The sequence below is a fragment of the Eucyclogobius newberryi genome, unplaced genomic scaffold (genome assembly GCF_026437365.1).
Source record: "Eucyclogobius newberryi isolate DKJ021-1_F unplaced genomic scaffold, fEucNew1.0.hap1 SCAF_16, whole genome shotgun sequence".
Classification (NCBI taxonomy): domain Eukaryota; kingdom Metazoa; phylum Chordata; class Actinopteri; order Gobiiformes; family Gobiidae; genus Eucyclogobius; species Eucyclogobius newberryi.
Window position 1 is genome coordinate 35,157,965 of NW_027315790.1, and position 67,341 is coordinate 35,225,305.

The 67,341-nt window shown below is 51.6% G+C and overlaps 6 protein-coding genes across 9 annotated transcripts; 2 read left to right on the plus strand and 4 right to left on the minus strand.

Moving 5' to 3' along the window:
• Positions 1–4,072: 4,072 nt before the first annotated feature.
• LOC140361551 (LIM/homeobox protein Awh-like) lies at positions 4,073–11,979 on the minus strand. The gene is made up of 6 exons (XM_072447262.1): positions 11,887–11,979; positions 11,403–11,605; positions 9,860–9,968; positions 8,767–9,013; positions 7,848–8,080; positions 4,073–4,369 (listed from the first exon to the last, which is right to left on the minus strand). Exons 1-6 carry the CDS (start codon positions 11,977–11,979, stop codon positions 4,073–4,075), a joined length of 1,182 nt encoding a protein of 393 aa, XP_072303363.1.
• Positions 11,980–19,094: 7,115 nt separating this feature from the next.
• On the minus strand, positions 19,095–26,011 carry cenpa (histone H3-like centromeric protein A). Its single transcript, XM_072448340.1, has 6 exons — positions 25,916–26,011; positions 24,995–25,402; positions 24,527–24,657; positions 23,985–24,059; positions 19,490–19,650; positions 19,095–19,232 (listed from the first exon to the last, which is right to left on the minus strand). The coding sequence occupies exons 2-5, from the start codon at positions 25,104–25,106 to the stop codon at positions 19,522–19,524; spliced, it is 447 nt and encodes a 148-aa protein (XP_072304441.1). The 5' UTR covers positions 25,107–25,402; positions 25,916–26,011; the 3' UTR covers positions 19,095–19,232; positions 19,490–19,521.
• Positions 26,012–26,632: 621 nt separating this feature from the next.
• Positions 26,633–31,394, minus strand: psmb10 (proteasome 20S subunit beta 10). Of its 2 annotated transcripts, XM_072448338.1 has the most exons (9): positions 31,249–31,394; positions 30,415–30,508; positions 30,206–30,303; positions 29,979–30,119; positions 29,796–29,911; positions 28,785–28,843; positions 27,644–27,795; positions 27,442–27,550; positions 26,633–27,352 (listed from the first exon to the last, which is right to left on the minus strand). In XM_072448338.1, the coding sequence occupies exons 1-9, from the start codon at positions 31,305–31,307 to the stop codon at positions 27,350–27,352; spliced, it is 831 nt and encodes a 276-aa protein (XP_072304439.1). In that variant the 5' UTR covers positions 31,308–31,394; the 3' UTR covers positions 26,633–27,349. The 2 variants fall into 2 exon arrangements, with proteins under 2 accessions (XP_072304439.1, XP_072304438.1); XM_072448337.1 differs by having other exon boundaries at positions 26,633–27,550.
• A 2,272-nt stretch (positions 31,395–33,666) lies between these two features.
• LOC140362240 (angiopoietin-2-like) lies at positions 33,667–38,407 on the plus strand. 2 transcript variants are annotated; one of them, XM_072448335.1, is made up of 6 exons: positions 33,667–33,944; positions 34,373–34,592; positions 35,918–36,052; positions 36,955–37,171; positions 37,866–38,061; positions 38,235–38,407. In XM_072448335.1, exons 1-6 carry the CDS (start codon positions 33,888–33,890, stop codon positions 38,379–38,381), a joined length of 972 nt encoding a protein of 323 aa, XP_072304436.1. In that variant the 5' UTR covers positions 33,667–33,887; the 3' UTR covers positions 38,382–38,407. The 2 variants fall into 2 exon arrangements, with proteins under 2 accessions (XP_072304436.1, XP_072304437.1); XM_072448336.1 differs by lacking the exon at positions 33,667–33,944 and adding an exon at positions 33,979–34,159 and having other exon boundaries at positions 34,317–34,592.
• A 726-nt stretch (positions 38,408–39,133) lies between these two features.
• Positions 39,134–45,321, minus strand: ndufb9 (NADH:ubiquinone oxidoreductase subunit B9). Its single transcript, XM_072447218.1, has 4 exons — positions 45,181–45,321; positions 41,906–42,098; positions 39,659–39,772; positions 39,134–39,401 (listed from the first exon to the last, which is right to left on the minus strand). Exons 1-4 carry the CDS (start codon positions 45,312–45,314, stop codon positions 39,270–39,272), a joined length of 573 nt encoding a protein of 190 aa, XP_072303319.1. The 5' UTR covers positions 45,315–45,321; the 3' UTR covers positions 39,134–39,269.
• A 3,865-nt stretch (positions 45,322–49,186) lies between these two features.
• tatdn1 (TatD DNase domain containing 1) lies at positions 49,187–59,259 on the plus strand. 2 transcript variants are annotated; one of them, XM_072448341.1, is made up of 12 exons: positions 49,187–49,272; positions 52,645–52,710; positions 52,774–52,823; positions 53,551–53,614; positions 55,458–55,595; positions 55,947–55,989; positions 56,062–56,147; positions 56,228–56,268; positions 56,772–56,848; positions 57,355–57,425; positions 58,593–58,719; positions 58,901–59,259. In XM_072448341.1, the coding sequence occupies exons 1-12, from the start codon at positions 49,191–49,193 to the stop codon at positions 59,052–59,054; spliced, it is 999 nt and encodes a 332-aa protein (XP_072304442.1). In that variant the 5' UTR covers positions 49,187–49,190; the 3' UTR covers positions 59,055–59,259. The 2 variants fall into 2 exon arrangements, with proteins under 2 accessions (XP_072304442.1, XP_072304443.1); XM_072448342.1 differs by having other exon boundaries at positions 58,897–59,250.
• The last annotated feature ends 8,082 nt before the right edge of the window (positions 59,260–67,341 follow it).

Below are 67,341 nucleotides of genomic sequence, written 5' to 3' on the forward strand. Positions count from 1 at the left end.
TAACTAAAAGAAAATCTGGAAAATATAAATAAGAAAAAGACTGGAAATGAAACAAAACTCACTTGTTCGAACATAAAGCAAAGTCTTTGATCATATAAACTTAATTAAATTTAATAAACTTAAATCAAGCAAAATTCTACTTTTTTCAGTCACTTTTTAAAAGTGTTATTTATTATTTTAAGTTTCTCCAGTTGAACTCATCATATGTAACACATAAAGTCAGGTTTAGGAGGACGTTTTACTGCCGTACGTGTCATTTACCACATGTTTTACCACATTCACCACAAACACAGATCAATTTGTCAAGTTCTTACCTTGTGTCGGTGTCGCCGCGTTCGCTCTGAAACGCCGTCTGGACCCGAAATGCCGCTTTTAAAAAACGCGTCCGCCGCTCCGCGATTGGTCCAGACGTCGCCGTGACGCACGACTTCCGCTTCGCTCCTTTCTCGACTCTTTTTTCTGGGCGCGTCATTCCTGAGCCCGAGAAACCGGAGGCGGAGCGGGACGGCGTTTGGCTAATTAGCGGCTGATTGAGGAGGACGCGCCGAAGTGGCGTTAGCTCGTTAGCTCGTCAGGCTCAAGGTCGGATCTCCAGGAGGACGCGGAGCAGACGTGAAGAATGCCCGTGCACACGTCACGCCGCGTTTGGAACAATGAAAACGTTTGGAGGTGAATCGATGCGACGCAGACGGCGGAAAGCTCATTATCGCCACGGGAACGCTTTACTGCGCTGCAAAGAAAGGCACTTAAACTATTATTATTATATAAGTTTCATTTAAAACAACTCAAGTTCAAGCCAAAGTCGTCACCGTTTACCGTTTAGTCACCTGTAGGACTAAAGCCGCTCTAAAGCCACTTTAATGCCGCTCTAAAGCCGCTCTAAAGCCGCTCTCACCTGCAGGACTAAAGCCGCTCTAAAGCCGCTCTTACCTGCAGGACTAAAGCCGCTCTAAAGCCGCTCTCACCTGCAGGACTAAAGCCGCTCTAAAGCCGCTCTCACCTGCAGGACTAAAGCCGCTCTAAAGCCGCTCTCACCTGCAGGACTAAAGCCGCTCTAAAGCCGCTCTCACCTGCAGGACTAAAGCCGCTCTAAAGCCGCTCTCACCTGCAGGACTAAAGCCGCCCTAAAGCCGCTCTCACCTGCAGGACTAAAGCCGCTCTAAAGCCACTCTCACCTGCAGGACTAAAGCCGCTCTAAAGCCGCTCTCACCTGCAGGACTAAAGCCGCTCTAAAGCCGCTCTCACCTGCAGGACTAAAGCCGCTCTAAAGCCACTCTCACCTGCAGGACTAAAGCCGCTCTAAAGCCGCTCTCACCTGCAGGACTAAAGCCGCTCTAAAGCCGCTCTCACCTGCAGGACTAAAGCCGCTCTAAAGCCGCTCTCACCTGCAGGACTAAAGCCGCTCTAAAGCCGCTCTCACCTGCAGGACTAAAGCCGCTCTAAAGCCGCTCTCACCTGCAGGACTAAAGCCGCTCTAAAGCCGCTCTCACCTGCAGGACTAAAGCCGCTCTAAAGCCGCTCTCACCTGCAGGACTAAAGCCGCTCTAAAGCCGCTCTCACCTGCAGGACTAAAGCCGCCCTAAAGCCGCTCTCACCTGCAGGACTAAAGCCGCTCTAAAGCCACTCTCACCTGCAGGACTAAAGCCGCTCTAAAGCCACTCTCACCTGCAGGACTAAAGCCGCTCTAAAGCCGCTCTCACCTGCAGGACTAAAGCCGCTCTAAAGCCGCTCTCACCTGCAGGACTAAAGCCGCTCTAAAGCCGCTCTCACCTGCAGGACTAAAGCCGCTCTAAAGCCGCTCTCACCTGCAGGACTAAAGCCGCTCTAAAGCCGCTCTCACCTGCAGGACTAAAGCCGCTCTAAAGCCGCTCTCACCTGCAGGACTAAAGCCGCTCTAAAGCCACTCTCACCTGCAGGACTAAAGCCGCTCTAAAGCCGCTCTCACCTGCAGGACTAAAGCCACTCTAAAGCCGCTCTCACCTGCAGGACTAAAGCCGCTCTAAAGCCACTCTCACCTGCAGGACTAAAGCCGCTCTAAAGCCGCTCTCACCTGCAGGACTAAAGCCGCTCTAAAGCCGCTCTCACCTGCAGGACTAAAGCCGCTCTAAAGCCGCTCTCACCTGCAGGACTAAAGCCGCTCTAAAGCCGCTCTCACCTGCAGGACTAAAGCCGCTCTAAAGCCGCTCTCACCTGCAGGACTAAAGCCGCTCTAAAGCCGCTCTCACCTGCAGGACTAAAGCCGCTCTAAAGCCGCTCTCACCTGCAGGACTAAAGCCGCTCTAAAGCCGCTCTCACCTGCAGGACTAAAGCCGCTCTAAAGCCGCTCTCACCTGCAGGACTAAAGCCGCTCTAAAGCCGCTCTCACCTGCAGGACTAAAGCCGCTCTAAAGCCGCTCTCACCTGCAGGACTAAAGCCGCCCTAAAGCCGCTCTCACCTGCAGGACTAAAGCCGCTCTAAAGCCACTCTCACCTGCAGGACTAAAGCCGCTCTAAAGCCGCTCTCACCTGCAGGACTAAAGCCGCTCTAAAGCCGCTCTAAAGCCGCTCTAAAGCCGCTCTCACCTGCAGGACTAAAGCCGCTCTAAAGCCACTCTCACCTGCAGGACTAAAGCCGCTCTAAAGCCGCTCTCACCTGCAGGACTAAAGCCGCTCTAAAGCCGCTCTCACCTGCAGGACCAAAGCCGCTCTAAAGCCACTCTAAAGCCGCTCTCACCTGCAGGACTAAAGCCGCTCTAAAGCCACTCTCACCTGCAGGACTAAAGCCGCTCTAAAGCCGCTCTCACCTGCAGGACTAAAGCCGCTCTAAAGCCGCTCTCACCTGCAGGACTAAAGCCGCTCTAAAGCCACTCTCACCTGCAGGACTAAAGCCGCTCTAAAGCCGCTCTCACCTGCAGGACTAAAGCCGCTCTAAAGCCACTCTCACCTGCAGGACTAAAGCCGCTCTAAAGCCGCTCTCACCTGCAGGACTAAAGCCGCTCTAAAGCCGCTCTCACCTGCAGGACTAAAGCCGCTCTAAAGCCACTCTCACCTGCAGGACTAAAGCCGCTCTAAAGCCGCTCTCACCTGCAGGACTAAAGCCGCTCTAAAGCCGCTCTCACCTGCAGGACTAAAGCCGCTCTAAAGCCGCTCTCACCTGCAGGACTAAAGCCGCTCTAAAGCCACTCTCACCTGCAGGACTAAAGCCGCTCTAAAGCCACTCTCACCTGCAGGACTAAAGCCGCTCTAAAGCCGCTCTAAAGCCGCTCTAAAGCCGCTCTAAAGCCGCTCTAAAGCCGCTCTCACCTGCAGGACTAAAGCCGCTCTAAAGCCGCTCTCACCTGCAGGACTAAAGCCGCTCTAAAGCCACTCTCACCTGCAGGACTAAAGCCGCTCTAAAGCCGCTCTCACCTGCAGGACTAAAGCCGCTCTAAAGCCGCTCTCACCTGCAGGACTAAAGTCGCTCTAAAGCCGCTCTAAAGCCGCTCTAAAGCCGCTCTCACCTGCAGGACTAAAGCCGCTCTAAAGCCGCTCTCACCTGCAGGACTAAAGTCGCTCTAAAGCCGCTCTCACCTGCAGGACTAAAGCCGCTCTAAAGCCGCTCTCACCTGCAGGACCAAAGCCGCTCTAAAGCCGCTCTAAAGCCGCTCTAAAGCCGCTCTAAAGCCGCTCTCACCTGCAGGACTAAAGTCGCTCTAAAGCCGCTCTCACCTGCAGGACCAAAGCCGCTCTAAAGCCGCTCTAAAGCCGCTCTAAAGCCGCTCTAAAGCCGCTCTCACCTGCAGGATGAAGTAGTTCAAGTCAAAGTCGTCTCGTTTGACTGAAGTGTAAATAACTTTATGATTATGATTGAACTAAAGTCATAATTGATGTTTCACACGTGAAGAAGACTCGGCTCAAATGAGACTTTTTAATGAGACGGACGAGTTTTCACGCAGTAAAATACAAACCAATATTTCTACTGAAACTCGAGACGTTTTAAAGACATTTTTAACCAAATAAAGGAGTAAATCTTAAAACAGAAATAAATTGTAGCAAAATTTGTCATTTCAATTCCTTTAAACGTGATTGAACTTAGTCGCGGTGTAAATGCTGCTCAAAAGAGCGTGTTCGTGTAGAACTGTCCAATCAGCTGCAGGCCGGGCCCAGGTGCATCGTGGGAGTCGTAGTCCGAGCGGAGGGCGGGGCCAGGGAAGAGGGCGGGGCTCAGCGGGGCGGTGAGCAGGGACAGCTGTGCTTGGTCGATGGTGCTGCCGCTGAAGGGCGGGGGCGAGGGCGGGGCCAGGGGGCAGGTCGTCATGGGCCCCGAGTGTGCGCAGGGGGCGGGGCTAAGCCGGGGGTCGTCTGAGGTCACGGCGCGGCGGAGTCTGGCCCGAGCGTTCTGGAACCAGACCTGGAACACGGAAGTGTGCGGGATTTAAAGCCACAGTGTGTCACTTTGGAACATTCTCCATGACGATACACAAGTTTAATGCCAAAGCCGCTCTAAAGCCGCTCTAAAGCCACTCTAAAGCGGCTTTAAAGCCGCTCTAAAGCCGCTCTCACCTGCAGGACTAAAGCTGCTTTAAAGCTGCTCTAAAGCCGCTCTGAAGCTGCTCTGAAGCCGCTCTGAAGCCGCTCTGAAGCCGCTCTCACCTGCCGGACTAAAGCCGCTCTAAAGCCGCTCTGAAGCCGCTCTGAAGCCGCTCTGAAGCCGCTCTCACCTGCAGGACTAAAGCTGCTTTAAAGCTGGTCTAAAGCCGCTCTAAAGCCGCTCTAAAGCCGCTCTAAAGCCGCTCTAAAGCCGCTCTGAAGACGCTCTGAAGACGCTCTGAAGCCGCTCTAAAGCTGGTCTAAAGCCGCTATGAAGCCGCTCTGAAGCCGCTCTGAAGCCGCTCTGAAGCCGATCTGAAGCCGCTCTAAAACCGCTCTAAAGCCGCTCTAAAGCCGCTCTGAAGCCGCCCTGAAGCTGCCCTGAAGCCGCTCTCACCTGTTGGACTAAAGCCGCTCTAAAGCCGCTCTAAAACCGCTCTAAAGCCGCTCTGAAGCCGCCCTGAAGCCGCTCTGAAGCCGCTCTCACCTGCAGGACTAAAGCTGGTCTAAAACCGCTCTAAAGCCGCTCTGAAGCCGCTCTGAAGCCGCTCTCACCTGCAGGAGTAAAGCTGGTCTAAAGCCGCTCTAAAGTCGCTCTGAAGCAGCTCTGAAGCCGCTCTAAAGCCGCTCTAAAGCCGCTCTAAAGCCGCTCTAAAGCCACTCTCACCTGCAGGACTAAAGCCGCTCTAAAGCCACTCTCACCTGCAGGACTAAAGCCGCTCTAAAGCCGCTCTAAAGCCGCTCTAAAGCCGCTCTGAAGCCGCTCTGAAGCCGCTCTAAAGCCACTCTAAAGCGGCTTTAAAGCCGCTCTAAAGCCGCTCTCACCTGCAGGACTAAAGCTGCTTTAAAGCTGCTCTAAAGCCGCTCTGAAGCTGCTCTGAAGCCGCTCTGAAGCCGCTCTGAAGCCGCTCTCACCTGCCGGACTAAAGCCGCTCTAAAGCCGCTCTGAAGCCGCTCTGAAGCCGCTCTGAAGCCGCTCTCACCTGCAGGACTAAAGCTGCTTTAAAGCTGGTCTAAAGCTGGTCTAAAGCCGCTCTAAAGCCGCTCTAAAGCCGCTCTAAAGCCGCTCTGAAGACGCTCTGAAGACGCTCTGAAGCCGCTCTAAAGCTGGTCTAAAGCCGCTATGAAGCCGCTCTGAAGCCGCTCTGAAGCCGCTCTGAAGCCGCTCTAAAACCGCTCTAAAGCCGCTCTAAAGCCGCTCTGAAGCCGCCCTGAAGCTGCCCTGAAGCCGCTCTCACCTGTTGGACTAAAGCCGCTCTAAAGCCGCTCTAAAACCGCTCTAAAGCCGCTCTGAAGCCGCCCTGAAGCCGCTCTGAAGCCGCTCTCACCTGCAGGACTAAAGCTGGTCTAAAACCGCTCTAAAGCCGCTCTGAAGCCGCTCTGAAGCCGCTCTCACCTGCAGGAGTAAAGCTGGTCTAAAGCCGCTCTAAAGTCGCTCTGAAGCAGCTCTGAAGCCGCTCTAAAGCCGCTCTAAAGCCGCTCTAAAGCCGCTCTGAAGCCGCTCTCACCTGCAGGACTAAAGCTGGTTCAAAGCTGCTCTAAAGCCGCTCTAAAGCCACTCTAAAGCCGCTCTGAAGCCGCTCTGAAGCCGCTCTAAAGCCGCTCTAAAGCTGGTCTAAAGCCGCTCTAAAGCCACTCTGAAGCCGCCCTGAAGCCGCCCTGAAGCCGCTCTCACCTGTTGGACTAAAGCCGCTCTAAAGCCACTCTAAAACCGCTCCAAAGCCGCTCTAAAGCCGCCCTGAAGCCGCTCTCACCTGTTGGACTAAAGCCGCTCTAAAGCCACTCTAAAACCGCTCTAAAGCCGCTCTAAAGCCGCTCTGAAGCCGCTCTCACCTGCAGGACTAAAGCTGGTTCAAAGCTGCTCTAAAGCCGCTCTAAAGCCACTCTAAAGCCGCTCTGAAGCCGCTCTGAAGCCGCTCTAAAGCCGCTCTAAAGCTGGTCTAAAGCCGCTCTAAAGCCACTCTGAAGCCGCCCTGAAGCCGCCCTGAAGCCGCTCTCACCTGTTGGACTAAAGCCGCTCTAAAGCCACTCTAAAACCGCTCCAAAGCCGCTCTAAAGCCGCCCTGAAGCCGCTCTCACCTGTTGGACTAAAGCCGCTTTAAAGCCGCTCTAAAGCCGCTCTGAAGCCGCTCTCACCTGCAGGACTAAAGCTGGTTTAAAGCTGGTCTAAAGCCGCTCTAAAGCCGCTCTGAAGCCGCTCTGAAGCCGCTCTCACCTGCAGGACTAAAGCCGCTCTAAAGCCACTCTAAAGCCGCTCTGAAGCCGCTCTGAAGCCGCCCTGAAGCTGCTCTCACCTGTTGGACTAAAGCCGCTCTAAAGCCACTCTAAATCCGCTCCAAAGCCGCTCTGAAGCCGCCCTGAAGCCACTCTCACCTGTTGGACTAAAGCCGCTTTAAAGCCGCTCTAAAGCCGCTCTGAAGCCGCTCTGAAGCCGCTCTAAAGCCGCTCTAAAGCTGCTCTAAAGCCGCTCTAAAGCCGCTCTAAAGCCGCTCTAAAGCTGCTCTGAAGCCGCTCTAAAGCCGCTCTGAAGCCGCTCTAAAGCCGCTCTAAAGCCGCTCTAAAGCTGCTCTAAAGCCGCTCTAAAGCTGCTCTAAAGCCGCTCTAAAGCCGCTCTAAAGCCGCTCTAAAGCTGGTCTAAAGCCGCTCTGAAGCCGCTCTGAAGCCGCTCTAAAGCCGCTCTGAAGCCGCTCTGAAGCCGCTCTGAAGCCGCTCTGAAGCCGCTCTAAAGCTGCTCTAAAGCCGCTCTAAAGCCGCTCTAAAGCCGCTCTGAAGCCGCTCTGAAGCCGCTCTAAAGCCGCTCTGAAGCCGCTCTGAAGCCGCTCTGAAGCCGCTCTGAAGCCGCTCTAAAGCCGCTCTAAAGCCGCTCTAAAGCCGCTCTAAAGCCGCTCTGAAGCCGCTCTGAAGCCGCTCTGAAGCCGCTCTAAAGCCGCTCTAAAGCCGCTCTAAAGCCGGTCTAAAGCCGCTCTGAAGCCGCTCTGAAGCCGCTCTGAAGCCGCTCTAAAGCCGCTCTGAAGCCGCTCTAAAGCCGCTCTAAAGCCGCTCTGAAGCCGCTCTGAAGCCGCTCTAAAGCCGCTCTAAAGCCGCTCTAAAGCCGCTCTAAAGCCGCTCTGAAGCCGCTCTGAAGCCGCTCTGAAGCCGCTCTGAAGCTGCTCTAAAGCCGCTCCAAAGCCGCTCCAAAGCCGCTCTAAAGCCGCTCTAAAGCCGCTCTAAAGCTGGTCTAAAGCCGCTCTGAAGCCGCTCTGAAGCCGCTCTAAAGCTGCTCTAAAGCCGCTCTGAAGCCGCTCTGAAGCCGCTCTCACCTGCAGGACCCTCTTGCTCAGACCCGTTCGCTGGGACAGGACGTTCCAGTCTTTTCCGTCGGGGTTTTGCTTCTGGATGAAGTACGACTCGAGCGCTCGGATCTGCTCGCTGCGGAAACTTGTTCTGATTCGCTTAGCTCGTCTGTGGACCCGCCCCTCTGAGCAGCCGTCCGCCAATCGGCACTCAGAGCTGCTCTCTGACTCCTCCCCCTCCGTGAAGGCCTGGACCTCACCTGTTCAAGACAAACGTCATGTTCTGAGAGACGGTTTCATCTAAAACAGAGATGAATAATAATGAGACTAATGACGCTAACAATAACTTGAACGTCACGTATTCATAAACTCCACCCACATCTTCACTTCTGGAGTCATGGCACGGTTTGACTGCTGTGAGAGGAAGAGGAGGGGCCAAAGTCATGATGCTGAGCTCTGATTGGGCCTGCCCAAAGGGGAGGAGCCGTGAAACCAAATAACTTCCTTGAATCCTCTTTCTGTGTCGGATGTTTCCACGGCAACTTTACGTTTTTAACATTACAACACTTATTTTAGCTAAAATAATAATAATAGTTTTTATATGTGGGTGTAATCCCTCATTGGTCCAGCAGGGTTCCATAGTAGAAAAAGCTTCAGTTGTTTCATCTGGACTCAGTTAGAAAAAATAGACGTTTCGACTTCATCCAAGAGTCATTGTCAATAAAAGAATTTAGGTGGAGAACTCAGATATTTATACTATTCTGTGGTAAGTCCAGCCCATTGGGCGGAGCCTCCTGAAGAGGAAAGAGTTGTTTGTTTCAACAGAAACTTACCCTCTTTGTATCTACCTGTTTTTATAGTCACTTTTTTCCTTTGGTTTAGACCTGGTTTTGTTTTCTGTTAGAAATATCCTCTGTTCTGTCTGTAAATGAATGACATCTCGTGCCTGGGTGGAGGTTCTGGTGGAGGTTCTGGTGGAGGTTCTGGTGGAGGTTCTGGTGGAGGTCCTGGTGGAGGTTCTGGTGGAGGTTCTGGTGGAGGTTCTGGTGGAGGTCCTGGTGGAGGTCCTGGTGGAGGTTCTGGTGGAGGTTCTGGTCGGGTTCACTGTGGGCGGAGCCGCACTGGGGTCGACAGAACAGACTCTGGCCCTGGAGACAGTACAGAGACCCAGGCACCAGCTGCACCTCGCACTCCTGAAAAGTCCCAAACATGAGGAGAAACCAAACAGCGCCACCTGGAGGAGAAACTGTTCATTCTGCGTCTGGTTTGGTCAAATACAGTAGAACATCATCTGCAGCACTTATGGTCCATTGAGTGAAACCAATGGTTCCAAACACAACACGAACAAGAGGAGGGACCGGGCACAACCCTGTCTGACCCCTCTTCTCCGTTCTGTCGGTGGCCGTTGGTTTCTATTTTTGATATTGGACCTTAAAACCCCCGAGGAGCTTTGTGGACGACACTCGCTGACACACACCAGAGGGGGCGGAGTCTGACCTGGCAGCACCAGTGGGGGGCGGAGTCTGACCTGTGGGGGGCGGAGTCTGACCTGGCAGCACCTGTGGGGGGCGGAGTCTGACCTGTGGGGGGCGGAGTCTGACCTGGCAGCACCTGTGGGGGGCGGAGTCTGACCTGTGGGGGGCGGAGTCTGACCTGTGGGGGGCGGAGTCTGACCTGTGGGGGGCGGAGTCTGACCTGGCAGCACCAGTGGGGGGCGGAGTCTGACCTGTGGGGGGCGGAGTCTGACCTGGCAGCACCTGTGGGGGGCGGAGTCTGACCTGTGGGGGGCGGAGTCTGACCTGGCAGCACCTGTGGGGGGCGGAGTCTGACCTGTGGGGGGCGGAGTCTGACCTGTGGGGGGCGGAGTCTGACCTGGCAGCACCAGTGGGGGGCGGAGTCTGACCTGTGGGGGGCGGAGTCTGACCTGTGGGGGGCGGAGTCTGACCTGGCAGCACCAGTGGGGGGCGGAGTCTGACCTGTGGGGGGCGGAGTCTGACCTGTGGGGGGCGGAGTCTGACCTGTGGGGGGCGGAGTCTGACCTGGCAGCAGAAACAGTGTCGGTGGAACGTCAAGTCTCCGGATTTCATGACCAGATCTGAGGCCGGGATCGGCTGCAAACACCGAGCGCAGTGACCGCCCCCGAAGAGCCTGAGGACAACAGAGAGCACCATGAACCTTGTAGTCGGTCGTAGTCGGTCGTAGCCGGTCGTAGTCGGTTGTAGTCGGTTGTAGTCGGTTGCAGTCGGTCGTAGTCGGTTGTAGTCGGTTGTAGTCGGTCGTAGCTGGTCGTAGTCGGTCGTAGTCGGTCGTAGCTGGTCGTAGCCGGTCGTAGTCGGTTGCAGTCGGTCGTAGTCGGTTGTAGTCGATCGTAGCCGGTCGTAGTCGGTTGTAGTCGGTCGTAGCTGGTCGTACTCGGTTGTAGTCGGTCGTAGTCGGTCGTAGTCGGTTGTAGTCATCGTAGCTGGTCGTAGTCGGTTGTAGTCGGTCGTAGCTGGCCGTAGTCGGTCGTAGCTGGTCGTAGCCGGTTGTAGTCGGTTGTAGTCGGTCGTAGTCGGTCGTAGTCGGTTGTAGTCATCGTAGCTGGTCGTAGTCGGTTGTAGTCGGTCGTAGCTGGCCGTAGTCGGTCGTAGCTGGTCGTAGCCGGTCGTAGCTGGTCGTAGCCGGTTGTAGTCGGTTGTAGTCGGTTGTAGTCGGTCGTAGCTGGTCGTAGTCGGTCGTAGCTGGTCGTAGTCGGTTGTAGCTGGTCGTAGTCGGTCGTAGCTGGTCGTAGCCGGTTGTAGTCGGTCGTAGTCGGTTGTAGTCGGTTGTAGCCGGTCGTAGTCGGTTGTAGTCAGTCGTAGCTGGTCGTACTCGGTTGTAGTCGGTCGTAGTCGGTCGTAGTCGGTTGTAGTCATCGTAGCTGGTCGTAGTCGGTTGTAGTCGGTCGTAGCTGGCCGTAGTCGGTCGTAGCTGGTCGTAGCCGGTTGTAGTCGGTTGTAGTCGGTCGTAGTCGGTCGTAGTCGGTTGTAGTCATCGTAGCTGGTCGTAGTCGGTTGTAGTCGGTCGTAGCTGGCCGTAGTCGGTCGTAGCTGGTCGTAGCCGGTCGTAGTCGGTTGTAGTCGGTCGTAGTCGGTTGTAGTCGGTCGTAGCTGGTCGTAGTCGGTCGTAGCTGGTCGTAGTCGGTCGTAGCTGGTCGTAGTCGGTCGTAGCTGGTCGTACTCGGTTGTAGTCGGTCGTGTGGCTTCACGGTCTTAAACAAGTGTTTCAACTTTGATCAAATACTTTTGGGTAAATAAGAAGATTGGTTTGTGGTCAAAAGAAGCTCGTGCGGCGCTGCAGAACGATAAAAACAAGTTCAAAGTGAAGAAAGTTGAGGAATGTTTCACTTTGTTTATGGCCTAAAGTCGCGCGAATGTTCCAAAAACAGAGGAAGTGAAACGTTTAGCATTAGCATTAGCATTAGCATTAGCGTTATTATAATATGTGTCCTTTAAAGGCAGTGAAGTAAAAGTGGGTTAGGGTACAAAGTATCCACAGCAGACTCTGACCCGACTCTGACCCGACTCTGACCCGACTCTGACCCGACTCTGACCCGACTCTGACCTGAGGTAGTGCTGCTGGCAGTAGGGGGCGTCGTCTCTCCAGAACAGGGAGGCGTGGCTCTGGAGCTCGCACTGGCACACGCAGCAGCAGAGGCAGGAGCTGTGCCACGCTCGAGACGCGGCCAATAGGAAGAAGCGATCCTGGACCCGCCCACCGCAGCCGCCACACGTGATTGGCTCCTGCAGCTGCACCTCGCTCAGAGTCTGACAGAAGAGCACGAACGGTCAGAACTGCAGTAGAAAGGCTCAGATGGTCAGCAGTGGGCGGGGCTCAGAAGGTCAGCAGTGGGCGGGGCTCAGATGGTCAGCAGTGGGCGGGGACAGGGGGTAAGTGCAGAGACTTAGTTATGAAACGATTCAATATCTTTAGACTTTATTTTCAGTTCTTGTTAAACGAGTTTAAATCTCATTGTTCTTGTAAAGGAGAAAGTTTAGTGGTAAAAGCAGCTATTGTTTTAGCCTCATTTACACTTCTCTGGTCTCACCGTGAGCGCGCCGCCGCCTTCTGTCATGGCCACCTCTGCCTGGTCTCCATGGTGACGGTCGTTGAGCAGGTCGTCGAGGGCGTTTGGTGACATCATCCTTAATGAGCTCCACCTGAAATCACAAAAACCACTTCAGATGATTAAAGCCAGAAATAATCCTGTGAGCCAGGACTAAAGACCGGGTCTGGACCGGGTTTGGACCGGGTTTGGACCGGGTCTGGACCGGGTTTGGACCGGGTCTGGACCGGGTCTGGACCGGGTTTGGACCGGGTTTGGACCGGGTCTGGACCGGGTTTGAACTGGGTTTGAACCGGGTTTGGACCGGGTCTGGACCGGGTCTGGACCGGGTCTGGACCGGGTTTGGACCGGGTCTGGACCGGGTTTGGACCGGGTTTGGACCGGGTCTGGACCGGGTCTGAACCGGGTCTGGACCGGGTCTGGACCAGGTCTGGACCGGGTTTGAACTGGGTTTGGACCGGGTTCGGACCGGGTCTGGACCGGGTTTGAACTGGGTTTGAACCGGGTTTGGACCGGGTCTGGACCGGGTCTGGACCGGGTTTGGACCGGGTCTGGACCGGGTCTGGAGCGGGTTTAGACCGGGTTTGAACCGGGTTTAGACCGGGTCTGGACCGGGTTTAGACCGGGTTTGAACCGGGTTTGGACCGGGTTTGAACCGGGTTTGGACCGGGTCTGGACCGGGTCTGGAGCGGGTTTAGACCGGGTTTGAACCGGGTTTGGACCGGGTTTGAACCGGGTTTGGACCAGGTTTGGACCGGGTCTGGAGCGGGTTTAGACCGGGTTTGAACCGGGTTTGGACCAGGTTTGGACCGGGTCTGGAGCGGGTTTAGACCAGGTTTGGATTAGACTCTTCACGAAATCAATCAATAAAAGCCATTTTCAATTTGTTTTTGGAAAAACCAAAAGGAGCTGTTTGCGGAGCGTTCAGAACAAATTCAACTGTTTGAATATTTCTTAATATTTGTATCATTCTGTGTTAATATATTTTGTCCTGACTAAAAATTCAGATCGAACATAAATAATTGTGAACAAATCTCACCTTTTGCGTCGCTGGCTCCAGTGAAGCCGTTCTTCTGAGCACGCTCTGTTCTCGCCTCGCTCTCGTCCAATCAGAAGGCTCCACTCAGCGGCGGCCTGTGATTAGCTGTTGTTCCCAGGTGAGTAAACAGGTGAGGCCAGGAGCAACGTGATTGGACGATCACAAGACCAGAGGGAGGGGCGGAGCCAAGGGACCAATTAAGAGCAAGAGAAAAACAACAGCGACACCCGGGACTAAACCAGCTCTAAACCAGGTCTAAACCAGGACTAAACCAGGACTAAACCAGGATTAAACCAGCTCTAAACCAGGTCTAAACCAGGACTAAACCAGGATTAAACCAGGACTAAACCAGGACTAAACCAGCTCTAAACCAGGTCTAAACCAGGACTAAACCAGGATTAAACCAGGACTAAACCAGGACTAAACCAGGTCTAAACCAGGACTAAACCAGGACTAAACCAGGATTAAACCAGGATTAAACCAGGACTAAACCAGGACTAAACCAGGACTAAACCAGGTCTAAACCAGGTCTAAACCAGGACAAAAACAGGACTAAACCAGCACTAAACCAGGTCTAAACCAGGTCTAAACCAGGACTTAACCAGGACTAAACCAGGACTAAACCAGCTCTAAACCAGGACTAAACCAGGACTAAACCAGGTCTAAACCAGGTCTAAACCAGGACTAAACCAGGACTAAACCAGGACTAAACCAGGTCTAAACCAGGACTAAACCAGGTCCAAACCAGGTCTAAACCTGGTCTAAACCAGGTCTAAACCAGGTCTAAACCAGGTCTAAACCAGGTCTAAACCAGGACTAAACCAGGTCTAAACCAGGACTAAACCAGGTCTAAACCAGGACTAAACCAGGACTAAACCAGGTCTAAACCTGGTCTAAACCAGGTCTAAACCAGGTCTAAACCAGGTCTAAACCTGGTCTAAACCAGGACTAAACCAGGACTAAACCAGGACTAAACCAGGTCTAAACCTGGTCTAAACCAGGTCTAAACCAGGTCTAAACCAGGTCTAAACCAGGTCTAAACCAGGACTAAACCAGGTCTAAACCAGGACTAAACCAGGTCTAAACCAGGTCTAAACCAGGTCTAAACCAGGTCTAAACCTGGTCTAAACCAGGACTAAACCAGGACTAAACCAGGACTAAACCAGGTCTAAACCTGGTCTAAACCTGGTCTAAACCAGGTCTAAACCAGGTCTAAACCAGGTCTAAACCAGGTCTAAACCAGGTCTAAACCTGGTCTAAACCAGGACTAAACCAGGACTAAACCAGGACTAAACCAGGACTAAAGGCAAGTTTATTTGTGTCACACATTTCATACACAAGGCAATTCAAAGTGCTTCACAGCAGGAAAAATGCATTCAAATCACAAAGAAATGACACAAACAGAATTACAATAAAATTAACTAAATTAAAAATTATCAATCCAACTGATTTTCTAAACTAATAAAATCACAAACAAAAGAGAAGAGTGCAAAGAAAAAATCCTTTCAGTCAAACGCAGCTAAACAAAACTTAGATTTGAACATTGTCAGAGTAGAAGCCTGTCTCACATCTTCAGGAAGACTGTTCCAGATTTTAGCTGCATAAAACTGAAACGCAGATTCCCCATGTTTTGTCCTGACTCTGGCACCAGCAGGAGGCCGGTCCTTGTTTAGTCCTGACTCTGGCACCAGCAGGAGGCCGGTCCTTGTTTAGTCCTGACTCTGGCACCAGCAGGAGGCCGGTCCATGTTTAGTCCTGACTCTGGCACCAGCAGGAGGCCGGTCCATGTTTAGTCCTGACTCTGGCACCAGCAGGAGGCCGGTCCATGTTTAGTCCTGACTCTGGCACCAGCAGGAGGCCGGTCCATGTTTAGTCCTGACTCTGGCACCAGCAGGAGGCCGGTCCTTGTTTAGTCCTGACTCTGGCACCAGCAGGAGGCCGCTCCATGTTTAGTCCTGACTCTGGCACCAGCAGGAGGCCGGTCCATGTTTAGTCCTGACTCTGGCACCAGCAGGAGGCCGGTCCATGTTTAGTCCTGACTCTGGCACCAGCAGGAGGCCGGTCCATGTTTAGTCCTGACTCTGGCACCAGCAGGAGGCCGCTCCATGTTTAGTCCTGACTCTGGCACCAGCAGGAGGCCGGTCCATGTTTAGTCCTGACTCTGGCACCAGCAGGAGGCCGGTCCATGTTTAGTCATGACTCTGGCACCAGCAGGAGGCCGGTCCATGTTTAGTCCTGACTCTGGCACCAGCAAGAGGCCGGTCCATGTTTAGTCCTGACTCTGGCACCAGCAGGAGGCCGGTCCATGTTTAGTCCTGACTCTGGCACCAGCAGGAGGCCGCTCCATGTTTAGTCCTGACTCTGGCACCAGCAGGAGGCCGGTCCATGTTTAGTCCTGACTCTGGCACCAGCAGGAGGCCGGTCCATGTTTAGTCCTGACTCTGGCACCAGCAGGAGGCCGGTCCTTGTTTAGTCCTGACTCTGGCACCAGCAGGAGGCCGGTCCATGTTTAGTCCTGACTCTGGCACCAGCAGGAGGCCGGTCCTTGTTTAGTCCTGACTCTGGCACCAGCAGGAGGCCGCTCCATGACCTAACTGCAGCATGTAGAGGTTGAACAGAAGGGGACCCAGGACTGACCCTTGGGGCCCCCACAGGTCTGAGACACAAAGTACTTCCTGTCTTCCAGATAGGACCTTAACCAGTTTAGGGCGGGGCCAGTGGTGTCCTGTCACACCACTGGCCCCGCCCTGTCCATCATGTAACATGATGGACAGTGTCAAAAGCAGCATCAGATCCAACAGAATTAAGACTGAGGCTTTGCCCGTGTCAGTGTTCAGGAGGATGTCTCAGTCACCATGACAACAGCAGTCTCAGTGTGATGAGGGCTAAAACCTGAAAAACTCAAAATCAAATAAGTTGTTTATTAAGAGGAAATCTGTGAGCTGTTGGTAAACAACCTTTTCAAGGACTTTGCCCCAAAATGGTAGATTAGAGATGGGCCGGTAATGACTCAGTACTGCGGCATCAAGACTGCTCTTCTTTAGGAGAGGCTTTATGACCGCAGTTTTCAAAGACATTGGGAATGTTCCAGATTGAAGCGACATGTTAACTATGTGAGTGAATGGTGCTAACAAACTGTTCAGCACAGACTTTAGAAATTTGGTGGGTAACACATCAAGGCAGCATGTAGATGAACTCAGACTGGTGATGATCTCATGGACAGTTTTGTCAGTTACTGGTGCAAAGTGAGTTAGCTCTAAGTGTCCAGGTGGTTTTAGCGTAATTTTTTGCATTGTGGGATTTATAGCATTTTTAATGCCCTGAACTTTGTCATTAAAGAATAATGCAAACTCATTACACTTGGATGTGGAAATGAGTTCTAACGGCAGCTGAGCCGGAGGGTTTGTTAATCTGTTTACTGTGGCAAACAGGACACGCGAGTTGTTACTGCAGCTTCCAATTATTTCAGAAAAATATCTTTCCCTAGTTCTACATAAGATTAGGTTGTACATGTTCAGCTTTTCTTTGTAAATCTCTTTTTGAACCTGGAGCTTTGACTTGCGCCATTTCCGTTGGGCCCTGCGGCACTCCCTTTTCTGTGCCCTGACCGAATCATCATTTCTCCACGGCGCCTTCTGCTTATTTTTAACCATTTTAGCCTTTATAGGGGCGATGGTGTCCAGAACATTCAAAACACTAGATGTAACAGAGTTCAACAAATCATTTACATTAGAACATGAGACATTTTCAAAGTTTATCATTTCCATAAACAGTGCACCTGTGCCATCATTTATGTGTCTCCTCTGAACAACTGCAGGACCAGCCTCTGAACAGCTGCAGGACCAGCCTCTGAACAGCTGCAGGACCAGCCTCTGAACAGCTGCAGGACCAGCCTCTGAACAGCTGCAGGACCAGCCTCTGAACTGCTGCAGGACCAGCCTCTGAACAGCTGCAGGACCAGCCTCTGAACCAGCCTCTGAACAGCTGCAGGACCAGCCTCTGAACAGCTGCAGGACCAGCCTCTGAGCAGCTGCAGGACCAGCCTCTGAACAGCTGCAGGACCAGCCTCTGAACAGCTGCAGGACCAGCCTCTGAACAGCTGCAGGACCAGCCTCTGAACAGCTGCAGGACCAGCCTCTGAACAGCTGCAGGACCAGCCTCTGAACTGCTGCAGGACCAGCCTCTGAACAGCTGCAGGACCAGCCTCTGAACCAGCCTCTGAACAGCTGCAGGACCAGCCTCTGAACAGCTGCAGGACCAGCCTCTGAGCAGCTGCAGGACCAGCCTCTGAACAGCTGCAGGACCAGACTCTGAACAGCTGCAGGACCAGCCTCTGAACAGCTGCAGGACCAGACTCTGAACAGCTGCAGGACCAGCCTCTGAACAGCTGCAGGACCAGCCGGTGGTTTGGGAAAAAGTCGAAGACACAGAAATGATCAGAGCAACATCGACATTTGAAACATTTACCCCTTTTGTAATGATGATATCTAGAGTGTGTCCTCTGCTGTGGGTGTGGCCTCTATGCTGTGGGTGTGGCCTCTCTGCTGTGGGTGGGACCACTCTGCTGTGGGTGGGACCACTCTGCTGTGGGTGGGGCCTCTCTGCTGTGGGTGGGGCCACTCACATGCTGAGTAAGACTGAAGGTTTCAAGGACAACATCAGGCTCTTTCTGTCACAAATATGATCCACATGAACATTGAAAACACCTGTAATGACCAAACCATCAGAGTCTGTGCGACTGAAACGTCTCAGTCAAATCATCACTAAAACGTTGTCAGAGCTGGAGAGAATGAGACTGTTTTAGCTCCAGTTTAAAGGAGACAGACTCACATGATGAAAACACCCCAAAAGAACAACCTGCGGGTCATTATTTCATCTCTAGCACAGACTCCGCCCCCTTTTTGTTTTCTCGTGTTTCAGATTCAAACTTAAAGTTGGTGGAGCAGATTCTGGTGATTGGACGGTGGCTCCTCCCACCGTCCAATCACATGCATGTTTTAGGCAAAATTGGCAAATCTATATTGGCCCAAGTGAATGAATGAGTCTGTAATGTCCATGTCTCTGTATCGGCCCTGTCCAGGGAGTGCCCCGCCTAAGGCCCAAAGTCTGGGATAGGCTCCAGTCACCCGCAACCCAGAAAGGGAACAAGCGGGAGAAAAAAGACGGATGTTTCAGTTAAAAAAATTAAAATTATAAGAAATAAAATTATTAATTAAGAGCGATTTGTCCCCTCGAAGGACGAGGGGAGATACCGGGTGAAGGACGAGGGGGGATACCGGGTGAAGGGGAGATACCAGGTGAAGGACGAGGGGGGAGGGGAGATACCGGGGTAAGGAGGAGGGGGGAGGGGAGATACCGGGTGAAAGATGAGGGGGGAGGGGAGATACCGGGTGAAGGACGAGGGGGGAGGGGAGATACCAGGTGAAGGACGAGGGGGGATACCAGGTGAAGGACGAGGGGGGAGGGGAGATACCGGATGAAGGGGGAGGGGAGATACCTGGTGAAGGACGAGGGGGGATACCTGGTGAAGGACGAGGGGGGATACCAGGTGAAGGACGAGGAGAGATACCGGGTGAAGGACGAGGGGGGAGGGGAGATACCGGGTGAAGGACGAGGGGGGAGGGGAGATACCAGGTGAAGGACGAGGGGGGATACCAGGTGAAGGACGAGGGGGGAGGGGAGATACCTGGTGAAGGACGAGGGGGGATACCTGGTGAAGGACGAGGGGGGATACCGGGTGAAGGACGAGGGGGGATACCGGGTGAAGGACGAGGGGGGATACCGGGTGAAGGACGAGGGGGGATACCGGGTGAAGGACGAGGGGGGATACCGGGTGAAGGACGAGGGGGGATACCGGGTTAAGGACAAGGGGGGATACCGGGTGAAGGACGAGGGGGGATATCGGGTTAAGGACGAGGGGGGATACCGGGTGAAGGACGAGGGGAGATACCGGGTGAAGGACGAGGGGGGATACCGGGTGAAGGACGAGGGGGGATACCGGGTGAAGGACGAGGGGGGAGGGGAGATACCAGGTGAAGCAGTTGCTGGTGCAGCAGGAGCGAGGACAAAACATGGTTTTTAAAAACGTTTATTCTCAAAAACACTTTTTGTAAAACATTGAACATTTACAGTAACATTTTATTCAGTTAAAATTTGTTAATCGTCTCAGATCATTTTTAGTTAAAAGATTAAATGACTTGAACCTCGTTAAGAAATAAAACACAAACTGTACATTAATTACACAAAGAAAAGTCCAGATGATGAAACGTCTCTGGATTTTCCCCGTTTCCTGAAAGACACAAAATATGAAAATTATTAGAATTTTTGGGGGGAAATTATTAAAGTTAATTATGAATTTAATCTCATACAATTTATGATCCACATTATTATTTTTGAACTAAAGGAACATCGCAGTCGCCATGGAAACATTTAACTCGCTCGAGTCGTCGTAGTCGCCATGGAAACATATTCTAGTAATAATGGAATGTGTAGAAAAGAGTTATTGTGGAAAGAACAAAAGCTGTAATCGTCTTGATTGTGACCCACCTGGTCATGGCTCCGCCCCTTGGCTCCGCCCCTCACACAATCTCCACGCCACGGATGCGTCTGGCGAGCTGCACGTCTCGAGGGAACAGAGTCACTCGTTTGGCGTGAATGGCGCAGAGGTTTGCGTCTGAGAACAACATGACCAGGAACGCCTCGGCCGCCTGAAGGGTCAGAGCGTGTGTCGGGTCAGAGCGTGTGTCGGGTCAGAGCGTGTGTCGGGTCAGAGCGTGTGTCGGGTCAGAACGTGTGTCGGGTCAGAGCGTGTGTCGGGTCAGAGCGTGTGTCGGGTCAGAGCGTGTGTCGGGTCAGAGCGTGTGTCGGGTCAGAACGTGTGTCGGGTCAGAGCGTGTGACGGGTCAGAGCGTGTGACGGGTCAGAGCGTGTGTGTCGGGTCAGAACGTGTGACGGGTCAGAGCGCGTGTGTCGGGTCAGAGCGTGTGTCGGGTCAGAGCGCGTGTCGGGTCAGAGCGCGTGTCGGGTCAGAGCGCGTGTCGGGTCAGAGCGCGTGTCGGGTCAGAGCGCGTGTCGGGTCAGAGCGCGTGTGTCGGGTCAGAGCGCGTGTGTCGGGTCAGAGCGCGTGTCGGGTCAGAGCGCGTGTCGGGTCAGAACGCGTGTCGGGTCAGAACGCGTGTCGGGTCAGAGCGCGTGTCGGGTCAGAGCGCGTGTCGGGTCAGAGCGCGTGTCGGGTCAGAACGCGTGTCGGGTCAGAGCGCGTGTCGGGTCAGAGCGCGTGTCGGGTCAGAACGCGTGTCGGGTCAGAACGTGTGACGGGTCAGAGCGTGTGTCGGGTCAGAGCGTGTGACGGGTCAGAGCGCGTGTGTCGGGTCAGAACGTGTGACGGGTCAGAGCGCGTGTGTCGGGTCAGAGCGCGTGTCGGGTCAGAACGCGTGTCGGGTCAGAGCGCGTGTCGGGTCAGAGCGCGTGTCGGGTCAGAGCGCGTGTCGGGTCAGAGCGCGTGTCGGGTCAGAGCGCGTGTCGGGTCAGAGCGCGTGTCGGGTCAGAGCGCGTGTGTCGGGTCAGAGCGCGTGTCGGGTCAGAGCGCGTGTCGGGTCAGAGCGCGTGTCGGGTCAGAACGCGTGTCGGGTCAGAACGCGTGTCGGGTCAGAGCGCGTGTCGGGTCAGAACGCGTGACGGGTCAGAGCGCGTGTCGGGTCAGAGCGCGTGTCGGGTCAGAGCGCGTGTCGGGTCAGAGCGCGTGTCGGGTCAGAGCGCGTGTCGGGTCAGAGCGCGTGTCGGGTCAGAGCGCGTGTCGGGTCAGAGCGCGTGTCGGGTCAGAGCGCGTGTCGGGTCAGAGCGCGTGACGGGTCAGAGCGCGTGTCGGGTCAGAGCGCGTGTCGGGTCAGAGCGCGTGTCGGGTCAGAGCGCGTGTCGGGTCAGAGCGTGTGTCGGGTCAGAACGTGTGTCGGGTCAGAGCGTGTGTCGGGTCAGAACGTGTGACGGGTCAGAGCGTGTGTCGGGTCAGAGCGTGTGACGGGTCAGAGCGTGTGTCGGGTCAGAGCGTGTGTCGGGTCAGAGCGTGTGTCGGGTCAGAGCGTGTGTCGGGTCAGAGCGTGTGACGGGTCAGAGCGTGTGTCGGGTCAGAGCGTGTGTCGGGTCAGAACGTGTGACGGGTCAGAGCGTGTGTCGGGTCAGAGCGTGTGACGGGTCAGAGCGTGTGTCGGGTCAGAGCGTGTGTCGGGTCAGAGCGTGTGTCGGGTCAGAGCGTGTGTCGGGTCAGAACGTGTGACGGGTCAGAGCGTGTGTCGGGTCAGAGCGTGTGACGGGTCAGAGCGTGTGTCGGGTCAGAGCGTGTGACGGGTCAGAGCGTGTGTCGGGTCAGAGCGTGTGTCGGGTCAGAACGTGTGACGGGTCAGAACGTGTGTCGGGTCAGAACGTGTGTCGGGTCAGAGCGTGTGTCGGGTCAGAGCGTGTGTCGGGTCAGAGCGTGTGACGGGTCAGAGCGTGTGTCGGGTCAGAGCGTGTGTCGGGTCAGAGCGTGTGTCGGGTCAGAGCGTGTGTCGGGTCAGAGCGTGTGTCGGGTCAGAGCGTGTGTCGGGTCAGAGCGTGTGTCGGGTCAGAGCGTGTGACGGGTCAGAGCGTGTGTCGGGTCAGAGCGTGTGTCGGGTCAGAACGTGTGACGGGTCAGAGCGTGTGTCGGGTCAGAGCGTGTGTCGGGTCAGAACGTGTGACGGGTCAGAGCGTGTGTCGGGTCAGAACGTGTGACGGGTCAGAGCGTGTGTCGGGTCAGAGCGTGTGTCGGGTCAGAACGTGTGACGGGTCAGAACGTGTGACGGGTCAGAACGTGTGACGGGTCAGAGCGTGTGTCGGGTCAGAGCGTGTGACGGGTCAGAGCGTGTGTCGGGTCAGAGCGTGTGTCGGGTCAGAACGTGTGACGGGTCAGAACGTGTGACGGGTCAGAACGTGTGACGGGTCAGAGCGTGTGTCGGGTCAGAGCGTGTGTCGGGTCAGAACGTGTGACGGGTCAGAGCGTGTGTCGGGTCAGAACGTGTGACGGGTCAGAGCGTGTGTCGGGTCAGAGCGTGTGTCGGGTCAGAACGTGTGACGGGTCAGAACGTGTGTCGGGTCAGAACGTGTGACGGGTCAGAGCGTGTGTCGGGTCAGAGCGTGTGACGGGTCAGAGCGTGTGTCGGGTCAGAGCGTGTGTCGGGTCAGAGCGTGTGTCGGGTCAGAGCGTGTGTCGGGTCAGAGCGTGTGTCGGGTCAGAACGTGTGACGGGTCAGAACGTGTGTCGGGTCAGAGCGTGTGTCGGGTCAGAACGTGTGTCGGGTCAGAGCGTGTGTCGGGTCAGAACGTGTGACGGGTCAGAGCGTGTGACGGGTCAGAGCGTGTGTCGGGTCAGAGCGTGTGACGGGTCAGAGCGTGTGTCGGGTCAGAGCGTGTGACGGGTCAGAGCGTGTGTCGGGTCAGAGCGTGTGACGGGTCAGAGCGTGTGTCGGGTCAGAGCGTGTGACGGGTCAGAGCGTGTGTCGGGTCAGAGCGTGTGTCGGGTCAGAACGTGTGACGGGTCAGAACGTGTGTCGGGTCAGAGCGTGTGTCGGGTCAGAGCGTGTGTCGGGTCAGAGCGTGTGTCGGGTCAGAGCGTGTGACGGGTCAGAGCGTGTGTCGGGTCAGAGCGTGTGTCGGGTCAGAGCGTGTGTCGGGTCAGAGCGTGTGTCGGGTCAGAGCGTGTGTCGGGTCAGAGCGTGTGTCGGGTCAGAGCGTGTGTCGGGTCAGAGCGTGTGTCGGGTCAGAACGTGTGACGGGTCAGAGCGTGTGTCGGGTCAGAGCGTGTGTCGGGTCAGAACGTGTGACGGGTCAGAGCGTGTGTCGGGTCAGAACGTGTGACGGGTCAGAGCGTGTGTCGGGTCAGAGCGTGTGTCGGGTCAGAACGTGTGACGGGTCAGAACGTGTGACGGGTCAGAACGTGTGACGGGTCAGAGCGTGTGTCGGGTCAGAGCGTGTGACGGGTCAGAGCGTGTGTCGGGTCAGAGCGTGTGTCGGGTCAGAACGTGTGACGGGTCAGAACGTGTGACGGGTCAGAACGTGTGACGGGTCAGAGCGTGTGTCGGGTCAGAGCGTGTGTCGGGTCAGAACGTGTGACGGGTCAGAGCGTGTGTCGGGTCAGAACGTGTGACGGGTCAGAGCGTGTGTCGGGTCAGAGCGTGTGTCGGGTCAGAACGTGTGACGGGTCAGAACGTGTGTCGGGTCAGAACGTGTGACGGGTCAGAGCGTGTGTCGGGTCAGAGCGTGTGACGGGTCAGAGCGTGTGACGGGTCAGAGCGTGTGTCGGGTCAGAGCGTGTGTCGGGTCAGAGCGTGTGTCGGGTCAGAGCGTGTGTCGGGTCAGAGCGTGTGTCGGGTCAGAACGTGTGACGGGTCAGAACGTGTGTCGGGTCAGAGCGTGTGTCGGGTCAGAACGTGTGTCGGGTCAGAGCGTGTGTCGGGTCAGAACGTGTGACGGGTCAGAGCGTGTGTCGGGTCAGAGCGTGTGACGGGTCAGAGCGTGTGTCGGGTCAGAGCGTGTGTCGGGTCAGAGCGTGTGTCGGGTCAGAGCGTGTGTCGGGTCAGAGCGTGTGTCGGGTCAGAACGTGTGACGGGTCAGAGCGTGTGTCGGTCAGAACGTGTGTCGGGTCAGAACGTGTGTCGGGTCAGAGCGTGTGTCGGGTCAGAACGTGTGACGGGTCAGAGCGTGTGTCGGGTCAGAACGTGTGACGGGTCAGAGCGTGTGTCGGGTCAGAACGTGTGACGGGTCAGAACGTGTGTCGGGTCAGAGCGTGTGTCGGGTCAGAGCGTGTGTCGGGTCAGAGCGTGTGTCGGGTCAGAGCGTGTGTCGGTCAGAGCGTGTGTCGGTCAGAACGTGTGTCGGGTCAGAGCGTGTGTCGGGTCAGAGCGTGTGTCGGGTCAGAGCGTGTGACGGGTCAGAGCGTGTGTCGGGTCAGAGCGTGTGTCGGGTCAGAGCGTGTGTCGGGTCAGAGCGTGTGACGGGTCAGTGTCCTCTGCTCTGATTGGTCGCTCACCTCCTGCAGAGCGAGCAGAGCGTAAACCTGCCATCGATACGAGTCACGAGAGTGAGACTGACAGATCTCACGGACCTGAAACACAAGGGTTACATTCTGAACCAAGCACAAGAGTACAAGTACTAGAGTACAAGTACAACAAGAGTACAAGCACAACAAGAGTACAAGTACAAGCACAAGAGTACAAGTACAAGAGTACAAGTACTAGAGTACAAGTACAACAAGAGTACAAGCACAACAAGAGTACAAGTACAAGCACAAGAGTACAAGTACAAGCACAAGAGTACAAGCACAAGAGTACAAGTACAAGTACAAGCACAAGAGTACAAGCACAAGCGTACAAGCACAAGAGTACAAGTACAAGTGTACAAGTACAAGAGTACAAGTACAAGCACAAGAGTACAAGTACAAGAGTACAAGCACAAGAGTACAAGTGTACAAGTACAAGAACCTTCCTTAAAATTATGAAATGTTAATTTGTAGTAATATAAATAGAGCAAAAACAATAATAATATGAATAATGATGAGATGAAGTGACTGACGATGCGGGAGAACGGGCCCTTCCTCAGCAGAAGCTCAGTGCTCTTCTGGTATTTACGGATTTCCTGCAGCGCTTTGGTCCCAGGACGGAACCTTCTCCTGCGCGGCGTTCCAGCACCAGCAGAGGGCGCTCCTGCACACACACAGATATATATATATATATATATATATATATATATATATATATATATATATATATATATATATATATATATATATATATATATATATATATATATATATATATATATATATATATATATATATATATATATATATATATATATATATATATATATATATATATATATATATATATATATATATATACCGTTGACCAATCGCAGCGTGCAGAGTTTCACTTCCGCCTATTTCATGATTATAATAAGATTTATTAATAAAATGTCCCCGTCCAAAATACGGGAAGACGGCCCCTTATCTAAAACCTGACGAGATCCCACTCCCTTCACCTGAGGCTCCGCTGTGTCGTGGGGCCCGGGGCCCGGAGCCCGGGGCCGGAGCTGGAGGTCGGTGTTTGGGAGTCGACCCTTTACGGCGACTGGACGAGGCGTCGTGTCTCATGACTTCACGAGGAGCGGGGCCTCGGGGGTCTCTGGAGCGGGCCCTCGGGGGGGGTCTCTGGAGCGGGCCCTCGGGGGGGGTCTCTGGAGCGGGCCCTCGAGGGGTCTCTGGAGCGGGCCCTCGGGGGGGGTCTCTGGAGCGGGCCCTCGGGGGGGGTCTCTGGAGCGGGCCCTCGAGGGGTCTCTGGAGCGGGCCCTCGGGGGGGTCTCTGGAGCGGGCCCTCGGGGGGGTCGGGCCCTCGGGGGGGGTCTCTGGAGCGGGCCCTCGGGGGGTCTCTGGAGCGGGCCCTCGGGGGTCTAAACACATTTGAAGCACATAAAGTGTCACTGTGACTGAAGCGACTCGTCTGTCGAATCGTTTCAGACGAACTCGAGTCAAAGTTTATTTGTATCTTTATATTTATTAATGTTTTATCGTCTGAATGTTCAAAAACTCTAAAACCAGCCAATATTTACAACTCTAAACAGATCTAAACTCTAATATTATAGGTTTTTATGACATATAATAATCAACACTTTGGACTTTGCAGAGCGGAAATGTTTCTGTGACAAAAGGATTATAATACATAAAAGTAAAAGCTCAAACTCCAGAGAAACGTTCACTTCCGCTTTATTTTCACATTTTGGGGTCTTTTATAAGAACAATGACCAACACAAGCTCAATTTAAGAACAATTGTGACGTTAAATCCAAACACGACATAAATGAACTCACGGTGGACGTTTTATTTTGACACTTCCACGTCATTATTCCGATTTTAGAACATGTTGGAGGCTCGCGCGCGGTTACGGTGGAGATGAAAGGGTCGTACCTTGTTCTGGAGCTCAAAGTTCTGGAGCTCAAAGTTCTGGAGCTCAAAGTTCTGCTCGAATCCTTCAACTGAAAGTTTAAAAGTCTGAACGTGTCGGAGGCGCGCGCGCGGACGAGAGCAGCGCGTTCAAATGACGCCTGCGCCCGGCCTCGACCAATGAGCGGCGGCCCTGGCACAAACGTCACCGGGGAGGAGCGTTCGGTGACGCGGGAGCGGCGTGGGGCGGAGCTAAGGGTCCAACGTGACGGAAGCAAACGCCACCCCGCGGTGTAGAGATGAAACGCACCTTCACAGTCACGTAAAACCCAACCCGGAAGTTGACGTTTTACAACCCGGAAGTAGATGCTCAAAACCCATAAATGTAAATTATGATTATTAAAGTTTAGGTTTAAAACGCGAAACACGATCCAGACGCGACTTTTATGGTCAATATTATCACGTTTTAAAGATGAATAAAGCTGTAAATATGTGTTAGATTTTATTTCCTTAAATGACAATATTTATGTGATATTTACGTTTTTTGTCCGCATTTGAACTTTGACCTGGAAACAACAAAAGTGTGAATTTGAATTGACAGTACTTTAAAGTGTAAATGTGTTTGTCGACGTTTAAACTGTCCATTTTTAACACAAAACAATGTCTTATTTCTGTGTGAAATTGTGACAAGATGAAAAACGTGTGAGACATTTTTACTTTTTTGTGAATAAACGACAGAAGTTTATCTCTAAATGTTTTATTCTTTCCTCTTCAACAGCAGAACTTATTCTTTTTATAAAACACAAACCAAAGGGAAAGATTCACAAACATTCAAACCATTTTTAGTGCAATTTAGTTTTGTCGAAACAAGTGGAACATGTTAGAATCTGGTCCTGGTCCTGGTCCTGGTCCTGGTCCTGGTCCTGGTCCTGGTCCTGGTCCTGGCTCAGTCCTGGTCCTGGTCCTGGTCCTGGCTCAGTCCTGGTCCTGGTCCTGGTCCTGGTCTTGGTCCTGGTCTTGGTCTTGGTCCTGGTCCTGGTCCTGGTCCTGGCTCAGTCCTGGTCCTGGTCCTGGTCCTGGTCCTGGTCTTGGTCCTGGTCTTGGTCCTGGTCCTGGTCCTGGTCCTGGCTCAGTCCTGGTCCTGGTCCTGGTCCTGGCTCAGTCCTGGTCCTGGTCCTGGTCCTGGTCCTGGTCCTGGTCCTGGCTCAGTCCTGGTCCTGGTCCTGGTCTTGGTCCTGGTCCTGGTCCTGGTCCTGGTCCTGGCTCAGTCCTGGTCCTGGTCCTGGTCCTGGTCCTGGTCTTGGTCCTGGTCTTGGTCCTGGTCCTGGTCCTGGTCCTGGCTCAGTCCTGGTCCTGGTCCTGGTCCTGGCTCAGTCCTGGTCCTGGTCCTGGTCCTGGTCTTGGTCCTGGTCTTGGTCCTGGTCTTGGTCCTGGTCCTGGTCCTGGCTCAGTCCTGGCTCAGTCCTGGTCCTGGTCCTGGTCCTGGTCTTGGTCCTGGTCTTGGTCCTGGTCTTGGTCCTGGTCCTGGTCCTGGTCCTGGCTCAGTCCTGGTCCTGGTCCATGGTCTGGACCGACTCCTGGACCAGTTCCAGACTCAGGTTGGTGATGGTTTTGTTGATGACGGCGGTCGTTCCTCGTTTGTATCGATAATCTCCTCCTCTGTGAACACAAGAAGAGTCAGATGCCCTCCCTGTGGGTCAGATGCCCCTCCCTGTGTGTCAGATGCCCTCCCTGTGGGTCAGATGCCCTCACCTCTGCCCCCTGGTGGCCGCTTGCTCGTAGCCTCTCTTGAAGTCCACTCCTGATTGGCTGATGACGCACAGGTCCACGTTACTTCCTGATCCCAGGTCACAGAAGATCCCGGCGGCGACAGCGTCTCGCACCAGAGACAGCGCCTCCTGCAGCTGAGAACACACACTGCATTTACAGAGGACACGCTACAGGACACGCTACAGGACTAAACCAGGTCTAAACCAGGTCTAAACCAGGACTAAACCAGGTCTAAACCAGGTCTAAACCAGGTCTAAACCAGGACTAAACCAGGACTAAACCAGGTCTAAACCAGGTCTAAACCAGGACTAAACCAGGACTAAACCAGGACTAAACCAGGTCTAAACCAGGACTAAACCAGGACTAAACCAGGACTAAACCAGGTCTAAACCAGGACTAAACCAGGACTAAACCAGGACTAAACCAGGACTAAACCAGGTCTAAACCAGGACTAAACCAGGTCTAAACCAGGACTAAACCAGGACTAAACCAGGTCTAAACCAGGACTAAACCAGGACTAAACCAGGACTAAACCAGGACTAAACCAGGTCTAAACCAGGTCTAAACCAGGACTAAACCAGGACTAAACCAGGTCTAAACCAGGACTAAACCAGGACTAAACCAGGTCTAAACCAGGACTAAACCAGGACTAAACCAGGACTAAACCAGGTCTAAACCAGGACTAAACCAGGACTAAACCAGGACTAAACCAGGTCTAAACCAGGACTAAACCAGGACTAAACCAGGACTAAACCAGGTCTAAACCAGGTCTAAACCAGGACTAAACCAGGACTAAACCAGGACTAAACCAGGTCTAAACCAGGTCTAAACCAGGTCTAAACCAGGACTAAACCAGGACTAAACCAGGTCTAAACCAGGTCTAAACCAGGACTAAACCAGGACTAAACCAGGACTAAACCAGGTCTAAACCAGGTCTAAACCAGGTCTAAACCAGGACTAAACCAGGACTAAACCAGGACTAAACCAGGTCTAAACCAGGACTAAACCAGGACTAAACCAGGTCTAAACCAGGACTAAACCAGGACTAAACCAGGACTAAACCAGGTCTAAACCAGGACTAAACCAGGTCTAAACGTTCAGTGTGTAAATGTAGATGTTTTACCTCCATGTTTGGTTTGAATCTGTCCTCAAACACAGACACTGCAGCAGCAGCTCCAGACCCTGAGGGGGCGCCAGAGAGAGCAAACCATTACATCACCTCTGAGACCAGGACAGTCGGGACAGAGTCGGGACAGAGTCGGGACAGAGTAAGGACAGAGTCGGGACAGAGTCGGGACAGAGTAAGGACAGAGTAAGGACAGAGTCGGGACAGAGTAGGGACAGAGTAAGGACAGAGTCGGGACAGAGTCGGGACAGAGTAAGGACAGAGTCGGGACAGAGTCGGGACAGAGTAAGGATAGAGTAGGGACAGAGTCGGGACAGAGTCGGGACAGAGTCGGGACAGAGTCGGGACAGAGTAGGGACAGAGTCGGGACAGAGTCGGGACAGAGTCGGGACAGAGTAAGGACAGAGTAAGGACAGAGTCGGGACAGAGTCGGGACAGAGTCGGGACAGAGTAAGGACAGAGTAAGGACAGAGTCGGGACAGAGTAGGGACAGAGTAAGGACAGAGTCGGGACAGAGTCGGGACAGAGTAAGGACAGAGTAAGGACAGAGTCGGGACAGAGTAAGGACAGAGTCGGGACAGAGTCGGGACAGAGTAAGGATAGAGTAGGGACAGAGTCGGGACAGAGTCGGGACAGAGTCGGGACAGAGTAAGGACAGAGTAAGGACAGAGTCGGGACAGAGTCGGGACAGAGTCGGGACAGAGTCGGGACAGAGTAAGGATAGAGTAGGGACAGAGTCGGGACAGAGTCGGGACAGAGTAAGGACAGAGTAAGGACAGAGTAAGGACAGAGTCGGGACAGAGTCGGGACAGAGTCGGGACAGAGTCGGGACAGAGTAAGGATAGAGTAGGGACAGAGTCGGGACAGAGTCGGGACAGAGTAAGGACAGAGTAAGGACAGAGTAAGGACAGAGTCGGGACAGAGTCGGGACAGAGTCGGGACAGAGTCGGGACAGAGTAAGGATAGAGTAGGGACAGAGTCGGGACAGAGTCGGGACATTGTTCTGACCCATGGTGAGGAAGGGCAGCTTGTCGTAGGAGCCGTGGGGAAACACGCTGTAGAGCTGAGGTCCAGTCACGTCGACTCCGCCCACGATGAGCGACGCCCCGATCTGACCCTGGTACCTGAGGACGAGGACAGAGCGTGGGGCGTGGCGTTTTGGTCGTGTAAAACGGAGTCAGTCTGACCGACCTGAAGAGCATCTGTTTGAGCTGACGTGTCACCATGGCAACCAGAGGGCGCCTCCCAGTGTTCAGCGAGTGCAACTCCACGTTTGACGCCATGATCTGAGTCGTGATCTCAGCGTCTGCAGCCACGCCCGCCCCACAGCAACTGCACACAGAACCAGGGCTGAACCGGGTCTGGACCGGGACCCGGGTCAGGACCGGGACCCGGGTCAGGACCGGGTCAGGACTCACTAAATAGTGGGTGCGATGTAGTGGATTTTCATGCAGTTCTTGTCGGCGACCACCATGTCGTCTGTGGCTCGAGTGTCGGCGCCGAGGATCACACCGTCCTGAAAACACAGATCAAATGTGAGGCCGAAACCTGTAGGTGCTAAACTGCTGAGTCTGTGTTTGGATCCGGTTTAGTCTCGGTTTAGTCTCAGTTTAGTCCCGGTTCAGACCTTGTAAACGAGCCCTGCGATGGTGGTCCCGGTTTTCCTCGGGTTTGGACCTTTAAATCCATTTTCAGACAAACTGGACTCAAGCTCAGCATTTCTGAAAGAAAACATAAAATATCAATAAATCACTGTGTGTTTCAATTTACAATCACAGTCCTGGTTTAGTCCTGGTTTAGTCCTGGTTTAGACCTGGTTTAGACCTGGTTTAGACCTGGTTTAGACCTGGTTTAGTCCTGGTTTAGACCTGGTTTAGTCCTGGTTTAGACCTGGTTTAGACCTGGTTTAGACCTGGTTTAGACCTGGTTTAGTCCAGGTTTAGTCCCGGTTTAGACCCGGTTTAGTCCCGGTTTAGTCCCGGTTTAGACCCGGTTTAGACCCGGTTTAGACCCGGTTTAGTCCCGGTTTAGTCCCGGTTTAGTCCCGGTTTAGTCCCGGTTTAGACCCGGTTTAGTCCCGGTTTAGACCTGGTTTAGTCCTGGTTTAGACCTGGTTTAGACCTGGTTTAGACCTGGTTTAGTCCTGGTTTAGACCTGGTTTAGTCCTGGTTTAGACCTGGTTTAGACCTGGTTTAGACCTGGTTTAGTCCTGGTTTAGACCTGGTTTAGACCTGGTTTAGACCTGGTTTAGTCCTGGTTTAGTCCTGGTTTAGACCTGGTTTAGACCTGGTTTAGTCCTGGTTTAGACCTGGTTTAGACCTGGTTTAGACCTGGTTTAGTCCTGGTTTAGTCCTGGTTTAGTCCTGGTTTAGTCCTGGTTTAAACCTGGTTTAGACCTGGTTTAGACCTGGTTTAGTCCTGGTTTAAACCTGGTTTAGTCCTGGTTTAGTCCTGGTTTTACCTGCGGCTGTTCTCGAAGTTAAATCCTCCAGTTTCGCGTTGACTCAAACTTTGAAGCATCGTTTTGTTTTAAATTAGACTAAAATTAAAACCAGCGTAAAAAACTCAAGAGTAAAATTCAGTTTAAATTGTGACTTTGTCTCGAGCTCAAACCTGAAGCAGCGCGTGCGTCTGAGCTTTTACTTTCACTTCCGGTGACAGACGCATTCTCCCGCGTCACCAGCAGGAGGAGACAAACCCACGTGACACAAAACGCGTTAGAACAGACTTTGAGGTAAATTCATTATTTACCTATTTTTATGCATTTTTCTAGTGATTGTTTTATTGCACTAATAATAAATCTTTTGAATATATTATTTTATATAAAGTTTTTATAAAGTCATTGTTGCTCCTCCCACTGAGTCTGATCTAATCCAGTTTTAATCCAAATTATAATCATCTGCAGTCAGCGAAAGAACCAGATCCAAACCAGGTCTGAACCAGGTCTGAACCAGGACTAAACCAGGTCTAAACCAGGTCTGAACCAGGTCTAAACCAGGTCTAAACCAGGTCTGAACCAGGTCTGAACCAGGTCTGAACCAGGACTAAACCAGGTCTAAACCAGGTCTGAACCAGGTCTAAACCAGGTCTAAACCAGGTCTGAACCAGGTCTGAACCAGGTCTGAACCAGGACTAAACCAGGTCTAAACCAGGACTAAACCAGGACTAAACCAGGACTAAACCAGGTCTAAACCAGGACTAAACCAGGACTAAACCAGGACTAAACCAGCAGGATGGATCAGTTTGGTCTTGTCTGGATCTTGTTGGTCTCTGGACTCATTCTGGTCTGTAGTTTTGACGAGAGACCAGACTTGGACCACGACCAGGACCATCTTCACCTGAGCTCCAGCTCCGACACAGAGAACTGGGAGGTCTCCAACATGGACCAGGACCAGGACCAGGACCAGGACCAGGACCAGGACCAGGACCAGGACCAGGACCAGGACCGGGACCGGGACCAGGACCAGGGTCAACACGGTGAGTCTGAGACGTGGAGGAGCAGCAAATCTACTCAAAGCCCCGTAAGACCAAAGAAACAATTAACAAAGATCTGAACCAGGACTAAACCAGGTCTAAACCAGGTCTAAACCAGGTCTAAACCAGGACTAAACCAGGTCTAAACCAGGACTAAACCAGGACTAAACCAGGTCTAAACCAGGTCTAAACCAGGTCTAAACCAGGTCTAAACCAGGACTAAACCAGGTCTAAACCAGGTCTAAACCAGGTCTAAACCAGGTCTAAACCAGGTCTAAACCAGGACTAAACCAGGTCTAAACCAGGACTAAACCAGGACTAAACCAGGTCTAAACCAGGTCTAAACCAGGTCTAAACCAGGTCTAAACCAGGACTAAACCAGGTCTAAACCAGGTCTAAACCAGGTCTAAACCAGGTCTAAACCAGGACTTAAAATTTACACTAAATCAAATGTTATTTGCTAAATTCACATCTTCTCTTCTTTTCCCGTTCGTTTCAGTGTAAATTGTGTTGTTAATTTGCAGCTTTATGAAGGTCACAAACAGAGTCACATGTTGTTAAGTTAATTATCTTTTATGACATAATCTGGAAGTAAATCTCAGAGAATTAATTGTGTTAAAAGAGCAGAAATATCACTTTTTATTCATTTTAATTCTAAACATTTCACACAAATGCAATGCAAACTTTTTCACTCTCCTCTGGTGGTGAAACTCTGTCACTGCATCTGTGACGTCACACACCTGCGGGGGCGGAGTCCGGCACACACCTGCGGGGGCGGAGTCAGGCACACACCTGCGGGGGCGGAGTCCGGCACACACCTGCGGGGGCGGAGTCCGGCACACACCTGCGGGGGCGGAGTCAGGCACACACCTGCGGGGGCGGAGTCAGGCACACACCTGCGGGGGCGGAGTCCGGCACACACCTGCGGGGGCGGAGTCCGGCACACACCTGCGGGGGCGGAGTCCGGCACACACCTGCGGGGACGGAGTCAGGCACACACCTGCGGGGGCGGAGTCCGGCACACACCTGCGGGGGCGGAGTCAGGCACATACATGCGGGGGCGGAGTCTGGCACACACCTGCGGGGGCGGAGTCAGGCACACACCTGCGGGGGCGGAGTCCGGCACACACCTGCGGGGACGGAGTCAGGCACACACCTGCGGGGGCGGAGTCCGGCACACACCTGCGGGGGCGGAGTCAGGCACATACATGCGGGGGCGGAGTCTGGCACACACCTGCGGGGGCGGAGTCCGGCATACACCTGCGGGGGCGGAGTCCGGCATACACCTGCGGGGGCGGAGTCAGGCACATACCTGCGCAGGCGGAGTCTGGCATACACCTGCGGGGGCGGAGTCCGGCACACACCTGTAACCCTGCCCACTTTCCCGGCTCGTTTGTGTGGGCGGAGTCTGAGCATTCACTTTAACCTGTTTCTTCAGAGAACTCGTCGCTCTGCGTCGACTTCAGCGGCGAAACGACTCCCGACGGACGCTGCCGGATCCACGCCACCCTCGCCGCCGCATCCGGGGCGTCGCCACAGGAACGCTGCCCAGACCTGTTCCGCTGCCACGCCCAGGCGTCTGATTGGTCGAGCGACAGGAAGCACCTGGAGCAGGTTCAGGACGCGATGAGCGAAATGAAGCGAGACGTGAGAGAACATCAGAGACGAGTGAAAGAGCTGGAGGTGAGGAAGCGTCTGGGGAGAGGGGAGAGCTGGAGACACAGGGGAGGAGGCGTCTGAGGAGAGGGGAGAGCTGGAGACACAGGGGAGGAAGCGTCTGGGGAGAGGGGAGAGCTGGAGACACAGGGGAGGAGGTGTCTGGGGAGGGGGAAGTGCTGGAGACACAGGGGAGGAGGCGTCTGGGGAGAGGGGAGAGCTGGAGACACAGGGGAGGAGGTGTCTGGGGAGAGGGGAGAGCTGGAGACACAGGGGAGGAGGTGTCTGGGGAGGGGGAAGTGCTGGAGACAGGGGAGGAAGCGTCTGGGGAGAGGGGAGAGCTGGAGACACAGGGGAGGAGGCGTCTGGGGAGAGGGTAGAGCTGGAGACACAGGGGAGGAGGCGTCTGGGGAGGGGGAAGTGCTGGTTCTGACCTGGTTCTGTGCCTCTGACAGTCTGAACGTCAGGTGACTCTGAACTCGTCTGTGATTGGTCGCTTGCGGGCGCTGGAGTCTCGTCACTCTGAGGTGTCGATGCTGCTTCTCGTTCACGCGTCGCTCGTGCACGAGATCCAGAGCCAGGTCCAGAACCTGAGCAAGACCCTGAGGACGTCCTGTACCCGGTGTGACCCGAGAGCAGCGCCCCCTCTGGCCATGAGAGGCACTGCAAGACCAGGTAGAGGCCCCAACATGAGCTCACATCCAAACTTTAGAACCAAATATAGACTAAACCCGGTCCAAACCCGGTCTAAACCCGGTCTGAACCCGGTCTGAACCCGGTTTAAACCCGGTCCAAACCCGGTCTAAACCAGGTCTAAACCAGGTCCAAACCCGGTCCAAACCCGGTCTAAACCCGGTCTAAACCCGGTCCAAACCCGGTCCAAACCAGGTCCAAACCAGGTCTAAAACCAGTCTAAACCCAGTCTAAACCCGGTCCAAACCCGGTTCAAACCCGGTCCAAACCCGGTCTAAACCAGGTCTAAACCCGGCTTAGACCCGGTCCAAACCAGGTCCAAACCCGGTCTAAACCAGGTCTAAACCCGGTCCAAACCAGGTCCAAACCCGGTTCAAACCAGGTCTAAACCCGGTCCAAATCCGGTCTAAACCAGGTCTAAACCCGGCTTAAACCCGGTCCAAACCCGGTCCAAACCCGGTCAGAACCAGGTCTAAACCCGGTCCAAACCAGGTCCAAACCCGGTCCGAACCAGGTCTAAACCCGGTCCAAACCCGGTCAGAACCAGGTCTAAACCCGGTCCAAACCCGGTTCAAACCAGGTCTAAACCCGGTCCAAACCCGGTCTAAACCAGGTCTAAACCCGGCTTAAACCCGGTCCAAACCAGGTCCAAACCCGGTCCGAACCAGGTCTAAACCCGGTCCAAACCCGGTCCAAACCAGGTCCAAACCCGGTCCGAACCAGGTCTAAACCCGGTCCAAACCCGGTCCAAACCCGGTCTAAACCAGGTCTAAACCCGGTCCAAACCCGGTCCAAACCAGGTCCAAACCCGGTCCGAACCAGGTCTAAACCCGGTCCAAACCCGGTCAGAACCAGGTCTAAACCCGGTCCAAACCCGGTCTAAACCAGGTCTAAACCCGGCTTAAACCCGGTCCAAACCAGGTCCAAACCCGGTCTAAACCAGGTCTAAACCCGGTCCAAACCCGGTCCAAACCAGGTCCAAACCCGGTCCGAACCAGGTCTAAACCAGGTCTAAACCCGGTCCAAACCCGGTCCAAACCCGGTCTAAACCAGGTCTAAACCCGGTCTAAACCCAGTCCAAACCCGGTCTAAACCCGGTCCAAATCCGGTCTAAACCAGGTCTAAACCCGGTCTAAACCCGGTCCAAACCAGGTCCAAACCCGGTCCAAACCAGGTCTAAACCAGGTCCAAACCCGGTCCAAACCAGGTCTAAACCAGGTCCAAACCAGGTCTAAACCAGGTCCAAACCCGGTCCAAACCAGGTCTAAACCAGGTCCAAACCCGGTCTAACACGTGTCTCTTCTCAGCGCCCCCTGTGGGCTCTTCTTGTCCCTCTGATTGCGCCTCTCTGATCCAAAATGGCGTCCATCGCTCCGGAATCTACTCCATCATCCTGGCGCCCGGCGTGTCACTTCCTGTTTACTGCGACATGGAGACCGATGGTGAGAGCCAGGTTTGCATCATAATAGTCCCAGGGTTTGTTATCGTCAATGAGAGCGTTATAGTTAGCCTCGGAGATAGCATTTAGCCTCAGAGTTAGCGTTAGGCTCAGAGTTAGCATTTAGCCTCAGAGTTAGCGTTAGGCTCAGAGTTAGCATTTAGCCTCAGAGTTAGCATTTAGCCTCAGAGTTAGCGTTAGGCTCAGAGTTAGCATTTAGCCTCAGAGTTAGCGTTAGGCTCAGAGTTAGCATTTAGCCTCAGAGTTAGCGTTAGCCACAGAGTTAGCATTAGGCTCAGAGTTAGCGTTCAGCCTGAAAATAAGCGCTGGCCTCAGTGTTAGATAGTCTAAACCCCATCTAACCCTGGTCTGACCCCGGGTATGGTCTGACCTCGGGTACGGTCTAACCCCGGGTACGGTCTGACCCCGGTATGACCCCGGTCTGACCCCGGGTACAGTCTGACCCCGGGTACGGTCTGACCCTGGGTACGGTCTGACCCCGGTTTGACCCCGGGTATTGTCTGACCTCGGGTACGGTCTGACCCCGGGTACGGTCTGACCCCGGTATGACCCCGGTCTGACCCTGGGTACGGTATGACCCCGGTCTGACCCCGGGTACAGTCTGACCCCGGGTACGGTCTGACCCCGGGTACGGTCTGACCCCGGTTTGACCCCGGGTATTGTCTGACCCCGGGCTACGGTCTGACCCCAGTCTGACCCTGGGTACGGTCTGACCCCGGGTACGGTATGACCCCGGGTACGGTATGACCCCGGGTACGGTATGACCCCAGTCTGACCCCGGGTATGGTCTGACCTCGGGTATGGTCTGACCCCGGGTACGGTCTGACCCCGGTCTGACCCTGGGTATGGTCTGACCCCGGGTACGGTCTGACCCCGGTCTTGCAGGCGGAGGCTGGACCGTGTTCCAGCGGCGTCGTGACGGCTCGATCAGCTTTAATCGCGGTTGGGACGAGTATCGAGTCGGGTTTGGAGATCTCAGGTCAGAGTTCTGGCTCGGAAACTCACCGCTCCATCTGCTGGTCACAAAGAGACACTGCAGCCTCAGGGTCCACCTGAAGGACTGGAGCCACCAGCAGCACCAGGTCCTGTACCGGGACTTCAGGTCAGACCAGGACTAAAGCAGGACTAAAGCAGGACTAAACCAGGACTAAACCAGGACTAAAGCAGGACTAAAGCAGGACTAAACCAGGACTAAACCAGGACTAAAGCAGGACTAAAGCAGGACTAAAGCAGGACTAAAGCAGGACTAAACCAGGACTAAACCAGGACTAAACCAGGACTAAAGCAGGACTAAACCAGGACTAAAGCAGGACTAAACCAGGACTAAAGCAGGACTAAAGCAGGACTAAACCAGGACTACACCAGGACTAAAGCAGGACTAAAGCAGGACTAAAGCAGGACTAAACCAGGACTAAACCAGGACTAAACCAGGTCTAAACCAGGACTAAAGCAGGACTAAAGCAGGACTAAAGCAGGACTAAAGCAGGACTAAACCAGGACTAAAGCAGGACTAAACCAGGACTAAACCAGGACTAAACCAGGACTAAACCAGGACTAAACCAGGTCTAAACCAGGACTAAACCAGGACTAAACCAGGTCTAAACCAGGTCTAAACCAGTTCTAAACCAGGACTAAACCAGGACTAAAGCAGGACTAAACCAGGACTAAACCAGGTCTAAACCAGGACTAAACCAGGACTAAAGCAGGTCTAAACCAGGTCTAAACCAGGTCTAAACCAGGTCTAAACCAGGACTAAACCAGGACTAAAGCAGGACTAACCCTTGTCTGTGGCGCAGGATCGAGGACGAGCTGGCCCGGTTCCGTCTGCACGTGTCCGGCTTCTCTGGCTCCATCTCGGACTCGTTCGGTTGGTACCACGACGGTCAGGACTTTGGGACTCCGGACTCTGGAGATCTTTGTGCAGAAGTGTGTCACAGCGGCTGGTGGTTCAGGCAGTGCTTCCAGGCCAACCTCAACGGAGTCTACTACCAGGTCTGAACCAGGTCTGAACCAGGTCTGAACCCGGTCTGAACCCGGTCTGAACCCGGTCTGAACCAGGGCTGAACCCGGTCTGAACCCGGTCTGAACCCGGTCTGAACCCGGTCCATACCAGGTCTGAACCGGGTCTAACCCTGGTCTCTCTCTGGTCTGGTTCTGATCCTCAGGGCGGGCTGTACTCCCTCAGGGCCCAGAACCTCCTCGGTCCAGATGGTCTGGTCTGGTTTTCCTGGACCGACTCAGACTTTTACTCGCTCAAGTCCAGTTCTATGATGATCCGGCCTCTGGACTTCAGACCTCACAGGTCACCTTGAACCAGGACGGACCGGGACGGAACCAGGACGGACCAGGACGGAACCAGGACGGAACCAGGACGGACAGTCTGTTTGAATGTTTCTATTTCTATTCAATTTATTTTTAATTATATATTTATTATATTTAAATATATTTATGACTCGCTTCTCACTGTATTTACGGCTGTTCCAACAAATAAACATGGAAATATAAACACTGTAAAGAAATGTGTTTTTTTGTGTGCTGCGACACAAGAGACTCCCCAGGGGGAGAAAACAGAGACCCCAGGGGGAGAAAACAGAGACCCCAGGTGGAGAAAACAGAGACCCCAGGGGGAGAAAACAGAGACCCCAGGGGGAGAAAACAGAGACCCCAGGGGGAGAAAACAGAGACCCCAGGGGGAGAAAACAGAGACCCCAGGGGGGGACAGAGGACTGTGTTCAGAGGCTCAATGCAGCTGCAGTTTATTTAATAAATACTTCTGGTAATCAATGTGTGGTGCAATGCCCCGGGCAGCCTTCAGGGGGCCTCGGAGGACACTGGGGGAGTTCAGGCTCTGAGTGACAGCTGGATGAACCAATCACAGGACAGAATGACTTTATTTACCTCTAAAATACAAACGTGAACTCGACTCGTCTGGATCAATGATGATGAACTCTGAACTTTAAGAGTTTGAGACGCGTCATAGCAAGAGTACTTTTACTTCAGTACTTTTACTTCAGTACTCAGTACTTTTACTTCAGTACTTTCTTTAATAAATAAACTCCAGGTCTTTTTATCATATAGTCTTTATTGAAACATAAAGGTTTAATTACATGGATTCACAAACACCTGCAGGGGGCGCCGTGACCTGCAGGGGGCGCCGTGACCTGCAGGGGGCGCTGTGACCTGCAGGGGGCGCTGTGACCTCATGTGGGGCGCTCGCGGGGGCGGGTCACAAACTGCCACCACAGTGGGGGGAGGTCGCCCTCTTTACGGGCCGGAGGGAGCGCCTCAGTCCTGGGCCCTGTGGCCGGGGTCTCGGCCTCCAGCTGAACCACCTGCAGCACCACAAACAACCACAAGGGTCAGAGGAAGGGTCAGGGGAGGGTCAGAGGATCAGAGGAGGGTCAGGGGAGGGTCGAGGGTCATGGGAGGCGTCGGGTCAGGGGAGGCGTCGGGTCAGGGGAGGCGTCGGGTCAGGGGAGGCGTCGGGTCAGGGGAGGGTCGGGTCAGTTGAGGCGGCGGGTCAGGGGAGGGTCGGGTCAGGTCAGGGGAGGGTCGAGGGTCGGGTCAAGGGAGGGTCAGTGGTTCTCACCTCTCGGTCCCAGCTCTGCAGACGCAGCTGCTTCCACTGCTCTCGTTTGGAGAAGTAATCTGGATACATGGCCTTCTCTGACGGATGCCAGTGCTCCAGGACCCACTCAGGAACCTGAGACACATGAGACACATGAGACACACACACGACACACACACACATGCAGGCCTTTAGCCAGGGGCCCGTCTTCCCGTATTTTGTAATGTGGACGGGCATTTTCGAGTGCGAGGGCGGGATCCTTTTTATTAAAGGCTTTATGGACGATTTTTCGGTGATTTGAGAACTCAGGCCGAAGTGCACTCCCCCCGAGCACGTGCCACTCCCCCCGAGCACGTGCCACTCCCCCCGAGCACGTGCCACTCCCCCCGAGCACGTGCCACTCCCCCGAGCACGTGCCACTCCCCCCGAGCACGTGCCACTCCCCCCGAGCACGTGCCACTCCCCCCGAGCACGTGCCACTCCCCCCGAGCACGTGCCACTCCCCCCGAGCACGTGCCACTCCCCCCGAGCACGTGCCACTCCCCCCGAGCACGTGCCACTCCCCCCGAGCACGTGCCACTCCCCCCGAGCACGTGCCACTCCCCCGTGCACGTGCCACTCCCCCCGTGCACGTGCCACTCCCCCCGTGCACGTGCCACTCCCCCCGTGCACGTGCCACTCCCCCCGAGCACGTGCCACTCCCCCCGAGCACGTGCCACTCCCCCCGAGCACGTGCCACTCCCCCCGAGCACGTGCCACTCCCCCCGAGCACGTGCCACTCCCCCGTGCACGTGCCACTCCCCCCGTGCACGTGCCACTCCCCCCGTGCACGTGCCACTCCCCCCGTGCACGTGCCACTCCCCCCGTGCACGTGCCACTCCCCCCGTGCACGTGCCACTCCCCCGTGCACGTGCCACTCCCCCCGTGCACGTGCCACTCCCCCCGTGCACGTGCCACTCCCCCGTGCACGTGCCACTCCCCCCGTGCACGTGCCACTCCCCCGTGCACGTGCCACTCCCCCGTGCACGTGCCACTCCCCCGTGCACATGCCACTCCCCCGTGCACATGCCACTCCCCCCGTGCACATGCCACTCCCCCCGTGCACATGCCACTCCCCCGTGCACATGCCACTCCCCCGATCTGACCGCACTGGGACGACATGACCGCACTGGGACGACATGACCGCACTGGGACGACATGACCGCACTGGGACGACATGACCGCACTGGGACGACCTGACCGCACTGGGACGACCTGACCGCACTGGGACGACCTGACCGCACTGGGACGACCTGACCGCACTGGGACGACCTGACCGCACTGGGACGACCTGACCGCACTGGGACGACCTGACCGCACTGGGACGACATGACCGCACTGGGACGACCTGACCGCACTGGGACGACATGACCGCACTGGGACGACCTGAACGCACTGGGACGACCTGACCGCACTGGGACGACCTGACCGCACTGGGACGACCTGACCGCACTGGGACGACCTGACCGCACTGGGACGACATGACCGCACTGGGACGACCTGACCGCACTGGGACGACCTGACCGCACTGGGACGACCTGACCGCACTGGGACGACCTGACCGCACTGGGACGACCTGACCGCACTGGGACGACATGACCGCACTGGGACGACCTGACCGCACTGGGACGACCTGACCGCACTGGGACGACCTGACCGCACTGGGACGACCTGACCGCACTGGGACGACCTGACCGCACTGGGACGACCTGACCGCACTGGGACGACATGACCGCACTGGGACGACATGACCGCACTGGGACGACCTGACCGCACTGGGACGACCTGACCGCACTGGGACGACCTGACCGCACTGGGACGACATGACCGCACTGGGACGACATGACCGCACTGGGACGACCTGACCGCACTGGGACGACATGACCGCACTGGGACGACATGACCGCACTGGGACGACATGACCGCACTGGGACGACATGACCGCACTGGGACGACCTGACCGCACTGGGACGATCTGACCGCACTGGGACGACCTGACCGCACTGGGACGATCTGACCGCACTGGGACGATCTGACCGCACTGGGACGATCTGACCGCACTGGGACGACCTGACCGCACTGGGACGATCTGACCGCACTGGGACGATCTGACCGCACTGGGACGATCTGACCGCACTGGGACGATCTGACCGCACTGGGACGATCTGACCGCACTGGGACGATCTGACCGCACTGGGACGACCTGACCGCACTGACGGTTCTGCTCACCTTGTAGCACTCGTATCGCTCGTAGGACGTTCCTCCGGGCGAGTCGGGGAACAGGTACGGCTGCGGATGCTGATTGGCCCAGAACTCCTCCTCGCCGGCCTTCAGGAGCATCGTGGCCTTCACCAAATCCTTCTCGTCTTTGTTGTCGTCGAAGCGAGCGCGCATTAAGCAGGCGTAGAAGCGATACTTGTCCCTGAGGAAACACGAGTGCCTTTAACACAAGCTGTTTGAACTTTAGCCTCTGCAAACACATTCTAAACATCATATACCCTTTATATTCTTCATATAGCTCTTAATTACAACTTCAATTGTGTTTGATTCTGACCGGACTGGGACGATCTGACCGGATTGGGACGATCTGACCGGACTGGGACGATCTGACCGGACTGGGACGATCTGACCGGACTGGGACGATCTGACCGGACTGGGACGATCTGACCGGACTGGGACGATCTGACCGGACTGGGACGATCTGACCGGATTGGGACGATCTGACCGGACTGGGACGATCTGACCGGACTGGGACGATCTGACCGGACTGACGGTTCTGTAAGGTTTCGCTTTTATTCTGGTAACTTCCTGTGTAACCGGAAGCGGTCGTAAAACGGAAGTCTACTTGACACTGAGGAAAAGACGCAAAGTAAATTGAACAACGATAAACGGTGAAAACGCGGACAAAACACGGTGAAACTCAAGGATCGAGCTACAGTCGCCACGGGAACGAGGTTAAAACGACTGTATTCATTAACGATTTGAAATGTTTAAGTGACAAATGTGTGGTGAAATATTGTACTAATGTAATGAGCTAGAAATACGATGAATTTACGGACAAAATGTCATTGTTTTGATGTTGTTCTTGCCGAGCGCTGACGCAGGTGGAATGACACGGAAAAGGAAACATTAAACCACATTTAACCATGAGTTCTGGCCTTCTCGACGCTACAATAATCTGATTTAGGCAGAGCAAAATAATATGTCTGTTTGCCGTAACCCGACCGAGCCGTCAAAATTATAGCCGACTGAAAAAAAAAAAATCAGCATTTTGTCAAAATGATGCCAAATTCTTTTATTTTTCTTATATTTCGCCGACTCACCGACCGTTTTTTTCAAAAAAAAACCGCCATGTTGAATAATTTTGTATCACTGGAACTCGCTAAAAATATTACGTAGCCAAAAAAGAAATGAAAGTGAAACTTAACACGAGCGGAGAACGTTCAAGTCAAGTCTGTTGAAGCCTGACCCCTGGCGGTCACTGACCCCTGGCGGTCACTGACCCCTGGCGGTCACTGCGTGTCACTGGCAGAATTTTAAAAATAGCGACGGCAACATGTGTGTTCAGTGTGTCAGTCCGCACGAAGCGAGCGAAAAGAGAAAACGTTAACAATTCTACGACATGAAAATGGCCAAAAAATTTAATTATTTGTCCTGTACAAAAATAGTTTATTGGCTGGACTTATTCATTTTTTTGTTTTGTACATTTATGGTAGCATCTCTTTTATTAAATGATAATATTAACTTAATTTCATAGGCAAATTATCCTTAAATTCTATATACAAATTCGGAATTTTTTATGCTTTAAAGTAAAAAAAAAAAAAAACAATTACCTTCCTACCCACTTGAAAAATGGTGGGTCGGGTTACACCAAACAGACAATTTATTTGGGGCCGCCTTATGAAGGTTATTTTGTGTTTCTATTAAAAAAAAAATCTATTTTTTTTGACATCGTATTTAAAAATATGTAATCGTATTGATTTACAATTCATATTTTTACTAGATTCGATGTAAGTAAATAAATTCTATATAAAAATAAAAAAAGTAATAAAAACACAAAAAACCTTCGTACATTGGCAACAGTTTAAAAAAAAAGTTGATGAAGCTTTTTTACTGAATCAAAGTCATGATCTTTGGTATGAAGGTTATTTTGTCCTTTTATTACGATTTTTTTACACCAAATTAATTTGACATCGAATTTATTAATTTTTTACATCGAATTAAATTTGGTGTAATTTTTTTTTTTTTATTCGATGGAAAAAAAAAGGAAATTCTATGTCAAATAAATTCAATGTAAAAAGAAAAAAATTAGAATACAAACACAAAATAACCTTCATACTGATTTGATACTTTTAAATGTTTAAACAGTCTCTATTTTCACGACCTGACGACGCACAAAAGGACGACGAGTCAGTTTAAAAGTCTAAAACAACTTGTTCAACGCTGTAATATAATAGAATAAATACATACAATTTGGGGGGAAAAGGACTTCTTACGATTAAATAAAATAAATATGCCACAATTATACTCCACATATTATTTAAGATTAGGTTATTCAAATGGAAAATATATTTGTGACACCAAAGATGTGACTTTTCTGGTGGAGGTCGATTAATCGTCTGATTATTCATCTACTCGTTTTAATTATAGTTGTATTTCTCTAAAGTTAATGTTTGTCAGGATTAAACAGACTCTAAAATACAGACCGTCAGATTATTAAACCAAAACGTCAAAAAATAATACCCCGTTTCTTATTTTCATCAAGAAAACACACATTTATTTGGTTGAAATGCGTTGTTTGACCGTCGATTAGACAAAAGATTGTTATTTGCAGTGTAATTGGAAATGTGTATTTGCTGTGTTACGGGTCAGATCTACGGAGAGGCGAGTCACGGACATGTTTAGCAGAAGAAGCAATAACATCTCCATGGAAACAAGCATGTGCGCCTCTAAAAGAAACAAACAGATGCACATTTTACACAGAAAATCTAAAAATAGAAATGCTGACATTTATTTGCAGCGCCGCTGGAATCCAAGAACTTTTAAACTGATGTGAACAGAACCGAAAAACACGTTTAAACATCATTAAAACGACTCGAAGCATTTGTTTATACCTGGTTTAGTCCTGCTCTAGACCTGGTCTAGACCTGGTTTAGCCCTGGTTAAGTCCTGGTTAAGTCCTGGTGTAGTCCTGGTCAAGTCCTGGTCTAGTCCTGGTCTAGTCCTGGTCAAGTCCTGGTCTAGTCCTGGTCAAGTCCTGGTCTAGTCCTGGTCAAGTCCTGGTCTAGTCCTGGTCAAGTCCTGGTCAAGTCCTGGTCTAGTCCTGGTCTAGTCCTGGTTAAGCCCTGGTTTAGCCCTGGTTAAGCCCTGTTTGTTTGTGTGTTTGACCTGTGAGCTAGCTGTTAGCTTAGCCGCGGCGCGACACAAACGCGATTAAAACTCTTCCTTTGACTCTTCTCACAAACGCGTCCGCTCCGCGTCTGCTCCGCGTCCGTGCCGTGTACCTGAAGATGCACCAGGACTCCAGGTGACGCAGGGACTTCTTGTAAAGCCGCAGGACTTTCTGTTGGTGAGTGAGATACGCGGCCGCCATTTTGGAGTCCGCTGTCACCTTCTGCCGCGCGGCATGCCGGGACATTACCGGGGCTCGCGCGCAAACACCGCGAGAACACGTGTAAACGCGCAAGCGCATTTTCTATGAAGGTGATTTTATGTTTTCATTCCGATTTGTTTGTTTTTTTACATTGAATTCATTTGACATCGTATTTATTTATTATTTTTATATCAAATTTCATTTTTTAACATAGATTTTTTGGTTTAATCGTATATTTTTTTACATCAAATTTATTTATTTTTTTACATCAAATTGAATTTTTCTTGACATCGAATTTCTTTTTTTTTTCACATCGAATTAAAAGAAATGTTTTATCGTATTTATACAGTGAACCCTCGTTTATTGCGGGGGTCACGTTCCAAAACGAACCTGCCACTCCCCCGTGCACATGCCCCTCCCCCGTGCTCATGCCCCTCCCCCGTGCTCATGCCACTCCCCCGTGCACATGCCACTCCCCCGTGCACATGCCCCTCCCCCGTGCTCATGCCACTCCCCCGTGCACATGCCACTCCCCCGTGCATATGCCCCTCCCCCGTGCACATGCCACTCCCCCGTGCTCATGCCACTCCCCGTGCACATGCCCCTCCCCCGTGCTCATGCCACTCCCCCGTGCACATGCCACTCCCCCGTGCATATGCCCCTCCCCCGTGCTCATGCCACTCCCCGTGCACATGCCACTCCCCCGTGCTCATGCCACTCCCCCGTGCTCATGCCACTCCCCCGTGCACATGCCACTCCCCGTGCACATGCCACTCCCCCGTGCACATGCCACTCCCCCGTACACATGCCACTCCCCCGTGCTCATGCCACTCCCCCGTGCACATGCCACTCCCCCGTGCACATGCCCCTCCCCCGTGCTCATGCCACTCCCCCGTACACATGCCCCTCCCCCGTGCTCATGCCACTCCCCTGTGCACATGCCACTCCCCCGTGCTCATGCCACTCCCCCGTGCACATGCCACTCCCCCGTGCACATGCCACTCCCCCGTGCACATGCCACTCCCCCGTGCATATGCCCCTCCCCCGTGCTCATGCCACTCCCCCGTGCACATGCCACTCCCCCGTGCACATGCCACTCCCCCGTACACATGCCACTCCCCCGTGCTCATGCCACTCCCCCGTGCACATGCCACTCCCCCGTGCACATGCCACTCCCCCGTGCACATGCCACTCCCCCGTGCATATGCCCCTCCCCCGTGCTCATGCCACTCCCCGTGCACATGCCACTCCCCGTGCACATGCCCCTCCCCCGTGCTCATGCCACTCCCCCGTGCACATGCCACTCCCCCGTGCACATGCCCCTCCCCCGTGCTCATGCCACTCCCCGTGCACATGCCACTCCCCCGTGCTCATGCCACTCCCCCGTGCTCATGCCACTCCCCCGTACACATGCCACTCCCCCGTACACATGCCACTCCCCCGTGCTCATGCCACTCCCCCGTACACATGCCACTCCCCCGTGCACATGCCCCTCCCCCGTGCTCATGCCACTCCCCCGTACACATGCCACTCCCCCGTGCACATGCCACCCCCCCCGTGCACATGCCACCCCCCCTGTGCACATGCCACTCCCCCGTGCTCATGCCACTCCCCCGTGCACATGCCACTCCCCCGTGCACATGCCACTCCCCCGTGCACATGCCACTCCCCCGTGCACATGCCACTCCCCCGTGCACATGCCACTCCCCCGTGTGGACTGATACAACACACACGTGCGTTTGTTTATTAGCGCGACGGATCACATCGCTCGTCTCCCGTAGATTTCTGTCCACTTCTGCGTCAGCTCGAACTGTCTTTCTCGTCTTCATTTTGCCCCGTACACTGAGGGAACTATATTATGATAGATCCATGCGCTTAGGCACGCGGAAACGTGGGGACGAACCACACGCAGCTGCAGGTGAGCGACAGGTGCGTTTTATGATTGATACGTGGCAGGACTAATGATTTATCCACGCTACAAGGAAATATGATAAAAAATTTGCTGAAAAAAATCGTCCATTCCACCTTTAATAAAAACACAAAATAACCTTCATAGAAAAAAGCGCAAATAAATAAATTTATCAAAATGCTTCTGTTGATTTTATGTTTCATTTAGGTGTAATTTTAACCGTACATAATTGAATTCAAGATTAGTCCGTGTTGAAATGTCCCTTCTCGTCTTCTCCAGACATTACGGTAAAGTCCCATGCGTTTCCTCGGAGCCTCGTCTTCTCCAGACATTACGGTAGAGTCCCATGCGTTTCCTCGGAGTCTCGTCTTCTCCAGACATTACGGTAGAGTCCCATGCGTTTCCTCGGAGCCTCGTCTTCTCCAGACATTACGGTAAAGTCCCATGCGTTTCCTCGGAGCCTCGTCTTCTCCAGACATTACGGTAGAGTCCCATGCGTTTCCTCGGAGCCTCGTCTTCTCCAGACATTACGGTAAAGTCCCATGCGTTTCCTCGGAGCCTCGTCTTCTCCAGACATTACGGTAAAGTCCCATGCGTTTCCTCGGAGCCTCGTCTTCTCCAGACATTACGGTAGAGTCTCATGCGTTTCCTCGGAGTCTCGTCTTCTCCAGACATTACGGTAGAGTCTCATGCGTTTCCTCGGAGCCTCGTCTTCTCCAGACATTACGGTAGAGTCCCATGCGTTTCCTCGGAGCCTCGTCTTCTCCAGACATTACGGTAAAGTCCCATGCGTTTCCTCGGAGTCTCGTCTTCTCCAGACATTACGGTAGAGTCCCATGCGTTTCCTCGGAGCCTCGTCTTCTCCAGACATTACGGTAAAGTCCCATGCGTTTCCTCGGAGCCTCGTCTTCTCCAGACATTACGGTAAAGTCCCATGCGTTTCCTCGGAGCCTCGTCTTCTCCAGACATTACGGTAGAGTCCCATGCGTTTCCTCGGAGCCTCGTCTTCTCCAGACATTACGGTAAAGTCCCATGCGTTTCCTCGGAGCCTCGTCTTCTCCAGACATTACGGTAGAGTCTCATGCGTTTCCTCGGAGTCTCGTCTTCTCCAGACATTACGGTAGAGTCCCATGCGTTTCCTCGGAGCCTCGTCTTCTCCAGACATTACGGTAGAGTCTCATGCGTTTCCTCGGAGTCTCGTCTTCTCCAGACATTACGGTAGAGTCTCATGCGTTTCCTCGGAGCCTCGTCTTCTCCAGACATTACGGTAGAGTCCCATGCGTTTCCTCGGAGCCTCGTCTTCTCCAGACATTACGGTAAAGTCCCATGCGTTTCCTCGGAGTCTCGTCTTCTCCAGACATTACGGTAGAGTCCCATGCGTTTCCTCGGAGTCTCGTCTTCTCCAGACATTACGGTAGAGTCCCATGCGTTTCCTCGGAGCCTCGTCTTCTCCAGACATTACGGTAAAGTCCCATGCGTTTCCTCGGAGCCTCGTCTTCTCCAGACATTACGGTAGAGTCCCATGCGTTTCCTCGGAGCCTCGTCTTCTCCAGACATTACGGTAAAGTCCCATGCGTTTCCTCGGAGCCTCGTCTTCTCCAGACATTACGGTAAAGTCCCATGCGTTTCCTCGGAGCCTCGTCTTCTCCAGACATTACGGTAGAGTCTCATGCGTTTCCTCGGAGTCTCGTCTTCTCCAGACATTACGGTAGAGTCCCATGCGTTTCCTCGGAGCCTCGTCTTCTCCAGACATTACGGTAAAGTCCCATGCGTTTCCTCGGAGCCTCGTCTTCTCCAGACATTACGGTAGAGTCCCATGCGTTTCCTCGGAGCCTCGTCTTCTCCAGACATTACGGTAAAGTCCCATGCGTTTCCTCGGAGTCTCGTCTTCTCCAGACATTACGGTAGAGTCCCATGCGTTTCCTCGGAGTCTCGTCTTCTCCAGACATTACGGTAGAGTCCCATGCGTTTCCTCGGAGCCTCGTCTTCTCCAGACATTACGGTAGAGTCCCATGCGTTTCCTCGGAGCTTCGGCGCGCGCGACTCTTTTCAGGACCTTTTCTGTCTCTGTCATGGCTCAGTTCCGGTTTATTGGTAAGAAAAACGTTATTAAAGCGTAAACAAACCTCGAACGCAGCGTTTCGCTCTGTGGAAACGTCACTGAAGCGGAGGTTTGTTTCATAAAGGCCGGTTTTGCGCGGTTAGCTCAGATGCTACATGCTAACATGACAACACCGCTGTCCCCACGGTTCACTCTAGAACGGGGTTAAACGCATCTGGGTCGCGGGCCGAACATAACATAAAACATAAAACAATAAAAAAAAAAAAAAAAGAAATAAATGGCTTTATAAAGCCTACGCTGTTTTTGAAGCAATTACTGGATCAATTAAAAAAATATACAAAACGTTTGTTCTCATAAACTGAAATGTATTAAGAAACAAGTGTAATTTCACCAACACTGTGCTTCAGTTTATATGTATTATAACTTCAGATCTACAGAGAGAAACTTTTAGTCAGAGGTATTTGGAACTGAAAAATATTGTATTTGACTTTCTAACAAAATAAACTTCTCAAGATCTAAAAAAACTTTTAAATGTACTCACTAACATTTCCACTTCTGTGTAGTTCTCTGTAGGTCTCTGTAGTTCTCTGTAGGTCTCTGTAGTTCTCTGTAGGTCTCTGTAGTCCTCTGTAGGTCTCTGTAGTTCTTTGTAGTTCTCTGTAGGTCTCTGTAGTTCTCTGTAGGTCTCTGTAGTTCTCTGTAGGTCTCTGTAGTTCTTTGCAGTTCTCTGTAGGTCTCTTTAGTTCTCTGTAGTTCTCTGTAGGTCTCTGTAGTTCTCTGTAGGTCTCTGTAGTTCTCTGTAGTCATCTGTAGTTCTCTGTAGGTCTCTGTAGGTCTTTGTAGTCATCTGTAGTTCTCTGTAGTTCTCTTTACACCTGAACTGACTCACCACTAAATACAAACACACGTGGAGCGTTTAAGGAGGTTAAGTTTCGCCTCTGGCCTTGAAAATATAGAATAAGTGCATGAGCCACAGTTTCCATCAAACCAAACTCTTGTCAAATTGTGGGACAAATATTATGTACAAAAACTATAAAAATATAAGAAATGCATAGCTTTTTTACAGCCGTAATAGTTGTGAGACTGTTGCACAAATGTGCAGCAGGTGAAAGACTGAGTCCATGTTCAGCAGCAGCAGCAACAGGAACATGGACTTTTGATGTGATTTATGATGTGAAATGTTCATATCACAGACATGTTTCTGCTCAAACTCAATATGAGATATTTTCATAGTTTAAGTTGATCTTAGTGACAAATGATTCATGTAGTGACTCAAATGAGGTCATTGTGTTTGTGTCAGTCACATTAGTGTGTCACAGTCACATTAGTGTGTTCACAGTCACATTAGTGTGTCACAGTCACATTAGTGTGTTCACAGTCACATTAGTGTGTCACAGTCACATTAGTGTGTCACAGTCACATTAGTGTGTTCACAGTCACATTAGTGTGTCACAGTCACATTAGTGTGTCACAGTCACATTAGTGTGTCACAGTCACATTAGTGTGTTCACAGTCACATTAGTGTGTTCAGTCACATTAGTGTGTCACAGTCACATTAGTGTGTTCACAGTCACATTAGTGTGTCACAGTCACATTAGTGTGTCACAGTCACATTAGTGTGTTCACAGTCACATTAGTGTGTCACAGTCACATTAGTGTGTCACAGTCACATTAGTGTGTCACAGTCACATTAGTGTGTTCACAGTCACATTAGTGTGTCACAGTCACATTAGTGTGTCACAGTCACATTAGTGTGTCACAGTCACATTAGTGTGTTCACAGTCACATTAGTGTGTTCACAGTCACATTAGTGTGTCACAGTCACATTAGTGTGTCACAGTCACATTAGTGTGTCACAGTCACATTAGTGTGTTCACAGTCACATTAGTGTGTCACAGTCACATTAGTGTGTCACAGTCACATTAGTGTGTCACAGTCACATTAGTGTGTCACAGTCACATTAGTGTGTTCACAGTCACATTAGTGTGTCACAGTCACATTAGTGTGTCACAGTCACATTAGTGTGTTCACAGTCACATTAGTGTGTTCACAGTCACATTAGTGTGTCACAGTCATGTTCATACTTTGTTACACTCTGACCTGTGTTTTTACCTGTGGCTTCTGATCTGTTCAGGTTTGTAGAGGATGTTTTCATCACAGAAGTTCGTTTTCTTGTTGTTAGCTCCACATTAGCTCCACTTTTAGCACAGCGCTAACATCCACAAAACCGTCTTCTTTCTTTCTTCCACGTGTTTCCCAAACCTGACGTCTCTTTCCTCGCTCAGACCTCTGCTCTGAGGTGCGTAAGTGCTGTAAAGTGCGCAAAGGCGCGTCTTACTTCCCTCAGAACTTCTCCCACAGCAGCACACACGGCAGTGAAGAGCCGCGCGGGGAAGGACGGCCACCAGCGGCATTGTGGGACGTGTAGTTTTAGCGATAAAAACGGTTACGGAGGTAACTACAGTTCTATGAACGAATAAAAAAAATCTTTTTTTTTTTTTTAGAAAATATGAATTCGGAATGTTCGGCAGGCCGGATTAAAACGTTTGGCGGGCCGGATGCGGCCCGCGGGCCGTATGTTTGACACCCCTGCTCTAAAGCACTTATTTTTGTTTATTCTAAGGTACTTATTTTATGTCTGTAAGTAAGAGAAATGTTTTTGGACTGTTTACGGATAATGACACATATTTATGCAATCTTTTTTTCTTTTCTGTATATTTTAGTTTTCCAGGATTTGAACTCACGAATCAGACAAAATGTACTTTTTACTTAATCACGAATCAGACAAAATGTACTTTTTACTTTTCAGTCCTTTGGAAACATGTAGTGGAGTAGAACAGATAAATACTCTCAAATGTAGTGAAGTAAAAGTAAAAAGTGTTCAGTGTAAAGATATAAATGTTACTTTTATATGAAGGTTATTTTTTGTTTTTATTATGTTTTGTTTTTTTCTTTACATAGATTTTTTTTTACATCGTATTTAAAAATAATGTAATTGTATTTATATGCAATTAAATTTTTTACTAGATTCGATGTAAAAAATAAATTCAATGTAAAAAAATAAATCGATGTAAAAAAAAAAGAAAATCTTAATAAAAATACAAAATAAACTTCATACATCGGCAACAGTTTATGCAATAATGTATGAAGGTTATTTTATGTTTTTATTACGATTATTTTTTTTTACATTGAAAAAATTATCGTATTTAGACGATGAATATTTTTGACTAGATTCGATGTAAAACATTTTTAAATGATCAAAAAAAAAATCTGAATAAAAAACACAAAATAACCTTCATACTTTTATATATGGCAGCCAGAGAATAAAACCAAACACAAAAGTGCAGAAATGTCGCTCTCGTTTGAATGATGACACATTTTCACACTTGAGTCTCATTTTGCAGATATTGGCGTGAATCTGACCGACCCGGTGTTCAGAGGCGTGTACAGAGGGAAGCGCAAACACAACGGTGGGAAACTAAACTCGACAACAACGTGTTTCGACGCATTTTCACTTTGTTCTCAATCCACAGATGATTTTGACGCTGTAATCGACAGAGCGCTCAAAGTGGGCGTCGAAAAGGTGAGAACGGTGCGGAAACCATTTTCGAACAAAATCCATGTAAAAAACTACAATAAACGTACAGTATACATCGTATCTAGTAAAAAATATTCATTGTATATAAATATGATTTAAAAAAAAAAAAAAAAGAATCCAATGTAAAAAAAAATGAAATTCGATGTCAAGAAAAAATAAATTCGATGTAAAAAAATAAAATAAATTCGATGTAAAAAAAATACAATGAAAAAGAAATTTGATGTAAAAAAAAAACCACAATGTCCAAAAAATAAATAAAATCAATGTAGAAAAAAAATGAATTTCGTAATAAAAACACAAAAAGACCTTCATATCAGAACATTATTGCATGAACTGTTGCCGGTGTATGAAGGTTATTTTGTGTGTTTATTAGGATTTTATTTATTTTTTACATAGAATCTAGTAAAAATATGAATTGTATACGATTACATATTTTTAAATACAATGTCAAAAAAATTTGATATTTAAAAAATAAATAAATCTGAATAAAAACACAAAATAACCTTCATAATAAACGTAGAGTAAAAAGCAAGTTTACGGCAGCAATTATTGATCTTTTACCACCTCAGAGAATATGCTCTTGATTTTTGACTGAAATAAGTCTGAAAGAAACACTTTTTATAAACTAACTCAGAACTAAACCAGGACAAAATGATAGCACACAGGTCGACATAAAGAAAATAAATCGGATCAAACGTTTGTCCTGTTTCAGTTCTTGATCACTGGAGGAAGTTTGGACGACAGCAGAGAAGCGCTGCAGCTCGCTCAGACCAGAGGTGCGCTCTGCAATTTACTCATTTCACACTTTTACAACAAAGTATGAAACTACGAGTGCGTCTGTGGGCTCAGTTAGCATGCTAACTGTAGCTTGTACTAACATACTTGAATGACACGAGACATTTCAGATCCCTTGTGGACACCGTGTGGAGCTGTTGTTCCCCCAAAGCAGAGGAAGGCTAGCGCTACTCTGCTGCCAGCGCTACTCTGCTGCTAGCGCTAATCTGCTGCTAACGCTAATCTGCTGCTTGCGCTAATCTGCTGCTAACGCTAATCTTCTGCTAGCGCTAATCTGCTGCTAGCGCTAATCTGCTGCTAGCGCTATTCTGCTGCTTGCGCTAATCTGCTGCTGGCGCTAATCTGCTGCTAGAGCTAATCTGCTGCTAGAGCTAATCTGCTGCTAGAGCTAATCTGCTGCTAGAGCTAATCTGCTGCTAGAGCTAATCTGCTGCTAACGCTAATCTGCTGCTAGCGCTAATCTGCTGCTTGCGCTAATCTGCTGCTAGCGCTAATCTGCTGCTACTGCTAATCTGCTGCTAACGCTAATCTGCTGCTAGCGCTAGCTCCTATGACAACGACGAGCTGCTGTTTTATGCTGCTGGTCCTCAACAGTTCTAGACTAAAAAGAGAAAAGATCCAGCGAATGGAGCGGAACGTTTTCGCTCCGAAGTGCCCTACGACCTATGACCTCCGCGCTGTGACGTCATCTGCATAAACTCTCAAGCGTCTCGTGCAATTCGCTGCCTCGCCGGTCAGTCAAGGTGCAGTGGCTCGTTGGCGGCGTTGCGATTGGCTCCCATCGGCTGTGGGCGGGAGTCGCGTCGTGACGGTGTGCAAAGTCTCTTCGCTCTCCGCGTCGTCTTCTGGACCGAGCCAGACCCGCCGCTGACCTCGCCTCGTGGATTACCGGAACCCGAGTGTTGGCCCATTCTTGTGTTTCGAGAACGGCTCCGCGGGTTCCGTTTTTCCCGCCGGAATCCGTGACTATGGCCCCGGGGTTTTGCTCGGTTCATCCCCGGAACGGAACATGATGCGGAGGACGGCGCTGGACCCGTGCGACCCGGTAGGGACAGGTTCTCTTACCGGGTCTGGTCCCTCAAAGACAGAACCGCCGGGGAAAGAGAGCGTTTTGTATGTGGCGCCTCCGTCATGGATCACCTCCGGTTTATTGGAAAGAAACGCGCCAGGAAAGCGTAAATACATCGCTAACACTCGATTAGCTCAAAGGCTACATGCTACCTCGGAGGCTACATGCTGGCTCGGAGGCTACATGCTGGCTCGGAGGCTACATGCTAGCTCGGAGGCTACATGCTAGCTCGGAGGCTAAATGCTAGCTCGGAGGCTAAATGCTAGCTCGGAGGCTACATGCTGGCTCGGAGGCTACATGCTGGCTCGGAGGCTACATGCTGGCCCGGAGGCTACATGCTGTGGCCCGGAGGCTACATGCTGGCCCGGAGGCTACATGCTGGCTCGGAGGCTACATGCTGGCCCGGAGGCTACATGCTGGCCCGGAGGCTACATGCTGGCCCGGAGGCTACATGCTGGCCCGGAGGCTACATGCTGGCCCGGAGGCTACATGCTGGCTCGGAGGCTACATGCTGGCTCGGAGGCTACATGCTGGCTCGGAGGCTACATGCTGGCCCGGAGGCTACATGCTGGCCCGGAGGCTACATGCTGGCTCGGAGGCTAACATGACACCACAGCAGTGAGTGAGAATAAATGGACCACGGTTGATTTTAAAGTCATTTCGAACACTATCTTAGAGCTTTTGTTAGAGCGTTGGAATGAATGGCATATGATTGTAAACGTGATAATACTTCGTGTGCCGTGTTCTTCCGTCAGACGAGTTCTTCTGCACCGTGGGCTGCCACCCGACGCGCTGCTCCGAGATCGACGCGCTCGGAGACGAGATGTATCTGTCCGAGCTCAAGACCCTCGCCTCCAACAGGAAAGTGGTCGCGGTTGGAGAGTGTGGACTGGGTACGTGTCCAAAAGAGTGCGTTCTCTCTTGTCCAATCATCTGGCTGTGCTGTGGAGCTCCTCCCCCTGAGCTAAAGTACTCCTGGAGCCCAAGAGCCAGAGCGCTTTGGGAGCCAGAACCTCTCAGGGGCCACTTTGGGAGCCAGAACCTCTCAGGGGCCACTTTGGGAGCCAGAACCTCTCAGGGGCCACTTTGGGAGCCAGAACCTCTCAGGGGCCACTTTGGGAGCCAGAACCTCTCAGGGGCCACTTTGGGAGCCAGAACCTCCCAGGGGCCACTTTGGGACTTCAGACTCAGACGCTTTAGGACTGAACCGATGGAAACATGGCTCAAATGTCCATATTTTTCAGATTTCGATCGTCTAGAGTTTTGCCCGAAGGAAACGCAGCTCAAGTGTGTAACGATACTTCACTTTCAAATACTGAAGTAACAGTATTTTTGAAATGCTTCTGGTATTTGTTCCAGATATTTTGAGAGACAGTTTGATCTGGCTGAAGACACTAAACTGCCCATGTTCCTCCACTGCAGGAACTCTCACCAAGACTTCATCGGTTTGTTTTGAGCCAGAATACTGCGAATATGACGATTATTGATGTACTTTATGTTCAAATAAACTTATATCTGTTTTCAGAAATAATGAAGAGGAACAGAGACCGCTGCGTCGGAGGAGTGGTTTGTACACGGCCCACACTCGCGTCATCAGACGGCCCACACTCACGTCATCAGACGGCCCACACTCACGTCATCAGACGGCCCACACTCGCGTCATCAGACGGCCCACACTCGCGTCATCAGACGGCCCACACTCGCGTCATCAGACGGCCCACACTCGCGTCATCAGACGGCCCACACTCGCGTCATCAGACGGCCCACACTCACGTCATCAGACGGCCCACACTCACGTCATCAGACGGCCCACACTCACGTCATCAGACGGCCCACACTCGCGTCATCAGACGGCCCACACTCGCGTCATCAGACGGCCCACACTCGCGTCATCAGACGGCCCACACTCGCGTCATCAGACGGCCCACACTCGCGTCATCAGACGGCCCACACTCGCGTCATCAGACGGCCCACACTCGCGTCATCAGACGGCCCACACTCACGTCATCAGACGGCCCACACTCACGTCATGTTTCTTGTGCCGTTCTGTTTGTGGGCGTGGCGTTCAGGTGCACTCCTTCGACGGGACAGCAGAGGACGCCGTTGCCATGACAGACTTGGACCTGTTCATCGGGATAAACGGCTGGTGCGTCTCAATCTGACACAGATGTAACGGTGATAGAAAAGCCGTAACCCGACCGACCCGGTAAAAGAACAGCCGACTGAAAAATGGGTCGCTGCGGGTCACTGGCGGTCACTGGCAGTCGTCACTGCGGGTCACTGCAGGTCACTGCGGGTCACTGCAGGTCACTGCGGGTCACTGCAGGTCACTGCGGGTCACTGCAGGTCAGTGAGGGTCACTGCAGGTCACTGGCAGAATCAAATAATAAGTAAAAAAACAAAAACCCGACCGACTTGAAATTGTGGGTCGTGTCACAGCCTAAAGTCAGATGATGAGTTAATGACGCTTTTGTTACATGAGGTCTTTAGTCTTAGGTTCAGATAATGATGGAAAGTATTGAAATATTTGACTCATTATCATCAGTTAATTAATCGTTGCGTCTCTGCTTCACTTTGTCACTGCGACTGGTCTAATTATGAAACATAAAAACAGAAACGTATTTTGGATTCACTTTTGTTTCTTTTTTCCAGTTCGTTAAAAACAGAATCTAATATTGAAGCCATGAAGTGTGTTCCCAGCGAGCGGCTCATGATGGAGACAGGTACGATGCTCTAATGTGGGCCACAGCACCGTCTAATGTGGGCCACAGCACCGTCTAATGTGGGCCACAACACCGTCTAATGTGGGCCACAACACCGTCTAATGTGGGCCTCAGCACGGTCTAATATGGGCCTCAACACCGTCTAATGTGGGCCACAGCACGGTCTAATGTGGGCCTCAACACCGTCTAATGTGGGCCACCGCACGGTCTAATGTGGGCCACAACACCGTCTAATGTGGGCCACAACACCGTCTAATGTGGGCCTCAACACCGTCTAATGTGGGCCACAGCACGGTCTAATATGGGCCTCAACACCGTCTAATGTGGGCCACAGCACGGTCTAATGTGGGCCTCAACACCGTCTAATGTGGGCCACCGCACGGTCTAATGTGGGCCTCAACACCGTCTAATGTGGGCCACAGCACGGTCTAATGTGGGCCTCAACACCGTCTAATGTGGGCCACAGCACGGTCTAATGTGGGCCTCAACACCGTCTAATGTGGGCCACAGCACGGTCTAATGTGGGCCTCAACACCGTCTAATGTGGGCCACAGCACTGTCTAATGTGGGCCACAGCACTGTCTAATGTGGGCCACAGCACTGTCTAATGTGGGCCACAACACTGTCTAATGTGGGCCACAGCACTGTCTAATGTGGGCCACAACACTGTCTAATGTGGGCCACAACACTGTCTAATGTGGGCCACAACACTGTCTAATGTGGGCCACAGCACGGTCTAATGTGGGCCACAGCACGGTCTAATGTGGGCCACAACACTGTCTAATGTGGGCCACAGCACTGTCTAATGTGGGCCACAGCACGGTCTAATGTGGGCCACAGCACGGTCTAATGTGGGCCACAGCACGGTCTAATGTGGGCCACAGCACTGTCTAATGTGGGCCACAGCACGGTCTAATGTGGGCCACAGCACGGTCTAATGTGGGCCACAGCACGGTCTAATGTGGGCCACAGCACGGTCTAATGTGGGCCACAGCACGGTCTAATGTGGGCCACAGCACTGTAAAAAAGTCGTCACTACGAGTAAAAGGATGGTCCAGTTTTCAGGTTGAGGTGAACAATGTGTTGCTGCTGTTGACTCATAAATGACACTTGTCCAGAGGCTCATGACGTCAGATGAAGACATAAGATAATCATGTGCTTTTCCAGACGCTCCGTGGTGCGTCGTCAAGGCAACTCACGCCGGAGCCAAACACCTCAGAACCACCTTCCCCACGAAGAAGAGATGGGAACCTGGAACCTGTGTGAAGGACCGGAACGAACCCTGTCACATTCTGTAAGGACCAACCCTGGACTGGACCTGGACTGGACCGGGACTGGACCTGGACTGGACCGGGACTGGACCGGGACTGGACCGGGACTGGACCTGGACTGGATCTGGACCGGGACTGGACCGGGACTGGACCGGGACTGGACCTGGACTAAACCCCTTTTGCCTGGGTGTTGTCTTCAGTCAGGTCCTGGAGGTTTTGGCTGCAGCGCGAGACGAGGATCCAGTGGAGCTCGCCAACACCATCTACAACAACACCACCCGACTGTTCTTCCCTCATGGTCAATGAGGACATGTCCACATCATGGTCAATGAGGACATGTCCACATCATGGTCAATGAGGACATGTCCACATCATGGTCAATGAGGACATGTCCACATCATGGTCAATGAGGACATGTCCACATCATGGTCAATGAAGACATGTCCACATCAGGATCAATAAAGACATGTCCACATCATGTCCACATCAGGATCAATAAAGACATGTCCACATCAGGATCAATAAAGACATGTCCACATCAGGATCAATAAAAACATGTCCACATCATGTCCACATCAGGATCAATAAAGACATGTCCACATCAGGATCAATAAAGACATGTCCACATCATGTCCACATCAGGATCAATAAAGACATGTCCACATCATGTCCACATCAGGATCAATAAAGACATGTCCACATCAGGATCAATAAAGACATGTCCACATCAGGATCAATAAAAACATGTCCACATCAGGATCAATAAAGACATGTCCACATCAGGATCAATAAAGACATGTCCACATCAGGATCAATAAAGACATGTCCACATCAGGATCAATAAAGACATGTCCACATTAGGATCAATAAAAATATGTCCACATCATGTCCACATCAGGATCAATAAAGACATGTCCACATCAGGATCAATAAAGACATGTCCACATCAGGATCAATAAAGACATGTCCACATCAGGATCAATAAAAACATGTCCACATCATGTCCACATCAGGATCAATAAAGACATGTCCACATCAGGATCAATAAAGACATGTCCACATCAGGATCAATAAAGACATGTCCACATCAGGATCAATAAAGACATGTCCACATCATGTCCACATCAGGATCAATAAAGACATGTCCACATCAGGATCAATAAAGACATGTCCACATCATGTCCACATCAGGATCAATAAAGACATGTCCACATCAGGATCAATAAAGACATGTCCACATCAGGATCAATAAAGACATGTCCACATCAGGATCAATAAAGACATGTCCACATCAGGATCAATAAAGACATGTCCACATCAGGATCAATAAAGACATGTCCACATCAGGATCAATAAAGACATGTCCACATCAGGATCAATAAAGACATGTCCACATCATGTCCACATCAGGATCAATAAAGACATGTCCACATCAGGATCAATAAAGACATGTCCACATCATGTCCACATCAGGATCAATAAAGACATGTCCACATCAGGATCAATAAAGACATGTCCACATCAGGATCAATAAAGACATGTCCACATCAGGATCAATAAAGACATGTCCACATCAGGATCAATAAAGACATGTCCACATCAGGATCAATAAAGACATGTCCACATCATGTCCACATCAGGATCAATAAAGACATGTCCACATCAGGATCAATAAAGACATGTCCACATCAGGATCAATAAAGACATGTCCACATCAGGATCAATAAAGACATGTCCACATCATGTCCACATCAGGATCAATAAAGACATGTCCACATCAGGATCAATAAAGACATGTCCACATCATGTCCACATCAGGATCAATAAAGACATGTCCACATCAGGATCAATAAAGACATGTCCACATCAGGATCAATAAAGACATGTCCACATCAGGATCAATAAAGACATGTCCACATCAGGATCAATAAAGACATGTCCACATCAGGATCAATAAAGACATGTCCACATCAGGATCAATAAAGACATGTCCACATCATGTCCACATCAGGATCAATAAAGACATGTCCACATCAGGATCAATAAAGACATGTCCACATCATGTCCACATCAGGATCAATAAAGACATGTCCACATCAGGATCAATAAAGACATGTCCACATCAGGATCAATAAAGACATGTCCACATCAGGATCAATAAAGACATGTCCACATCAGGATCAATAAAGACATGTCCACATCAGGATCAATAAAGACATGTCCACATCAGGATCAATAAAGACATGTCCACATCAGGATCAATAAAGACATGTCCACATCAGGATCAATAAAGACATGTCCACATCAGGATCAATAAAGACATGTCCACATCAGGATCAATAAAGACATGTCCACATCAGGATCAATAAAGACATGTCCACATCATTGTTGTTTTACAGTGCTTTAATTTTCATTTTCACGAAAACCCTAAAGGTCCATTCAGACCACGGCATCAAAGCGTCAACTTTACATTTCAAACTCTGTGGACGCGCGCTGTTTTTGCGGCGTGCGTCCTGTGGTATGAGGTTGTGCGCGGTGCGTCTGAGGCGTCCTGTGGTATGAGGTTGTGCGCGGCGCGTCTGAGGCGTCCTGTGGTATGAGGTTGTGCGCGGCGCGTCTGAGGCGTCCTGTGGTATGAGGTTGTGCGCGGCGCGTCTGAGGCGTCCTGTGGTATGAGGTTGTGCGCGGTGCGTCTGAGGCGTCCTGTGGTATGAGGTTGTGCGCGGCGCGTCTGAGGCGTCCTGTGGTATGAGGTTGTGCGCGGCGCGTCTGAGGCGTCCTGTGGTATGAGGTTGTGCGCGGCGCGTCTGAGGCGTCCTGTGGTATGAGGTTGTGCGCGGCGCGTCTGAGGCGTCCTGTGGTATGAGGTTGTGCGCGGTGCGTCTGAGGCGTCCTGTGGTATGAGGTTGTGCGCGGCGCGTCTGAGGCGTCCTGTGGTATGAGGTTGTGCGCGGTGCGTCTGAGGCGTCCTGTGGTATGAGGTTGTGCGCGGCGCGTCTGAGGCGTCCTGTGGTATGAGGTTGTGCGCGGCGCGTCTGAGGCGTCCTGTGGTATGAGGTTGTGCGCGGCGCGTCTGAGGCGTCCTGTGGTATGAGGTTGTGCGCGGCGCGTCTGAGGCGTCCTGTGGTATGAGGTTGTGCGCGGTGCGTCTGAGGCGTCCTGTGGTATGAGGTTGTGCGCGGCGCGTCTGAGGCGTCCTGTGGTATGAGGTTGTGCGCGGCGCGTCTGAGGCGTCCTGTGGTATGAGGTTGTGCGCGGCGCGTCTGAGGCGTCCTGTGGTATGAGGTTGTGCGCGGCGCGTCTGAGGCGTCCTGTGGTATGAGGTTGTGCGCGGCGCGTCTGAGGCGTCCTGTGGTATGAGGTTGTGCGCGGCGCGTCTGAGGCGTCCTGTGGTATGAGGTTGTGCGCGGTGCGTCTGAGGCGTCCTGTGGTATGAGGTTGTGCGCGGCGCGTCTGAGGCGTCCTGTGGTATGAGGTTGTGCGCGGCGCGTCTGAGGCGTCCTGTGGTATGAGGTTGTGCGCGGCGCGTCTGAGGCGTCCTGTGGTATGAGGTTGTGCGCGGCGCGTCTGAGGCGTCCTGTGGTATGAGGTTGTGCGCGGCGCGTCTGAGGCGTCCTGTGGTATGAGGTTGTGCGCGGCGCGTCTGAGGCGTCCTGTGGTATGAGGTTGTGCGCGGCGCGTCTGAGGCGTCCTGTGGTATGAGGTTGTGCGCGGCGCGTCTGAGGCGTCCTGTGGTATGAGGTTGTGCGCGGCGCGTCTGAGGCGTCCTGTGGTATGAGGTTGTGCGCGGCGCGTCTGAGGCGTCCTGTGGTATGAGGTTGTGCGCGGCGCGTCTGAGGCGTCCTGTGGTATGAGGTTGTGCGCGGCGCGTCTGAGGCGTCCTGTGGTATGAGGTTGTGCGCGGCGCGTCTGAGGCGTCCTGTGGTATGAGGTTGTGCGCGGCGCGTCTGAGGCGTCCTGTGGTATGAGGTTGTGCGCGGCGCGTCTGAGGCGTCCTGTGGTATGAGGTTGTGCGCGGCGCGTCTGAGGCGTCCTGTGGTATGAGGTTGTGCGCGGCGCGTCTGAGGCGTCCTGTGGTATGAGGTTGTGCGCGGCGCGTCTGAGGCGTCCTGTGGTATGAGGTTGTGCGCGGCGCGTCTGAGGCGTCCTGTGGTATGAGGTTGTGCGCGGCGCGTCTGAGGCGTCCTGTGGTATGAGGTTGTGCGCGGCGCGTCTGAGGCGTCCTGTGGTATGAGGTTGTGCGCGGCGCGTCTGAGGCGTCCTGTGGTATGAGGTTGTGCGCGGCGCGTCTGAGGCGTCCTGTGGTATGAGGTTGTGCGCGGTGCGTCCTGAGCGTCTGGTGCAGCGATCATCGATTACGCTCCAGTGACGTCACGACCCGGAAGAAGGACCAAAACAAACCCACTGAGGACAAATCCTCCAGACGCAGCTCTTGGAGCAAATAATGATCATGACTAAAGTCTGCTCAGCTCTGAAGTATCTGCTCCCAGACGGGCCCCGGGGCCCATCGCCTCCGTTTGGACTTCTGCCGTCGCACAGCTACAGAGGGAAAGTCCCACTGCACATGTGCTGGTGTCCAACTCCAGCGTCCGGCATGAATTTGGACGCAGCAGTGTGAACTAGGGCTGCAACGATTACTCGAGTAAATCGAGTAATTCAATTACAAAAAAGCTTTGATTATTATTTGATTGCCTCAGTGATTGGTTTAATTGACATATTGAATAAATAATGTGAGTCTATGAGCGACTTGTCACATACAGAGCTTCTGCAGCAGCTGAAGCTCAGCAGAGCGGCGTGTTTAAACTCACGAGTGTGACCGGGAAGAGACATTCAGCAGCATTAGCACCGTTAGCCGTTCACTTTAAGCTCGGATTAAATTTCACGTGGAAAATGAGACGTGCAGAGAAGAGGCAGTGTTCACCGTCTGCGCGGTTCATGCAGCGTCAACAGTAGAAATCTAAGCTAGCTGCTATGAACCACGTTCATTTCCACAGAACCGTCCGCAAAGTTACATTTCCCTGACGCAGAAAATCAGGTCCGAGCGCGTCAGCAAAAAGACAACATTTGTCCTTCGGCCCCTCGTGGACGCATCAAACCTGCGTCCACGAGGACGGGACGACACAGAGGCTAAAGTGAACCGAACTAATGCTGCAAAATGACAACGTGCAGAGTGACAGTTCTGAACACCAGCATCAACATGTCTCTTATTTTATTATAACTTTACAGTCTGTGACCTCGTGAACTCGTCTTTTATGTTCTCTACAAACAGAACCGTTTGGAAGTGAATGTTGCTGTTTTGGGGACAAACATTTGTGAAATTAAAAATAAAAATGTGTCATTTTAAACAGAAACTAATTTGTTTTGTTTTTTTAAATAGTTTACGAATGTACAAAAAAATGAATCGATTACTCTATAAATCGTAGAAAATAATCGATAGATTACTCAAAAATAATCGGTAGCTGCAGCCCTAGTGTGAACGCACTATATTTTGTTTTACAATGCTTTTATGGTTAAGAGCCCAAAATGTTTGTTTTACAGTGCTTTTATTGTGTCAAACCCAGATTTGTTGCTTTTATAGTGCTTTTATTTTGTAAAACCCTAATTATGTATCCACAAAAAGTGATGAACCAAACGCCCGCCATTTCACGTCTTATCGGCGTAGCGAGAATCACTCTTGCACGTTCCATAGCAGCAGTGTTTATTGCTCAGATGGTGAGCTGTATGAAATAAGTCGATTCTGGGTCGTAATAATCCATTTTGAGCGTCGTTTTATCCTGTGTTTTCTATGGGAATTGATGGTCAAGCAGTTTTCATTGACTGGCATCCGGGTACTCGCTGTTGGCGCGGTGACGTCACATGGCTATTTCTAGCTCAGTTGATCAATTCTTCAAAGCGCAAAATGTTTGTTTTACAGTGCTTTTAATGTGCAAAACCCTCATTCGTTTTACAATGTTTTTATTTCGTAAAACCCTATTGTGTTGTTTTACAATGCTATTATTTTAAAATTCTAAAATGTTTGATTCTCATTGCTTTTATTGCGTTAAACCCACAGTTGTTTATTAACAGTGCTTTTAGTTTAAAAAAAAAAACAAATTTATTGTTCTATAGTGCTTTTATTGTGTAAAATCAAGACATTTTGTTTTACGTTTTTAATTTTGGAAAAAACTAAATTGTTTTACAAAAGCACTGTTGTTTTACAGTGCTTTTGATTAAAACTCAGACATTTTGTTTAACACTGCTTTAATTTTGAAATTTGTAAATGTTAAAAACTTGTAAAACTTTGTAGAAACATACATTGCCATGGAAACAGTGCAACATAAAGTAATCGGTAAACATCTAAAAGTAAAAGGCCGACAAATACCAAAAGTATATTGGTATTCAATTTATTCATGCTTTTTATTCTCCTACATTGAAAAAGCAGCACAATCCGATAAGGACAGAGCAGCAAAAGATGTTGATTCAACGTTGATTTATGGTCAGATTGGTTATTTTTGGTTGAGGGTGAAAAGTCACCATTAATTCAATCAACGTTGATTTAACAACCTACTTTAGGGTTAAAATGCCAACATTGATTCAACATTGTTTCGACGCACACGCCCTGATCCTGCGGGTGCAAAAAGAGCGGGAATCTGGAGTCACGTGACCTAAAATGTTCAAATCTAAAGAGTTCAGTGACCGACACAACAACTGGTAAGTCCTACAATTTATGTTTATTTTAACCATATGTTAGCTATAGTTTTTTGTGTGTAGCATTTTAGCTAATTTCTTGCATTTTATCTGGCTTCTCAGCCTGTAGTCCTGGTTTAGTCCTGGTTTAGTCCTGGTTTAGTCCTGGTTTAGTCCTGGTTTAGTCCTTGTTTAGTCCTGGTTTAGTCCTGGTTTAGTCCTTGTTTAGTCCTGGTTTAGTCCTGGTTTAGACCTGGTTTAGTCCTGGTTTAGTCCTGGTTTAGACCTGGTTTAGTCCTTGTTTAGTCCTGGTTTAGTCCTGGTTTAGACCTGGTCTAGTCCTGGTCTAGTCCTGGTTTAGTCCTTGTTTAGTCCTGGTTTAGACCTGGTTTAGTCCTGGTTTAGACCTGGTTTAGTCCTTGTTTAGTCCTGGTTTAGTCCTGGTTTAGTCCTGGTTTAGACCTGGTTTAGTCCTGGTTTAGTCCTGGTTTAGTCCTTGTTTAGTCCTGGTTTAGTCCTGGTTTAGTCCTTGTTTAGTCCTTGTTTAGTCCTGGTTTAGACCTGGTTTAGTCCTGGTTTAGTCCTGGTTTAGTCCTGGTTTAGTCCTTGTTTAGTCCTGGTTTAGACCTGGTTTAGTCCTGGTTTAGTCCTGGTTTAGACCTGGTTTAGTCCTGGTTTAGTCCTGGTTTAGTCCTGGTTTAGACCTGGTCTAGTCCTGGTTTAGTCCTGGTTTAGTCCTGGTTTAGTCCTGGTTTAGTCCTGGTTTAGACCTGGTCTAGTCCTGGTTTAGTCCTTGTTTAGTCCTGGTTTAGTCCTGGTTTAGTCCTTGTTTAGTCCTTGTTTAGTCCTGGTTTAGTCCTGGTTTAGACCTGGTTTAGTCCTGGTTTAGTCCTGGTTTAGTCCTGGTTTAGTCCTTGTTTAGTCCTGGTTTAGACCTGGTTTAGTCCTGGTTTAGACCTGGTCTAGTCCTGGTTTAGTCCTGGTTTAGTCCTGGTTTAGTCCTGGTTTAGTCCTGGTTTAGACCTGGTTTAGTCCTGGTTTAGTCCTGGTTTAGTCCTGGTTTAGTGCAGTCTGTAGCCATAGTTTGGTACTACTTTAGTCCAGTTTTAGTCCTGGTTTAGTCCTGGTTTAGACCTGGTTTAGTCCTGGTTTAGTCCTGGTTTAGTCCTGGTTTAGACCTGGTTTAGACCTGGTTTAGTCCTGGTTTAGTGCAGTCTGTAGCCATAGTTTGGTACTACTTTAGTCCAGTTTTAGTCATGGTTTAGAGCAGTCGTCCCCAAACTTTTTGACTCGAGGGCCACATTGGGTTCTATAATTTGACCGAGGGGCGGGGCCAGGAAAATATGGTGTGTTTGTGTGAACGAATGAATTACTATAAATTACACGCACGATTTGACCTGTAACTTGTAACAAAGCAGCAAATGCAAGGCTCAATGTGCAAATTGTTGCCAAATGCATTAAATAATGATAAATTATCTACTGTCTTCTACTGTCCACAAGAGTCTTCTACTGTCCACAAGAGTCTTCTACTGTCCACAAGAGTCTTCTACTGTCCACAAGAGTGTCCACAAGAGTCTTCTACTGTCCACAAGAGTCTTCTACTGTCCACAAGAGTCTTCTACTGTCCACAAGAGTGTCCACAAGAGTCTTCTACTGTCCACAAGAGTCTTCTACTGTCCACAAGAGTCTTCTACTGTCCACAAGAGTCTTCTACTGTCCACAAGAGTCTTCTACTGTCCACAAGAGTGTCCACAAGAGTCTTCTACTGTCCACAAGAGTCTTCTACTGTCCACAAGAGTCTTCTACTGTCCACAAGAGTCTTCTACTGTCCACAAGAGTGTCCACAAGAGTCTTCTACTGTCCACAAGAGTCTTCTACTGTCCACAAGAGTGTCCACAAGAGTCTTCTACTGTCCACAAGAGTCTTCTACTGTCCACAAGAGTGTCCACAAGAGTCTTCTACTGTCCACAAGAGTGTCC

What these genes read in the sequence shown, in the direction of transcription:
- LOC140361551 (XM_072447262.1), bottom strand. Translation starts at nt 11,979, where the DNA reads ATGTCACCAAACGCCCTCGACGACCTGCTCAACGACCGTCACCATGGA. An exon ending in GACACTGTTTCTGCTGCCAG is followed by an intron (nt 9,014 to 9,859) that starts GTCAGACTCCGC and finishes GGGACTTTTCAG; the next exon opens with GAGTGCGAGGTGCAGCTGGT. An exon ending in TGAGCAAGAGGGTCCTGCAG is followed by an intron (nt 4,370 to 7,847) that starts GTGAGAGCGGCT and finishes TCCGTGTTCCAG; the next exon opens with GTCTGGTTCCAGAACGCTCG.
- LOC140362240 (XM_072448335.1), top strand. Translation starts at nt 33,888, where the DNA reads ATGAGCGAAATGAAGCGAGACGTGAGAGAACATCAGAGACGAGTGAAA. An exon ending in CTGCGACATGGAGACCGATG is followed by an intron (nt 36,053 to 36,954) that starts GTGAGAGCCAGG and finishes CCGGTCTTGCAG; the next exon opens with GCGGAGGCTGGACCGTGTTC. An exon ending in TCAACGGAGTCTACTACCAG is followed by an intron (nt 38,062 to 38,234) that starts GTCTGAACCAGG and finishes TCTGATCCTCAG; the next exon opens with GGCGGGCTGTACTCCCTCAG.
- tatdn1 (XM_072448341.1), top strand. Translation starts at nt 49,191, where the DNA reads ATGCGTTTCCTCGGAGCTTCGGCGCGCGCGACTCTTTTCAGGACCTTT. An exon ending in AGGGAAGCGCAAACACAACG is followed by an intron (nt 52,711 to 52,773) that starts GTGGGAAACTAA and finishes CTCAATCCACAG; the next exon opens with ATGATTTTGACGCTGTAATC. An exon ending in TTCATCGGGATAAACGGCTG is followed by an intron (nt 56,849 to 57,354) that starts GTGCGTCTCAAT and finishes TCTTTTTTCCAG; the next exon opens with TTCGTTAAAAACAGAATCTA.
- ndufb9 (XM_072447218.1), bottom strand. Translation starts at nt 45,314, where the DNA reads ATGTCCCGGCATGCCGCGCGGCAGAAGGTGACAGCGGACTCCAAAATG. An exon ending in GAGTCCTGGTGCATCTTCAG is followed by an intron (nt 42,099 to 45,180) that starts GTACACGGCACG and finishes GTGTTTCCTCAG; the next exon opens with GGACAAGTATCGCTTCTACG. An exon ending in AGCGATACGAGTGCTACAAG is followed by an intron (nt 39,773 to 41,905) that starts GTGAGCAGAACC and finishes CATGTGTCTCAG; the next exon opens with GTTCCTGAGTGGGTCCTGGA.
- cenpa (XM_072448340.1), bottom strand. Translation starts at nt 25,106, where the DNA reads ATGAGACACGACGCCTCGTCCAGTCGCCGTAAAGGGTCGACTCCCAAA. An exon ending in ACGACACAGCGGAGCCTCAG is followed by an intron (nt 24,658 to 24,994) that starts GTGAAGGGAGTG and finishes GTGTGTGTGCAG; the next exon opens with GAGCGCCCTCTGCTGGTGCT. An exon ending in AGGGCCCGTTCTCCCGCATC is followed by an intron (nt 24,060 to 24,526) that starts GTCAGTCACTTC and finishes CTTGTGTTTCAG; the next exon opens with GTCCGTGAGATCTGTCAGTC.
- psmb10 (XM_072448337.1), bottom strand. Translation starts at nt 31,307, where the DNA reads ATGCTTCAAAGTTTGAGTCAACGCGAAACTGGAGGATTTAACTTCGAG. An exon ending in TCGCAGGGCTCGTTTACAAG is followed by an intron (nt 30,304 to 30,414) that starts GTCTGAACCGGG and finishes CTGTGTTTTCAG; the next exon opens with GACGGTGTGATCCTCGGCGC. An exon ending in GCGGCCACCAGGGGGCAGAG is followed by an intron (nt 27,551 to 27,643) that starts GTGAGGGCATCT and finishes TTGTGTTCACAG; the next exon opens with AGGAGGAGATTATCGATACA.